Genomic DNA, 60,450 nt, shown 5'->3' with positions numbered 1-60,450 from the left:
AAAGTAATAGCAAGCCCTTCACTCCCACTCCGTGGTCACATGGCACAAACGAATCCTCGATGCAAAAAAATTTCATCGATGATTTTTTTGTGCCGAATTACTCGATTCAATCGAGTAATCGTTTCAGCCCTAGTTATGAGGAATATATGCAATCCATAGGCACTGGGAATAAATAGTATAGGAAAATAAATACTGTATAATAATGTCGGAATGTACAGTTTTACAGGATGATCAACTCAAAACATTATTTCTAGCCCAAAAAAAGTATATATTACTGGAGTTGTTTTAAGTGCAATATAAAATAGTAAAAGCAGACTAAGGGGCACATTTATTAAGTCCGGCATTTTAGACGCCGGTCTTAATAAAGCCCTGTAGCTGACGGAGGATCCACTGAAGTAATGAAGATGCGCCGGCCTATCCATAACGTCGGTGCATCCAGCGCCAGTTCTAAATATAAGACAGCTTCCTTGCTGTGTTACATTTTGACTATTTTCTACACCTAAAACTGGCGTAGAAAATTATGAATGAAACGGGCCTGATTGGCCATCCCCTTACCCGCCACGCCCACAATTTTAGACCTTGCGTGAGCGGGGAGAAGTCGTAGATAGCATCGCAACTAACCATTGCGCCTGAAATACGTCTAAAATAGGCATATTTCAGTGTAATAAATGCCCACTAAGAGTCTAATAGCTCCGTAAAATATATATATATATATATATATATTATTTTTTTTTTGTTGTTGTTGTTTTTGTTTTGTTTGTTTTTTTCGTTTTCCAGGTTGGGGACCTCAAGCATTCACAGTACAATTTCTGATACTAAACGGTAGGATGTAAATTGTCAACTCACTGCCCAAACACTTACCCTTAAATCGTAACTTTTATTCTACTGTACTTAAAAAACAATAGATATTTCAGGGTCATACCACCAAAATATTCCAAGCACTTGGACCAATGTTACTCCAGTTCACATTTCAAGGTTCAGCGGCTATCAATCACTGTCTGTATTTATGGTATGGTTACTCAAATTTGATGAACAGAAAATAGAATATAGCCAGTCAAGCTTGCCACACTTTCCGTCAGATGAAGATTTCTTGGTATCTGAGAGCTTGTTCTGTCAATTCCAACATGTCTTGGGTGGATATATTAGCATCTGCGATTGGCCAGCGCTGCAGCAAGGGACACGCCTCATACAAAAAATCAGTCCAGTACAACAGAGGGAGCGCAGACACCGGAGCCTATACCGGGCGAACGGAGCAGCGCCCAGACATACTAGTAAGTGCAGAGGGACCCCTGGGCGCCGCTCTGCCCACTGATATAGTTAGTTTTTAGTTTGTACACCAGTGAAAGGTCCTCTTTAAGCTGTCTGGTGCTCTCTGCAGCTGTAATGGTGCACCACTGCCCTCCTGTGGTGTCTTTTGGAACTGGCTGAGCAGTAAGCCTGGTGAATGCAGCTGTGACATGCTGCAAGCCGGGATCCCTAGCCGATGCAGAGGCGGTTAAAACCTCTGGCTGAACTGGCTCTGGTAGACAAACTGAGGGTGCCTGTGGCAGCTTCCAGGGCAGTACGTAGGGTTGCACTCTGGGATTGAAAGTCAGGACGGAGTTATTTATTTGCCGCACCTGTAGAGTTGGAGCCGCAGGGATTTCAGGGATCACTACGGGGACCTCTGGGTTTAAACTACCCGCTCTGGCGGTATTAGCTCTGGGCGGCGGAGTGGAAGTTCCAGCCGCCTCCGCCGCACCAGTAAGTGTCCTTAGCGGAGCAGGCCTAGGCCTGGAAGAGGTATTGGGACCCACAGGGAGCGGTGCAGGGGCAGCTATGGACCGGGCCTGGGCCTCAGGGAGCGCGTCTGCTCCTACCTGATGTCGCGGCCGGGCGGCCGGTTCCGATGCTTCCTGGTGGTGCGCGGGGACCTCCGCGATAGGTGACGCCATCAGGGCAGTCTCCGAAGCTGTAGTCCGCTTGGCAGGTATCGCGGCTTGCTTCTGGTCCGGGACGTCAGTTGCTGGGGCAGCCGGTAAGATGGTTGGCGCAGTCATCTCCTCCTGTGTCTTGAGGGGGTTGACATCTGCTTCCGCGGGAGCGGGCTGGAGTGCGGTGGCCATCTTTTCTTCGGCGCTGGCAGCAATCTGGGTTGCAGGCTCCGTAGCCGCGGAGGGATCCACTGCCTCTGGGCTTGTGGCAAAAACGGAGGGACCACTTCTCTTCACCAGTTGAGAGACTTGAATCTCTGGTGGGTGGTCTTCATAAACAGGCTCTCCTCCGATAACCATTTGGTTCCATTTCGGCGAAGGGAGCGCCATCTTCCTTGGCTCCTTTGTCGGGGTGCGTTCAGGAAGTGAGGGTGGAGCCTAGAGGGAGGAGTCTTCACTCCCTTGGCTCACAATGTAAAGTTCGTGGTGGGCAGTCTTTAGTTTTCCCGCTTCTAGGGGGGCGTATTCGGAATCTTCGCGCTCTTGAGAGGGCGTTCTTGAGTTTTCCCGCTTCTGACAAGCATGGAGAGGCGGCGCCATTTTGCGAATATGGCGAATTAACCTTTTGAGTACTCGTGGGCACCGCATGGTGCTTTCTTGCACAGTAACAAGACAATAAAGTACATTTTCAGGGTTTTGTACAAACTGCAGCTCTTGCAATACTGTGAAATATGCGATGGGATACGTTTTAACACAGAATTGGATCAGGTTCTGTTGGACAGGGATGGCACACAATTCAATCCGATCCTGTTCACAGTGACGCCAAAATATGCAGTAAGCCGGATTGGGACTGATGCACACTGGCGCAATATTAATCGTTTTTGTTCGTGACGCCAATTGCAATGTGCGCAGGTTATAGTCGCAGGGCCCTTTAAGATGATATAACTCACGTACCAGGTGAGGAATGCCAGAGTGGGGATAATGTCTCGGTGTAGTGGTAGGTATAGTGTCAACGGTGTCTCCTACCTTGGTACGGCTGGACTCCTGGATCCTGGCTCACTTGCAATAAATTGAGTGTTGTCAGTAGGAGTAACTGAGGAACTTTGATAATAAGGAATGAGATCCAGACTGGTGATATCATCCAACTTGTCTTTACTTAATGGCAGCATAATCCATACGAGTACAGCAATAGTCTTGGGTCCCAGCAGGTATTTGGCAATATGTGGCAGGAATCAATATATATTCTGCTTCTTATAATATGCCTAGTGAATCTGGCAGGTATCTATCTTCTGCTCTGTCTGTCTGCTTGGTGTGAGCCTGACTAGCTGAGGAGGAATTTGGCTTCTCCTGGTCTCTGGATAAGTTACTCACAGGACTGCTCGCAGGGAATGGTCCTTCCTGGAGTTCTGGAGGTGCTGCTTGCTGGTCCACAGTCGAGGCTAAAGGGCTCAGACTGGGAAGAAGAATCTTTGGCCTCAGCCGAGGCTGGATCCTAGGTTGGGATCCCTATGTCTGGGAGCTCCTACTAACGCAGCCTACCCCAAAGCAGGGGGGCTGGTACTAACTAGAACTTCCTTTCCTCCCCATGAGGCAGGATGTGGGAACATTCCACACCTCCTTAAAGAGGGGGGAGCTAGACTGGAATGAACTATTCCAGTCTAGATATACTAAACTGGATAAGGTCCTGCTAAACATATTGCTGCCACCTGCTGGTGTACATGGAAATTACAGCATAATATATAAAACAGGCCTAGAAAATACATATACAGAAAGATGCAAGGTTAGATTACACAAGATGACAATAAATGTACACCTAACATGTTGTAGCGGGGAGAAAGAGTTTAGTGACATACTCCGGGATGTTACACATTTTGCCCTGTGAAAGCTGTTTAATCTAATATACAGGGGCTATAGAACTTGATATAAACATGACACAGCTACTGCATGGATGTAAAGGGGAGAGGAATGTCCAATTAACCTTTGTTCCAAGTGCCTGATATTTCCCCTTTCTCATAAAAAAAAACACAGCTATTCCAGTCCTATACTCAGTGGGCTGGCATAAAGGTGCTAATTACCTACTATCTTTAATGGTATTTTATCGTTGCTATTAATCTCACAGGCCCCGCTTTCTAAGATAGGGGTACAAAATAAATTTTCGGATACAGTAATAAAGAGTCTGTCAGCAGGATCAAGCCTATTAAATCAGGCATGGTGTTGGTAGGGTTGATCATGCTGATTAAAACGATACCTTAATTAGTTTCTACATAGCAGCATTCCCGAGATATGAGAATTTTTATTATGCAAATTAGCTCTTTCAAGCACCAAGGGGCGGGCCAGAAGCCTTGGAGCACTGCTATTCCAATGCCCATCTCCTCTAGACACCCCCCCCCCCCTTTGATTGACAGGGCTAGACATTCATTAAGGCCTGTATTCTCTCGCCTGCTCCACCCATCCCACTAGTGTATCACCTAAATGACATTACACTGTGCACACTTATGTATCCCCTTTATTCTCAGCATACACCCCCAATATCTTCAATATGTAAATACATCATGAGCCCCTCCAAAGAAAATGTTGGTGACATAGTGGTCTCATAATGTAACAAGAACTCTCTTGTGGTCCAGCAGCTTCACAGAAAGAACAGGAGCCCTCAGCCTGACAGCCGTCTGCTCCGCTGCCACCATTGAGTGCTGGGAACCGCATGTAATCAGTAGCACATGCATACTTACCTCGCCATCCTCCTAGCAGCTGCACTCCTGTTCTCTCTTGAAATAATAGATAATTTTTATAATAATCAAAATGCTCCTATCTCGGGAACATTGCTACATAGAAACCTAACTAAGGTATCATTTTAAGCATGATCAACCCTACAAAATGAGGACAAAACCTCATTTAGGCCTCATGCACACGACCGTTATGTGTTTTGCGGTCCGAAAATTGCGGATCCGCAAAACACGGATGGCGTCCGTGTGCGTTCCGCAATTGCGGAACGGCACGGACAGCCATTAATATAACTGCCTATTCTTTTCCGCAAAACGCGGACAAGAATAGGACAGGTTATTTTTTTTTTTTTTCGGACCACGGAACGGAGCAAAGGATGCAGAACAAAACAATGGCCGTGTGCATGAGGCCTAAGGCAAAAGGAGTTTAAAGTTTCTATAAATCTACTCAGTCTCCTTCCTCAAAGTCAACAGGTTGCACTATACAGATACATTTTATTTAATAGCTCACTGGCTATATTAACTTTTTAATTTGATACAATTTGATACAATTACAAAAGTATTCAGATCCAGGTCTGATTTGAAAAATGGAGAACAGATCCAGGTCTGATTTTAAAAATGGAGAATATGTTTTGTTCACTCATCTTCGTATATTAGATTAATCAGCTTTCACAGGGCAGAATGCACCCGGGTTATGTAGTTTTTGACGCATAACAGGCTTTAGCTCATTGGCTACCATAAACTAATGGTCACCTTGCAAACAAGTTGTTGGGGACATACGTGGTAATGAATCAGCACTGCACATGCCCCTATTGATACTCATTGCTGCTAAATGGGAACTTCGAGATCAGGTGCATGCGCAGTAAACATTTTGGAACACCAAGGGAAAAGAAAGTAGAAGTGAGACTATAAATACTTCTGAGTGACCGGAATGGCCATTCTACACATTGGGGAGATATATCAAGACTGGAGGATCCAGCAAAAGCCTCTTAACAAATCAGACACATCTCTGCCCTGCTGTGCGACAGAAACTGAAGTGTACACCAGCTACAGGCCGGCGTAGACTTAAGCTATAACTTCCGCCACTTTCTGGCAAAAGTTATAGTAAATGCGGCTGCGCAAAGCCACGCATGCAAAGTCGCACATTAGGGTGCACAGACGCCTGTGCGCCACAATTGTGGCATAAAAGTATTAATAAATGTCCCCCAATATCTTTTGTGCACCACTACAACCTATTGTGCCACAAGGCACTTCATTGAGAGTCCCCTGATGATCCTATTACTTGATTCCATAGGGAAAACACATCAGCAATTTAGGTAGGGTCACTTAGCATTAGGGACAGCTCGCTTTCGGGCAATCACTTCGCTTATAGATGGGGCGAGCCTCCTGTCGATCACACTGCGTAAAGTGGATTGAAGAATCAACCATTTATTGATCTCCAGGAACATTTTTTTTATTTTTATATTTGTTTATTCATTTTTTTTTTCCCAGTACAAAATGCACAAATAAAACAATTTAACAATACAAAAATCCGGTTTCCTTAGTACACAATCTACCAAGACAGTCAATATAATGAGATGCAGTAAGCAAAAACACTAAAGAGCTAATAAGTAAAGTATTTCTATTTTGGGGGGTACCCAAGCCCCCAATTAAATTTCGCATTACATTTATTTCAATGTAAACTGATTAATTGTCACCCGCATTAAGTACATCCTCCCCCCACCTCGGTGGTCCTCTCGGTGCCCGCCGCAGGTGGTACCTCCCCTCTCTCTCTCCCTCACCCCCCCCCCAGGCGCCGCTCATCCGCTGTGAGCCGCATGTTCCTCGAACCTCTCAATCCGTACAAGTAAATTTTTCCACTCCATAATGTTTGGTGCTTTTTTTGAACCCCACTCTCTCGCAATAATCACTCTTGCTACCATAAGACCTCTCATCCAAACACTTTTTTTCTTTTTATCTCTAATTAATGGAGGCATGCTACCTAAGATGGCCACTTCCGGGTTGAATGGAAGAGATATTAAAGACTCTGCACTTAGGACGCGGAAGACCTTACTCCAATAGAATTGCACACTTGAACAGCTCCATATCATATGCATATAGACTGCAGACTCTTCTCTACATTTCCAACATTTTGATTCTCGCTCTTTATAGATCTTACTCAACAATGTAGGGGTCATGTATATTCTATGGATAATATTAAAATAAATTACCCTAAAGTTACTGGAAATCGTTGTCTTTTTTTTATATTTTTATATATAGTACAGACCAAAAGTTTGGACACACCTCATTCAAAGAGTTTTCTTTATTTTCATGACTATGGAAATTGTAGATTCACACTGAAGGCATCAAAACTATGAATTAACACATGTGGAATTATATACATAACAAACAAGTGTGAAACAACTGAAAATATGTCATATTCTAGGTTCTTCAAAGTAGCCACCTTTTGCTTTGATTACTGCTTTGCACATTCTTGGCATTCTCTTGATGAGCTTCAAGAGGTAGTCCACTGAAATGGTTTTCACTTCACAGGTGTGCCCTGTCAGGTTTAATAAGTGGGATTTCTTGCCTTATAAATGGGGTTGGGACCATCAGTGGCGTTGAGGAGAAGTCAGGTGGATACACAGCTGATAGTCCTACTGAATAGACTGTTAGAATTTGTATTATGGCAAGAAAAAAGCAGCTAAGTAAAGAAAAACGAGTGGCCATCAATACTTTAAGAAATGAAGGTCAGTCAGTCAGCCGAAAAATTGGGAAAACTTTGAAAGTAAGGGCTATTTGACCATGAAGGAGAGTGATGGGGTTCTGCGCCAGATGACCTGTCCTCCACAGTCACCGGACCTGAACCCAATCGAGATAGTTTGGGGTGAGCTGGACCGCAGAGTGAAGGCAAAAGGGCCAACAAGTGCTAGGCATCTCAGGGAACTCCTTCAAGACTGTTGGAAGACCATTTCAGGGGACTACCTCTTGAAGCTCATCAAGAGAATGCCAAGAGTGTGCAAAGCAGTAATCAAAGCAAAAGGTGACTACTTTGAAGAACCTAGAATATGACATATTTTCAGTTGTTTCACACTTGTTTGTTATGTATATAATTCCACATGTGTTAATTCATAGTTTTGATGCCTTCATAGTCATGAAAATAAAGAAAACTCTTTCAATGAGAAGGTGTGTCCAAACTTTTGGTCTGTACTGTATGTCCCCCATTCTATTGTGTTTAGACCTATATCTTTTGCCCATTTTTCCTCACTATTGAATTTTAATATTTCCCCCAAACCCTTCCTTATCCTCCTTTACACTTGGGAGATAGTAACACTAGTTGTCATGTGTTGATAACTAAAATCTGTGAATTCATGTTTTGTTGTGATAAAATATTCCCTGTTTTGTGTAGCATCAAATGCTTGTTTCAATTGGTGATATCGAATACCGACTCATTAAGTCTAAGTTCATTCCGGGACATAATTCTGTTAGTGATCTTATTTCCCCATTCTTAACTAACTGTGGTACATAAATAATACCATATTTTGCCCAATATTTGTGTTCTGTGATTGATTGAAATTCGCTAATATTACTATTACACCACAAAGGTGAGAAATGTGAAGAGTTCAAGATTCCCAGTATTCCTTTTATTTTTCCCCAAACCAAGTCGACCATTGGGCATTTTTTCCCTTTATTTTTGATAAATCCAGTCACCAATTTGCTAAATATGTTGTATTTTGGGCCATTAAAGCCCTTTACTAGGTATTCATTTATTTTATTTCCCCCTGACTTTATCCATTGGACTTGGGAGGCTAAATAATATCTCTGAAAAAAGGGAACCGATAACCCTCCACCCTCTTCCGCTAACCAAAGATATTTTTGTTTTAAGTTTACCCTTTTTCTTCCCCAGATTAAGTCATTCAGCTGTTCGACCAGTACTGACATAGGATCTAAAGCTGCACTGACCTGAACGAAATGGCGGTTTATATGGTGGTAGATAATGTCGCGATCAGTGTGGGGGGAAACTCCACACTGAACACAGTAGAAAAGGGGAACAGTAACTGGGCCTGGAAACTAGGGAAGAAACAGGTCACCTTCTAGACAACCCAAATCCAGGCCCTAACTATCTATCAATATCAATAGACCTTGAAGGTAGGAATATTCATATGCAGTATACCTAGGCCTATATATCCCTATAAGGCCCTGGAAAAGGTTAGGACCAGACACAACACATTCCTCCCCAGATGGACAAATGGAATTCTCTGTCTCAGGCCCAGATACAAACAACAGGGAATATAACAAAAACAAACACGACACTTAACTTCTGTAGAGACAGACGAGCAGGAACACCAGAGACAAACTCACACCAGCTCAGCAAAACCCAAATGAAGCTATCTACCGCATAGTCAGAAGGGTGGGGTCAGACTATAAAGGGTAGAAGTGAGGACCACTGAGCAAAAATCAAACCCTCACACAACTCCATAGAAAGAAAAATAAAAAAGTTATGGGTCTTGGGAAGCGGCAATGCAAAAACATTTTTTTCTTTAAAAAAAAAAGGGGGTTTTATTGCAAAAAAGCTGTAAAATGTAAAATCAACTATATGTATTTGGTATCACTGTAACCATACTGACCCAGACAATAAAGATATTATGTTATTTATACCGAAAAATGAACGCCGTAAAATTTATAACGTAAAAACGCTGTGGCAGTATTGCTGTTTTTCCCATCTCCCTCCCAGAAAGAGTTAATAAAAGTTAATCAGAACGTTATTTGTACCCCAAAATGGCGCCATTAAAAACTACAACTTGTCCGGCAAACAACAAGCTCTCATAAACCTATATAGACGGAAAAATAAAAAAGTTATACATTATCTCACAAAAGTGAGTACACCCCTCACATCTTTGTAAATATTTTATTCTATCTTTTCATGGGACAACAGTGAAGAACTGACACTTTGATACAATGTAAAGTAGTCAGTGTACAGCTTGTATAACAGTGTAAGTTCGCTGTGCCCTCACAAAAACTCAACACATGGCCATTAATGTCTAAACCCCTGGCAACAAAAGTGAGTACACCCCTAAGTGAAAATGGCCAAATTGTGCCCAATTAGCCATTTTCCGTCCCCGGTGACTCAGTAGTGTTACAAGGTCTCAGGTGTGAATGGGGAGGAGGTGTTTTAAATTTGGTGTTATGGCTCTCACACTCTCTCATACTGGTCACTGGAAGTTCAACATGGCACCTCATGGCAAAGAACTCTCTGAGGATCTAAAAAAAAAATTGTTGCTCTACATAAATATGTAAGAAGATTGCAAACACCCCAAAACTGATCTGCAGCACAGTGGCCAAGATCATACAGCGGTTTAAGAAGACAGGTTCCACTCAGAACAGGCCTCGCCATGGTGAACCACAGAAGTTGAGTGCACATGCTCAGCGTTATATCCAGAGGTTGTCTTTTCAAAATAGACGTCTGAATGCTGCCAGCATTGCTGCAGAGGTTAAAGGGGTGGGGGGTCAGCCTGTCAGTGCTCAGACCATACGCTGCACACTGCATTAAATTGGTCTGCATGGTTGTCATCCCAGAAGGAAGCCTCCTCTAAAGATGATGCACAAGAAAGCCCACAAACAGTTTGCTGAAGACAAGCAGACTAAAGACATGGATTACTGGAACCATGTCCTGTGGTCTGATGAGACCAAGAGAAACTTATTTGAATCAGATGGTGTCAAGTGTGTGTGGTGACAACCAGGTGAGGCGTACAAAGACGAGTTAAGACAGTGCTGGAAAAAAATTAACACTTTGGGCACAAATTGACCATTTTCACTTAGGGGTGTAGTCACTTTTGTTGCCAGCGGTTTAGACATTAATGGCGGTGTGTTGAGTTATTTTGAGGGCACACCAAATTTACACTGTTATACTAGCCGTACACTGACTACTTTACATTGTATACTGTAGCTCTTGGAACGCGACGATGAAATGGGGAAGAAAAACGCTTGGTCACTAAGGGGTTAATTATGGCTGGTTGTCACGGTCCCTCAGGTGACTGATGTCAGGAAATCAAGGAGATTGGCTGAGCGTGGAGGAATCTAACAGCCTCCTTGATTTCTCTTGATTCAGTGTTCATAGGGTTAATGACCACTTCCCTTTTCTCAGCTGTTGCTCAGTGGTCATCACTTCTACCCTTTATAGTCTGACCCCACCCTTCTGACTATGCGGTAGATAGCTTCATTTGGGTTTTGCTGAGCTGGTGTGAGATCCTCTCTGGTGTTCCTGCTCGTCTGTCTCTACAGAAGTTAAGTGTCGTGTTTGTTTTTGTTATATTCCCTGTTGTTTGTATCTGGGCCTGAGACAGAGAATTCCATTTGTCCATCTGGGGAGGAATGTGTTGTGTCTGGTCCTAACCTTTTCCAGGGCCTTATAGGGATATATAGGCCTAGGTATACTGCATATGAATATTCCTACCTTCAAGGTCTATTGATATTGATAGATAGTTAGGGCCTGGATTTGGGTTGTCTAGAAGGTGACCTGTTTCTTCCCTAGTTTCCAGGCCCAGTTACTGTTCCCCTTTTCTACTGTGTTCAGTGTGGAGTTTCCCCCCACACTGATCGCGACATTATCTACCACCATATAAACCGCCATTTCGTTCAGGTCAGTGCAGCTTTAGATCCTATGTCAGTACTGGTCGAACAGCTGCAGGGACTGTCTTTGGAGGTAGTTGACCTCTGCGCGACAGTCTTATGGATTCAGAGACCACAGGCGGCTGGTTCCGATGGTGGGTACCAGGCCTGCCCTGAACCTAAGATTGCCCTCCCGGACAGATTTTCTGGGGGTAGTGACAATTTCATTCAGATCAGGGAATCGTGTAAGTTATACTTTAAGCTGCGTCCATACTCTTCTGGGGATGAGTGTCAACATGTGGGTATGATCATTTCTTTGCTTAAGGATGATGCACAGTCTTGGGCTTTTTCTCTGCGACCGGATCACCGTCCCTCCAGTCGGTAGATAAATGTTTTAGAGCCTTGGGTCTTATTTATGATGACCCGGATCGGATCTCTCAAGCTGAGACCATGTTACGTGGTTTACGGCAGGGAGAACGCTCAGCGGAAATCTATTGCTCTAAATTTAGGAGATGGGCTATGGATACGGAGTGGAATGATCCCGCTCTCCGTAGCCAGTTATGTCAGGGTCTATCTGAGAGGCTGCAGGACGCATTGGCCTTTCATGAAAAACCTGAGTTATTGGAAGCAGCTATGTCCCTTGCTGTACATCTAGATAGAAGCTTGAGGGGGAGATCTAAGGGTCCTCACCCTAAGGACGTACTGTCAAATAAGGTGGCGGCTTCCTCTGACACTTATGGTAAAGAGACACCTGTGGTTTCCTTATGTCCTACCAGCAGCACAGATGGGGTTAACCACCCCCCGTAGACTAGTAGGACCGGCGGAATGTTTAATGAGCTCAAGCATAATAAATCAATTTAACAATTAAGTATCCCCTTAAAAGGAGGGAGTCAACCCCCAGCCCACTGTGGTTTTCTCTGTCCTCCCGGACAGGTGGACTAGGCAGTTGTTCCCCCCCTTTCTCTTTGAAATTGCGGGGATCCTTTTTTAATTTGGGTAACACTGTTGCCCCTTTTTTCTTATGTACCTCGTTAATTGGCCGGCAGCTTATCTGCTTCCAGGCCCCGCGCTTTGCGCCTGGCTGAGGTAGGTTGGTGGCGCCCTCGTTCCAGATTTTCAGTCCCTGGGTGCCGCCATCTTCCGGAAGTGACGCGGGGAATCACCGTTGTGTCACTTTCGGGTATTTCGTTTCGATGCGATTATTTTGCGTTCTTTCGCGCAAATTTTATTCATTTTGTTCGCATGTTTCCTCCTGTTGGAGGATTTTCAGTGACCTCTGCTTCTATAGGGATTTGTAGTTAAATCTATAGATTTTTCCTCTGGGGGCGGGGGGGGAAGGGGTTGGCTGAGCCCTCCCCTTCCCCTATTTAAGGAAGCAGTGTGCACCAGTTCGGCCTCTGACTGCACATGCTAGCTACCACAGTCCTGAGCTTGGTGTTGTTCCACTTGTGGTGTCTTTTTCCGCCGGTCCTTATTCGCAGCTTTCTCTGGTCAGTTTTTTCTACCTTTCTCGCTGAGATAGGCAATTTACGAATGTCTTATTTGTCCTTTTTTTCCAGCAGTGAAGTCGTCTTCGTGGGATTCGGAAGGCAGGAAAGTGAGTTCCAAGAGGAAGCATCTAGCCTGCTACGATTGTAGCGCCCTGCTGGAGGACAGCTGTCCCTACTCCAGATGTGACAGCTGTCGTTCGAGGGTTCAACCCTCTAGTGAACCTACGATGCAGGAGATGTATCAGTGGGTGAAGACTTATGTGGATGGCTCTATTAAGGGAGTCATAGGCCTGCTGAATGAAAGGCTTCCTATGCCTGCCCAGGCCCCTATGGAGACCTCTGTCCCGGTGGAGAGACCTTCTGTGGTCTCCTTAGGTTCTTCCTCCTCGGATGAGGAGGAGCTTACTTCGTGTTTTTTTCCCCCTGAAAAGACACAGAAATTGCTCAAGTCTATCAGGTCGAGGGACCATGATGTTGACCCTGGGGAGCCTTTCGATCCCGCTAGTCGGGCACCTTGTGTCTTCAAAGCGGATGAGACCCTCCTCTCTGTCATGCGTACAGAGTGGAAAAAAAACTGAGAAAGGTCAGTTTTTAACAAAGAAGTTTAAATCCATGTTCCCGATGGCTAAACCCTTTGTGGATTCATGGGGGTCCATTCCCAAGGTGGATATGGCTATTGCCAAGTTGTCCAAGCGCACTATGGTCCCTGCAGACGATGGGTCTAGTCTGCAGGATCCCCTTGACAGGAGAGCAGAGTGCACCCTAAGACGGGGTTATACGGCAGCTGTGGCTTCCGCTTCCACAGCCGGCTTCTGAGGTCTCTACTTTCCTCCAGTCTCACCTGAATCAAATCCAAGTCGACGTGGACCAGAGGGTTTCCCGGGACGACATACTGGCTGCCTTCAAGACCATCAACCTGGCTACAGACTTTTTGTGCGATACCGCACAGCTCCAGTTGAAGCTAGCGGCCAAATCCATGGCCTTGGTGTCGGTGGCCCGTAGGCCTTTATGGCTTAAGCCTTGGGTCACTGACAATTCCTCAAAATATAGCTTACGTGGCCTCCCATTTGAGCCCAACCGTCTTCGGTTCAGAGCTGGATAAAATCATGGAGGGCCTTTCAGACAATAAGGTGAAGAGCCTTCCCCAGCAGTCCTTTCGAGGGCGGGGCAGACAAGACCGCGGAGGTAGGTCTGTCCTGCAAGCAAGGTCTCGAAGAGACTGGAGAGCGCAGCGAAGTGGTTCGAGGCGCTCTCGTGAAAGAGCCGAAGATGGAAAATCCACTTCCTGACTACGGGCCTCTTCGAGGCTCTTGGATAAGTCCCGTTACATCCTGCCAGTAAGCTGGAGAAAAAACTGGTGGCCCAGAGTTTTAGTGAGGTCCGCTGACCTCAATGCGCTCCGAGAACTGCCGAACTGAGACATCAACCTTTTATTTCCGGTCACCTGACCGGAACCCCACTGTGGAACGCACGTCTTACCTGACGTCATTCCTGCGACTTCCGGTTTGGCGCTCCGGCGTGCTCCACTGCTCCGGCTTCAGCCTGCAGTCCCTCCGGGGTGCGCGCCTGGGACAGCCGCCCTCTGGCGTGTCCTCCATCAGCCGCTCTGTATCGCGGCCCCACTCCTTTGAGGGACCGGTGTCTTCAGCCTCAGGACGAACGGCTGGCCTGGACCAACCCCCATCCCTCAGGTAAACTCCGCACCTGGTTAAGACTGGCAAGACCCATGGCTCTCTAGGCTTTCCAAGCCATGGGTCCCTAGAAGAAAAACTTGCTACAAGTCTCCTGCTCCAGGACAGGAAACCTCACTGAGGTGGGAGAGTGGCTCCACCTTTTTTATGCTACAGGTTTCCCGGCTATGGAGGCGGAGCCATCTCTCAGTGGTGCTGTCATGGGGGAGGGGCAAAAAGGGCCTACCACTGCATTCCTCATCTGAAGAGGATGTAACGGATTCCCTTTCACCGCTTTCAAGTCCGTCCTCTGCACTAGAGGTCAGAATTTCCCATTGAAAAAGGTGTTATCTTTGGCGCTCTTTCGCCTGCGTTCTTTACTTGACATAAGACTTAACTCTTCTCTAATCATTTTCTTCATACATTTGACCATACTAGGGGATTTTTCCGCTATGGTACTCTCAATACCCCCTTTACATAGGGGCTTAGTGTAGGAAGTATCTAGTTTAGCCTTACAGATACCACATTCCTTATGATGTATTTTAGCGGCAGCTTTTTGGGGTTTCTGTTACACCCTGGAAATTTAAACAAACAAAATCAGGATCTCTAGAGAAAGACGTTAACTGTAGATCACTTACATTTCTTCATGCCCATACCCATTCCTATCATAGGTGCAGGGGGTAACAACTGGGTCCTTAGGGTTTTCTCCAGAACTCTCCATGCTGGAAATATCCCTATAGCCCTGGATCTGGAAGACCCCAGCAAAGATCACAGGGGAGACTGGCTTTATGTTCACAAACTGCACACAAAACGCCAGGCAGAAGTCTATGTGCTGCTCTAGACGCTCTGCGCTCCTTCCTTTTCAAATTTGCCGCCTTTCCCTTAAGTTCCGCCCCACTGGATCTTTCACTTCCTTGCTATTTCCTCTACCCTGCGCTCGCTGCCCATGTCCTCGCGGGGGATGCCAGATCTTGTTCAGGTACAGAGCAGGGAGTGTTGGAGGGAGGTAGGGTAGAGAGGACTTCAGTACCCGGTATTTAGCCGTCCGTCTCCTCAAGGGGTGCGGAGCAGGGACTTCACCCGGCGCACACCTTCCCCAGCCAGCCTGCAATGTTAAGTGAGAAACTACTCCCCACCGAAAATAACAAACACCTGTAGGTTGTCCTCCTAGGACAGGAAACCACGGAGGAGGGGCATCCATGAAGATTTATACCTGTGGGTTTCCTGTCCTGGGAGGTGATCCCTCCTCTCCTGGTGCTGTCATAGGACAAAGGGATAATTAATTTTTGATGTTATTACCCAAAGTCTCACGAGACTTTGAAGTAATAACCAGCTCAGCTGAGCAAATACATACTACTGTATAGTGTTCGCTCTGTACAGTATTCATATCTACTTCAGGTGTTTCATCTGAAGTAGATTCACTCATCCCTTGTTATGTGGAGGTCCCCCGGCGTGCTCCTAAGAGGTACTGGCACGACCACTTATAGGGTAGTAAGGATGAGGATGAACCCACCTATAGGCTTGGACACTGCCAGGTGGGTTCTGGGCTGCTAAGGGAACTCTACCCTGAGGTGTTAGCAAGGCTATTCGAGAACTGGAAAGAGAGGCCAGACACCCCCTGATCCTAGTCCCAGCCTTAGGCCCTGAAAGTTCTTGTAGAATCTCTTCAACCCTAGAGCAGGGAACCTCTCTGCATCTATCGCCTGAAGGGATAGGAAGAACACTGGTGGGTGGAACCTTTTAAGCTGTTTCCTGTCCCAAGAAGATCAAAAGGAACAACCTCCAGTTGTGCTGTCATGAGGGATTAGCTGGAAAAACCTGTCAGATAATCTGCTGGTGTAACAGAGGCCTAAGGGTGAGTGTTTTGGATGTGACCCACAGTCAGCACTGAATTTTTGCCTCTGAGGCACTACACCCAATGTCAGGGCAGGACATTTCATAATGGTGTATGGCCTCACTGAAACGATGAATGTTTAACTGTTTTCATTCTGTAATGTCTGCACCTACTAAAATGTTCAGTGGCAAACACTTGGACAGGGCACAGCTACCATATGTAAAACCAAGAGGAAAAAAAATAATAAAAACACACTGATCAGTATAAAAATAAAAGCTTTATTTAAAAGTATAAAAGGAATCCAGAAAGGGATTTAATGGATGGAGTAGGTCTTCCACAGGACATCTTCCCAACAGTTCTTGAAGCCTAGAGAATTGAAAAACAGGAGTTAACATTTTTATGCAAAAATGAGCAAGTATCTTTGTAAGGTAGTGCCAACTGATTACTTCTATGCAAGTGAATGGTGTAATGACTGGTACTCTTATCACACACTGGATTATGCCAAAGACCATTCATACATGGTGTAGTAACCTGATGTACACTAACCTAGCACTGTACATGCATACATCAGAGCGATAAAATAGGCTAGGCAAGACATGCAAGGTCTTTTTGTGCATGTGTAGCTTACATTAAGATATACATCCAAGTGTAAAGTAGGTCTCACCTTACAGTCTATCGTCCATGATTAACTCCAGTATACCACAGTCAAGCACATGCCAAGTTAATACCTCGAGTCAGCACCTGTGAGTTAATACAGCTATATATCAGTTTTCAATATGGCAATACATATCAGCTGTTTGGTGCTTATCTCGCTTTGACTTGCACAGATTAGTGCCAAAGCACTTAGACTGCATGGTGCACAATCATAAGAAGCAGCCAAAAAGACTAAAGGGGGTGGGCCACCTTTTGGAGACTGGGTTTTGGCCAACCTACTCCTGGCTAGACCTAGAAAAGGGAAGCATACTTACCTGATCCCCACTGCTGGGTCACCTGTAGCCAGCTGCAGCCAATCACTGCCCGCAGCAGTGACTTGCCCCTTGTGTCACATGACCAACTGACAACACAAGGGGAGCAGGTCACTGTCAAAGCGTTGGGAAACCCAACTGAGGTAGTCAAGGACAGGAAGCAGATAAGTATATTTCTTGTTTTCAGGTCTAGCCAGATGAGGGCATTACCCCCACAAAAAAAGTTGCCAACCCCTTTTAAAGAAAACCTGTCACCCAAAGAATCAATGCAATCGAAAGCATCATGTTACAGATCAGGGGTCAGCAACCTTTAGCACTCCAGCTGCTGTGAAACCAACTCCCACAGAAGTAAATGAAGCATTCTGGGAGTTGTAGTTTCTCAACAGCTGAAGCACTGGATATACATTTGTGGGAAAGGATTCCGTAAAGCCTGGAATTTCACTGCTTTCACTTCCTGAACAGGCATCAGTACAGAAGGGAGGTGTGATCAGTGACCGACAGCTACCTCTGTATGCACACAATGCCATCACCTCCCTCCTGTACCGATAGCTGTTCTTAAAGTTCAAAAAGCAAAAATGTACAACTTAATAGGCTTTACCGCAAAAGTATATATATCAATCTGCTCAGCTCCTCCTGCTCTAACAGGTTGCACTGGATCTTGTGGTGACTGGTCCTCTTTAGAGTAATTGGGACACTTATTTTTTTTTCCAAAAGCTGTATAAAATGTCCCAGATGTCTAGATACCTTGTGCATCCCAGTGTTAGTCAGAGGCCATCGTTTATGGCAGAAGTAACAGGATAGGTGGCAAGTGAGTGCTGGTGCTCCCCCCCCCCCCCGGGGCAGATAATGAGAATGGGAGACCTGTGTGCCAATGCACGATACCAGTCCATTCAACTCCATGGACTGGCCACTGCTCCATTCAAATCCCTGTTGAAAAGGTGAGGGTCCCAGCAATTAGACACTTAGCATCTGGCTAGTGGAGCTGTTGAGAAAACATCCTTTCAAATTTAGCAAATGCAGCTGAAGTCAAGGAGACTGCCCCATTAGTGATCGACAACCTTCCCCTCTGACGGAATAGACAGGTGTCACTCAATAGGACCGTCTCCTTGACTGCAAAGCCCAGAATAAGTAGGAATTTAGGTTATATATTTTTGCGGGAAGATCTTCAATATAACAATCTGCTCTGCATTTCCTGCTCTATAACATGCTGAAGGCTCAAGCCAGCTCACTCAGCCACAAAGCCAAGCACCTTGTACAATTGATGTCACAAAATACATGGCATAAGAAAAGTCTGTTCTTACCGACAAGCAAGGTAACAAAACTGCCCCTTCTGGCTGGCACTGCATGCTAGGCTTAACATGAAGGCTCTGTACTCTGGTCTGCCTCTTTCCGATGTGCTGATGAATTCCCTTCATCTTGCTAGATGTAAAAATGTGAGCTTATCTTACTGATGTCAGCTATGTTTAGAAGTAGCAAACTGGACTGAGCTGGAGAGTACATCTTGCTTGCTAGGCGCCTCTGGACTCATTAGCTATGGCGGCTCAGTTCCTGAACTGTCTTCATCTTCCAGGACCACGCTAGCTCACCTCTAGCTTTGTCTGCAGGACTTGCTCGTCACCTGACAACACTGGCAGCTTTCTTTACTAGCCTCAAAGCCTTCAGGACTCTTGACCCACATGAGATACTGCAGAAGTTTATCTTCAGTGATGTCAAATACTAGTGCACTCCGTTCTCCACAGTGCAATCCTGCATCTAGTGTTCTCCATTACCGATTGGCAAAAACCCTTAACCCATTCCCGACTGGATATAAATGTCCTATCTGCACATAATGCATCCAGATAGCATGTATATAAACCCTGTGCAGATAGCACATATATAAGTAGTCAGGCAGTGCTGGATTAAAGCTCCTGCAATCTAGCAGGAGTAAGTTGGGTCCTGGCTGTTAGAGAGGACCCCGAGGAGAAAACAGGAGCAGTTTACTACCACTTCTGCCTTCTCCTGTACCAGGAGTGCTGCCGAGCTGCTTCCTCTGTTAGTCCTGGCGTCTTGGGGCAGTAGCAGAGCTGCAGGGTCTAAGGGGGCCGTTTTCCCCTGTAACTTGGGCTCCCGTGGATGCTCCAGTTACAGTGGGTAAAACAAAAAGCACAAATTGTAGTAGAAAAAAAAAAGTTAGGGTCACTAAACCCATACGTGCACAAAATCAGAGTTGTCTGGACATTCTGGCCTTTAGGCCTAGTCATGAAAGGGTTAAGCCATTCGTCTAGGTGTAGGCCCTTTAAGATACACGCCATTACCCTATTCATATGGGCCTCAGTCACCTGTTAGATGCACAGGTCTACTTAACCTCCACCCCCATAAAGTGTATTTCTGCATCGACAGCATGAAGTGCCATTCTTGCTCTCATCTGTTTGAGAGCCAAGTTTGTAAGACAATCTTCTGAACCACTGGGTGTTATTTCCTTTAATTGACAACCCCAAGCTGTAGTCTACAGCTTCACTTCAAGCCGAGACCCTATAAAAATGATGAATGCCTTCTAAATAAAGATTTATAAAAAAGGACACATTTATTAAAGAGTTATGATGCAGTTTACAGTGTGTGAACGGCAACAAAAATAAAAAATGTATATGAAGTCCTATTCAATAAAACCCACTCCTAGGAATGCTTGACACTTCACAAAACAAACTTAAAGTCTTCATAATTTAGTCATGAAAAGTCCTGTGTTTTCCTCACACGTAATTCTGATTTGCTAACATTTCTTCATGTAGCAGCTATGCCCTGCCACAAATGTGCTTGGCTGACTTCAACTTGTGTAGTAACCTGTCGCTTGCCTGGCTCTCCTCTCTTCCTAAGCATTGTTTCCTGTTGAATAACATGGGACAAGTATGTTAATCTACATATACTGCGACATCGCACGTGTAGCGGCAGTTGCCTATTCTGAGCGTAGCAAGAACCAGTTGACAAAACTGCCTGTAAGCCTACCTCTATTAGAACCGCCTGCCACTTCCATAATTGCCGCCTCCAGTGCCACCACCGAATCCACCTAGAGCAAAAAGGAAAATATTTCAACCATTAAAAAAAAAAAAAAACTAACACAAGCAAACTTATGTACAGTGCAGTTCCTTTAACAGGCAGAACAGCAGAAACAAGCTGACAGGCTAGGTCTACAATGACATTTGGCGCACGACAATTTTTATAATGGTAGTCTATGGTGTTGCACTGCGACAGTCGCAAAAAACCCATTCAAGATGGATTTTTCTGCGACTGTCGCGTTGCAGTGCAACACTATAGACTACCATGATAAAAATTGTTGCGTGACATTTGTAGTTGTGCCCTATGTGTCGATCTAGTCGTGTAGACCTAGCCTTACATGGATTTCAGCATGAATCCACTTAAAGGTTTGGACAGGCTGCGGTGTCTGCACTGAGGTACTGTTCATAAAATGGCAGCTGAAGGAGGGTCATGTGACTAGATATCACTTCTAACCCAGTGCACTGCCCTCCTGAGTGTACAAATGTCAAAAGATGCAGAGCATTTGAATGGAGACATCACATGGAAGTGATTGGCCTGGTCACATGACCCTCCAAGTAGCTGCCATTTTATGGAAAACCTCAGAGTGGATACTACAAAACACTGCAAACGGGGGGGGGGAAATAATTTGAAGGGCTGCTTATGGCACTTTAGGGTGTAGACTGTCATACGATTGCCATGTTTAAAAACACGCCCTTTTAAGAAATATATTTCGCTACTCACCACCAACACCACCACCGCCGCCACCTCCATAAGGTCCAGAATTCCTTGCACCAAAATTGCCTCCTTTTGCAGGTCCAAAGCCAGAAGATGATTGGTTATTGTAGTTACCAAACTCATTGTAATCTCCTCCACTGTTTCCACCAAAGTTACCTAAAATAAGATCACATAAGCTGAAGAGCCCCAAAATCAATTTCAAGGATGCATTACAATTTCAGCCTGCCCACTTACCATTGCCTCCACCAAATCCACCGCCACTTCCTCCTCCTCCATTGTTGTACCCTTCATAGCCACCGCCATTTCCTCCATATCCACCACCTTGTCCTCCTCCAAAACCTTGGTTTCCACCATAACCACGATTGCCGCCGGCGCCGCCACCACCACCACCTCCATAAGGTGGGTTGTAGCCATATCCACCATCATTGCCGAACCCACCACCATTATTGTAGCCATCTCCTCGATATCCACCACGTCCACCAAAACCACCTAACAAAAGACATAACATGTTTAGAAGGATATAATACCAAAATGATCACCAACTTTACATAATACAGGCAAGCAAGAAATTCTAGAGTCACTCCTTATACTGCACTGCCTGTTCTGTAAAGTGGTATTCCTATCACATACAAAAGGGGCATATCGCTAGGATATGCCCCCATTGTCTGATAGGTGCGGGTCCCAGAGGTGGGACCTGCACCTACAAGGAGAACGGTGCAGAGAGTGGTGGCTGGAGGACCCATACGACAATGGGGTCATATCCTAGCGACACCCCCACTGTATGTGATAGGAAAACCCCTTTAACATTCACTACGAGTTTCCCACAAATGCAATCTTACTGAAGGATCAAAATTACAAGCTCCCATAGAAGTCTAAGAGGGTAGGGTACAGCAGCAAGCAACAGGTACAGTCCGCAGCAGCTGACAGTGATGTAACTCATCCCAAGTGCTTTATTTATACCCATACTGCTTAGCGTTTCTCTGGCCGGCACACATTTGTGTGCATGAGCCCTAAGTGATAGAAATCACTGATGTGTGAATGAGGCTTAAAATGAGTTATCCCATCATAATGATCACTGTTAAATGATTTGACAGTGATCATTTTTGTAAATATATTTGATTAACCAATTCCCACCGTTTAGGAGAAAATTCATCCCCACTTACCTCATTGTTGTCAGTCTCCCCTGGTTACGGCCACCGCTCTTCTCCAGAATCCCGGTGGCTCCTTTTCTCCCGGCTGGGACGCTCTGTCCTGAATGCGCGATGGCGACTTCTTCCTGGCCAGAATAGTACAGAGCTGCGAATGTGCACGCCAGCTCTGTACTATACTGGCAAGGTAGAAGTCACCATCCCGCATGCAGTCCATCACGCGGCCCGGCCGGGAGAAGACTTCAATTAAGATGAAGCCGGCCCCCAGCCAGAATTCAGGAAGTGAACGGCACACTAACAGCAGGTAAGTATGAAAATGCGAAGTGGGAATACCCCTTTAAGGCACTTCTGAGCGAGTTAAATAGATAGCTATTCTGCATTTGTCAGCTGACAAGTGAAGATTACAGTTGCCATTATGATTTGTAGGTGGCATTTTTAGCGGTCTTCATTACTTTATGCTCAATTGTAGTGCTACCACTCATCTATACACACCAGATTATTCTACGAAGCAATTTGAACATGCAGGAATGCTTTATGGATACTTACCACCCCTGCTATCATTGTTTCCTCCACGTCCTTGATAATCATCGTTTCTACCAAAGTTGCCGCCACCACCGCCTCCACGTCCTAGTTAACAGGCAAAGTTAGGTTAAAGCAGCCATGGAAGAATAAATACACAGGAGTCATGTGGATACGGCTGTTATTGAAAGTTATTGCACAGCCATCCTTCCACATCTTAGAAGCCCCACATTTAATTACAACGCCAATTTTAAACCCATACTAGTTAGGCTTGTTAGACAAACTATAGTTATATTGTACAAGCAATGAATTAACACACAGGACAAGCCGAAACACTGTCTGTATTCACGGTCCCATCATGATGGTCGAGTGTTTAAAGGGGTTGTGTAACTTCAGCAAATTGAATTTATCATGTGGCTAAAGTTAATCTTGAGCTCCGAGGACCATAGTCTATACTGAACTCACCTCTTTGGCTGGTAGATGCAGACATCATATCTTGCTTGGACAGCGCCTTCCTTACTTCACAGTTGTAGTTATTGATACTGTGATATTTCTGAACTAAAAAATAATAATGGATTTGAGTTCAGCATGTTACAAAGTCTCACACAAGTCTAAGTTAGTCAAAAACAGCTGCACTTACGGACAATCCTGTCAACTGAATCATGATCATCAAACGTCACAAAAGCAAATCCTCTCTTCTTGCCATTGGCCCGGTCAGTCATAACCTCTACCACCTCGATCTTCCCATACTTCTCAAAGTAGTCCCTTAGATGATGTTCTTCAATGTCCTCTCTTATTCCACCAACAAAGATCTTCTGAACTGTGAGATGTGCTCCTGGCCTTTGAGAAGCCTATAGCCCAAAGCTGTGTTAGATCAAGCCCTAGATACCATTCATTCTTTAATATAGCAGAGCACAAAGTACTGTACCTCTCTGGAAACGGCACGTTTAGGTTCCACCACGCGGCCATCTACCCGGTGAGGTCTGGCAGACATAGCAGCATCAACTTCTTCCACCGATGAATATGTGACAAAGCCAAAGCCACGGGAACGTTTGGTGCCTGGATCCCTCATGACCTGAAACACAAAATGTTAATTGCAAAATATCTCTTAAAGGGGTTATCCCATCATAATGATCACTGTTAATGATTTGACAGTGATCATTTTTGTAAATATACTTTATTAACAAATCCCCACCGATTAGGAGAAAATTCATCCCCACTTACCTTATTGTTGTGACTCGGTCTCCCCTGGTTACGACCACCGCTCTTCCGCAAGATCCCGATGGTCGGGCTTGCCCAGAAGACTTCTTTTCTCCCGGCCGGGCCACTCGCTGTCCTGAACGCGCACGCTGCCGCGCATGCGCGACGGTGACTTCTTCCCGGCCAGAATGGTACAGAGCTGCGAACGCGCACGCCGGCTCTGTACTATACTGGCCAGAAATAAGTCACATTGCGCGTACAGTCCAGCGCGCGGCCCGGCCGGGAGAAGACTTCAATCAAGATGTAGCCCGCCCCCAGCCAGAATCCAGGAAGTGAACGCGCGGTGGCAGCAGGTAAGTATATGAAACTGCTAAGTGGGATAACCCCTTTAAAGCAGTTATCTGGTTTTAAAGACCTACTTTCAAGGATCCTACCAGGACAGCTCTATCCATATACTGCCAAGCATCAGAAGCTATGCTGAGGGTTGGAGTCCTCTGCTTCCACTCCTTAGGCCACAGGACCGCAAGTGTCTTTCAGTCTGCAGATCTGCTAACACATTACTGCACGTGTGCACACAGCAGACACTCACTACAGACCACAAACCACCACCTGCTGTGTGAAAGCACCCCTACACTGCTAATGTCCCATGCCATGGCAGAGGTGCCAGGTATTGAACCCCACTGATCTGCTGAAGGATAAGTCATGAGAATCTGATGCCCCACTTCCCCAGTACAAAGTTAAGGCACCCCAATACCCAGAGAAGAGGCTAAAGTGTTTGTGGGCTACAGGTGGACAGACACTCATCTCCCAGAGCCCTAGAGTTGACTGGAGCACCTCTGCCGCTCTATTCAGATGGGAAAACTGATGACTAGGGGAACTGGACTCCTGGCAAGCCACTTGGGCTACTTTTACACTTTCACTTTCTGCTATTGAGATCCATCACAGGATCAGAATGCATTCCTTTCCATTTGGTTGCGCCCCTATCGCCCCAAGCAGCGTTTTTCTGTCCGCGATGTGGTGAATAGAAAATGGATCCGTCCCCAATTGACTCAATGGAGTTCACGGCGGATCCATCATGGCTATTTTAAAGATAATACAACCGGATTTGTTCATAATGGATGCAGATTGCTGTATCCCATTAAACATTAATAAGGCTACTTTCACATTTGGTGCCGACCGTTCAGAACGGATCCGTTTGTATTATCTTTAACATAGCCAAAACAGATCCGTCTTGAACACCATTGAAAGTCAATGGAGGACGGATCTGTTTTCTATTGTGCCAGTGAAAACTGATCCTTCCCCATTGATTTACATTGTGTCAGAACAGATCCGTTTGGCTCAGTTTTGGTGTCCGCCTCCAGAGCAGAATGGAGGCAAACTGATGCATTCTGAGCGGATCCTTTTCCATTCAGAATGCATTAGGGCAAAACTGATCTGTTGGACGCTTGTGAGAGCTCTGAACGGATCTCACAAACTGAAAGCCAAAACGCCAGTAGCCCAACATGGCCACCGCCTGACCATCCAGTGGACCAGGATTATACCTCCTATGGAGGCACTTATAAGAGCAGGTATTTATTGCAGTCACAAGGTCACTTACCACACAGTCTGTTAGGGCCCCCCATTGTTCAAAGTGGTTGCGGAGACTGTCATCGGTGGTCTCAAAACTTAGGCCCCCGATGAAGAGCTTGCGGACCTGCTCTGGTTCGTTAGGTGACTGAAATAAGAAGACAAGAGTTAGCGGTGCGGCCTGATGACCAATCAGAAAGCTCCTATCATGTAACGGCTAGCGCTGAAAGTGAAAGACGAAACACGATTGGTTGCCCTGGGCAGCCGCCGCCTGTGCTCGCCAAGAGGCCTAGTCTCGCATATTACAATACAGCGCCTAAAACCAAGCACGAGGAGACACGGCTAACAGCGCCGGACACGCGGAGGGCAGGACTAGGCCGCACAAGATGGCGGCGCACAAAGCCTGCTGACTCATACGGACCGGTATGTGACCGCCCGGTGTATGAGCCGAGATCTACACGGCGCCTAGAACGGACATAGAATCCGCGGCTGCGCCAAAGATAGACACAAAGAGAAGCGCGCAGAGAGCGGGAAAAAAAAGACTAAGTAACCGCCTGAGCACGCAATGCACTACATACAACCATCCGCCTCAGATTACGCCGCTATAAGCCCTCACCGGTTTATGCATGGTGCCGGTGTTCCGTTGCTTCCTCCGACGTGCCGCCGACCAAAGAGAGAAAACACCTCCGAGTATGAGACCTAAAAACCAGACAAAACCGCTTATTTAGCGCGTCTAGCCACGCCCATCACCTGTTACCGATTTCCGCCGCCTGTGATTGGCTAATGCCTAACAGAGCCCTTGTTTCTGATTGGAGGACCTACAAAAACCCTCCTCTTCCCTGCGGTCAAAGGGGTGTGGATAACGCACATTTACGATGCGCAGTCTTATTGGTCGGGAGGCCTGTCACTCAACGGTTTGAACAGTCGGCCTTTGTAGGGTACAAAGCGAGCCGTGCGGCCCTGTAGGCATATGACCGGGTGCCCGCCCCGGTTTTCCTAAATGAAAGCAGACGACGTCACAACCGGGCTGTGGGAATCTTTTAGTGTATTGTTAAGCCCCAGAGGAGGTTACGTTGAGGGGGGAGGTTCTACTGGGGGAGGTTCTGCGCATGCGCGCCACGGGTTGTTTTTGGCGGGGTTTGGTCGCTGCGCAGAGCCTTCTCCGGTAGCGGCATTCCGGTGCGGCTGGTTTTAAACACGTTCTCGTTGGGAAAGGTGAGTTGGAGGCGTCCGCGCTGGTTGTAGCACGAGCTAGGGGACCCCTTTAATAAACCGTCTATTGTGAACGTGGCTGATAGAAAGGAGACCGTGACTGAAAGGAGGGGGGGGGGGACCAATCACGGGCCGTAGAGCCGGTACCGGGGCCTGCCGGGTAGAGTAGGGAGCTGCTGCTGTCCGTACATCTCTCTGATCCGTGTGCCCAGTGCTTCTGTAGGACTACGACCCCCAACATGGTCCACAGCAGCTGCAGAGCCACAGGTCCCAGGCCTGTGATGGATGTGTCTATTCACATGCAGCAGATTTGTTCTGTTCCATTCATGTGTATGTTATGGCGATAAGCACATGAATGACGCAGTCTCAGAAATGTCTGCCCTGTGTGTATTTGCCCCTACACGTACTGCCTGCCTGCCGGTCAGGTTTCCATTGATTTCTATAGAGACCAAGCTGCAAGGCTTGAATTACACGTCTGTATCATCTGGTGCCATGGACCATAGAAGTCAATGGAAATGTGCCGCTGAGGTTTGGCCCAGAGCTGTCCTTGATGGGGTTCATTCACACTGAGCGTTTTGGAGGAGGTTTTGAGGCAGATTTTGAGCTCACAGGAAAGGGGTGAAATCCTTCCTTTGTTTCCCAGTCTGTTCAAATCCACTCTTGGTTTTGGCTATAAAAAAAAAACTGCAGAAAGATATACCTCAAAACCTCCTCCAAAACCAGTGTGAACAGGCCTGTAGTAGACTCTGATGGAGGAAGACGATGGCGTCCGGGGTCACACATTTATTACACGCGGATCTTGCACAAGGCTTACACTGACTGTACACCCCGGGTTGTCACCGACTAACGTGGCAGCCTGGCAGTGCCCAGAATTCGTCTCAAACAGGATCAGACTGATAGATTTCAGCATGCCCGATCTCTTCCCTCCAAGCATCCTGCTCAGGCTGTGTGCCCCCTGCTGCACGGCGCTCTCTGCCTATGAAAGCACAATGTGGTGAATCTAGGGTTAGAGTCGTAAGTGGGGCCCAGCCTGAGATGGAAAAATCCGGTGCAGGTCTAGACACACTGGGGCACATTTACTAAGGCTGAGTTCACATCAGCGTTCTGCTCCGTTACAGGAAAGGACGGATTCGGCACAAAAATGAGCTGAACGGAGCCTACGGGTCCCATAGACTATAATGGGGTCCGTCAGGTTTCCGCTCAGAGGAAGATTTTTGAAGCGGAGACGAGTCGACCACGCAGGACTTTGGAATCTTCCTCTGAGTGGAAAACTAACGGACCCTATTATATTTAATAAGTGTGACAATATAGTTGGTTGGGCTGACAAACTCATTTTACACTTGGAAACCGGTGTACATGTAGTTGAAAACCTGCCATAGATGGCCTAATATAAATTAGGCTAATTTCCCACTAGCGTTGAGGAGATCCGGCAAGATTGCAATGATGCTGTGCACATCGGGCCGCTTGTCAAGCTCATATGAGTGCGGGACAATAGCTCGGCGTCCACAGCATCATTGTAATCTACGATGCTGTGTGCACGATTTATGCCACTCCGGGACATATGGCCTACTCACAGACCGTATATCTCGGAGGGCATACGGTCGTGGGCAAGAGGCCTAAGGGTCCATGCACACTTCAGTGGGGCCGCAAAAGATGCGGAGAGCGCTCCGTGTGCTGTCCGCCTCTGTTGCTCCGTTCCGTGGCCCCTCAAGAAAAATAGAACATGTCCTATTCTTGACTGTTTTGCGGACAAGGATAGGCATTTCCATCATGGACCTTCCGTTCCACAAATTGCAGAATGGGCACATGGCACGGTCGTGGGCATGAGCCCTAACACGGGTGAAACTAGCCTTAGTCATTATAATGCTGTCAGAAGGGGACCTCGCTCTTGTATGTCTGGCCTAAGCGGTGTTAAAAACCGGTCTTAGTAAATATGCCCCACTGTCTGAGGCCTCATTAACAGCAAAAAAAAAAAGTGGCTGTACGACCCAGACCCCTGAAATTCAAGTGAACTGGATCGCTATAGAACTGTATGGTGAGCTAAATTCAGATCACTTGAACCATATAAAGACCCTAAGGGCTCATGCACACGAACGTGTGCTGCCCGTTGCCGTATTGCGGACCGCATTTGTGGATGCGCAATACACGGGCACCGTTCTGTGTGCATTCTGCATCACGGATACGGCCCATTCACTTCAATGGGTCTGTTCCGTACCTCCGTTACGCGAAAAGATAGAACTTGCTCTATCTTTTTGAGGAACGGACAAATGCAGACCCATTCAAGTTGAATGGGTCTGGATTCATCCCGGCGGCCGTATGGAGGTTGCCCGTGCATTGGGGATCGCAATATACGGTCCCCAATACACAGAACGGCCGTGTGACTGAGCCCTAAGGCCTCGGTCAGTCAGCTTGATCAGTGATTGTGAGCCAAAACTCAGAACAAGAGCAGAGCTTTCCCTTATACCTCATCTCTGAGTGGCCTTATTAGACAGCACGAGTTTCTGGCAAGTTATTGGGAATGAGCGTCCATAATAACTGAGCAGCCGATCATCTGATGAGCGAGCGGACTCTCGTTGGTCGGCTGATGGTCACCTTTCATCAGGATATCTGCAGCAGGGATGTGCTGCTGATCATCAATAGAACTTAATGAGGGAGGAACGAAAGCAGTTGTGATTGTTCCTCCCCCATTCAGTTGGCAGAGCCCCATGTAAGCATGCTGATGGAAATGAGCACCAAAGATCCCGTAGTGCACTTTAGGGCCCATTTGAATGGGCCCATGATCGGGACAATTATCATGGACAAATGTTTGTGTGAATGCTTGTTCCCGATAATTGCCCGATGTAAATGTACAGCCGGTGACCAGATAAACCAGCAAAACCCTTGTCGGACGGGTGACTCCTCGTTTACACGGCACGTGATATCGTTGTGTAAACAGACATATGCTTCCGGCAAACAATGAATCCATATGGGGGTGAACAATCGTAGTAACGATCATTCATCCTCATACAGCAAACATGATTGCCTGATGCAAATGCAGCAGAACAGGCAGACAATGATCTGTAATGATTACCCTTTGTATCAGTACGTGTCGATGGGCCCTAAATTTAACTGTCTATATTCTGGATTGAACACCTGGACCCCCTGGGGAGAATCTGCTTGCACGCACCATGGTACAGGCAGCACTGCAATAAAGCTGTATTTAAGGTATTCTGATAAATAGATGTTATCCCCCATCCATCCTGTGGATAGAGGTTAAAGGGATTCTGTCATCAGAATTTAGGCCTAGAACCTAAACATATGGCGAGGTCCCTACTAATACACAGAATCCTAAAGTGACCTTATCAAATGCGCCTGTGGCTCTATAATCATATAAAACAGGTTTATATAACCTGTCACTCCCGTCAAAATGTGTCCAAGGGGACGTCTCACAGCCTGTAATCGGGCGGCCAAGGCAGGTTCTAGCGAAGTGCGCCGGCCGGCGCATGCGCACTTCGCATAACGAGGCCGCTGCCAGGAGTGAACGATGAACTGAGGTGGGCGGCTCTAATGGAAGGGAGGGCGGAGATTTCAATTCAGAGGGCGGCGCTGGGCACTGAAAGGAGATGGCTGCAGCCGGGCACCCTACATCGTGAGACGTCCCCTTGGACACATTTTGACGGGAGTGACAGGTGATATAAACCTGTTTAATATGATTATAGAGCCACAGGCGCATTTGATAAGGTCACTTTAGGATTCTGTGTATTAGTAGGGACCTCGCCATATGTTTAGGTTATAGGCCTAAATTCTGATGACCGAATCCCTTTAACTATTAGATCAGTGGGGTCTTACTGCTGGAACCCCCACCGATAACAAGAACAGGGGCCCGTACCACGCAGGACCACAAGACGAACAGAGCGGCAGGTCGAGCATGCACCTCTGCTCTATTCATAGAGTCCCATAGAGATGAATGGAGCAGCAGTGTGCACGCTCGACCTGCCGTTCTGTTCATTTTTGGGGGAGGCCTTGCAGGGTATGCGACTCCCATTCTTGTAATTGTGGTCCCAGCTGTAAAACCCCCGCCAAACTAATAGTTATCACCTGTGGATAGGGGATAACTTCAAATTACCAGCATAGCCCTTTCTGTAAAGCAGTTTTAGGGAGATCTGGAAACAGCGTGGTCAGACGTGGTCCTGATGGTAAGTGCCGCACTGATTTCACAGGACAGATCCCAGCAGAGTAAGACTACTTCCATTTCCCTGCTGGGATCCATTTCTGGTTTTGGGAGTAAAATAAATAAATCGGTGGCTTGTGGGTAGAAACGTGATATGGTATTGTAAGGCTCTGTACAGACTTGAATGTTTGATGTATTTTTCTCACCATACTTTATATGCATAGTTACATTGAAGTATTACCATTCATACTGCAGGGCCGCACTGTGTACGACAAGTTACAAAGGAAGTCCGGCTTACACCAGGTACTCGGAGTACTTCAGTCTCTGTGCCGTATGTCATTTTTTTTTCCTGTTGCTTATATAGTGCTGCATATGCTGTGGCGCAGTACAGAGGCTTGTCATCACTCTCTTCACAGTGTAATTTCCCTAACCCAAACATTAGGGTCAGTTTAAAGGGCTGTTCACACTGTGCCTTTGTTAGCAGAATTTGGCGGAGTTTAAATTATATTTTTTTTTAACGGCTGTTTAGACAGGAGTGCATCTGGGTGGGTACACGGTGTTAGAAAAAAAAAACATACCTCATCCACTTGCATGCGCAGGGATTCTCGCTCCACACTGGACGCAGCAGGACATGACGCTGGGAGCATGAGGTCCTGGTGCTTCCAGTGAGGAGAGAGTGTCCCAATGTGTGCAAGTGGATGAGGGGAGTATGTTTTTTGAATTTGTTGGAATTAAAAGGGTTTTCTAAGATATTTTTACTCATGACCTATCCTCTAGGTAGGTCATCAGTATCTGATTAGTGTGGTCTGACACCCAGGACCCCCGCCAATCAGCCGTTTGAGAAGGTACCAGCACTCGCAGTAGTCTCTCAGCTCACTGAGCACAGCACTGTACATTATATTGGAATCACACTCTGCCCTATTCACTTCAATAGAGCTGAGCTGTGCCTAGGCCATGTGACCGATGAATGTGACGTCACATGGCCTAGGGAAAGCTGCGAGCAACTGGTGCCTTCTCAAATCACTGACTGGCGACTTGGTGTTGGATCCCCCCAACGATCAGATTCTGATAACCTATCCAGAGGCAGGTCATCAATAAAAATATCTCAGAAAACCCCTCTAAGGATTATTATTATTATTATTGCCAGTGAGGACATATATACAGGGGGCATTATACACACATACGGGAGCACCAATGGGGTCATTATATGTACTGGTGGCCATCTGGTTTTAATGGCCGTTCCGTTCTTTTTGCGGATAGGATGCGGACCCATTCATTTCAATGGGTCCGCAAAAAATGCGGACAGCACATTGTGTGCTATCCGTATGTCGGTTCTGTAGCCCCGCAAAAAAAAATAGAACGTCCTATTCTTATCCATTTTAGGCATTGTTACAATGGATCCGCAAAAAAAAACGGATGGCATATGTGTGTTTTTTTTGCGGATCCGCAGTTTTGCGAATTGCAAAACATATGGTCATGTGCATGTAGCCTTAACAAAACAGGCGGCCAGACAACGGATGTGCACACTGACGCAGAATGGCCATGAATTTTCCCTTACCATTATAAAATGCCACAAAGCACATGTGTACAGACGCACACCAAAAACCGTGATTATAATATATGCAAATCTTTATTAGGAGCTAACCGACTAAAAACAATTAAAAGCAGAACATAGGAATCTCCACATGCAGTCCTAGGTCAGACGATTACCGAGAATCCTTGATATTACATAATATGCCCAGGTCGTAAAAAATAGGAAAACATGATGGTGAAAAACAAACAAAATTGCGACCAAAAATGATTAAATCTCTCAACCCTTGATTATAATAGTTATAACATGATTGGAAACGTATCCTTCATTCCAAAATCACAAGTGCAAAAACCGACACGGGTAAAGTGCTAAGTGCAGTGAAAAAGAATAAAATGCGAGTGCCATAACTGACGTATGGAAGGTGTACAATCATCTGTGGCTAGTGCCACATGTGTAACCGCCTGAATGTGGCACTACTACTGAGACCCAGTGATGATTGTACACCTTCCATTCGTCAGTTATGGCACTCGCATTTTATTCTTTTTCACTGCACTTAGCACTTTACCCGTGTCGGTTTTTGCACTTGTGATTTTGGAATGAAGGATACGTTTCTAATCATGTTCTAACTATTATAATCAAGGGTTGAGAGATTTGATCGTCCTATTTTTTTGTGGCCCATGACCTGGGCATATTATGTTATATCATGGATTCTCGGTCATCGTCTGACCTAGGGCTGCATGTGGAGATTTCTCTCTATGTTCTGGTTTTAATAGTTTTAGTCAGTTAGCTCCTAATAATAAAGATTTGCATGTATTATAATCATGGTTTTTGGTGTGAGTGTGTAAACATGCGCTTTGTTGTTTTTTATACTGGTTATTGGATGCATGTGGACTGCACCCAGTATTAATGTAAAGTGGTGCCCAGTGTTGTATGCCTGCTTACACCACTGTGGACACGTAGGTCTGTTTGTGGGCCACTCCTGCTATCACAGTGCGGCCGGCATGGCGTCTCCGTGTCTTTGTTATACGTCCCACGTGCTAGACTAGACGTGCCGGCTGCTGGTTTGGTGTATTGTTCTGTAGAGAATATCGGGTCTTTCTCATTACAGATCAGTGTCCTTGGAAAGTGTGTGGTTGGGCCCTGTCTGTTGTTCTGGACAAGTTGCATTCATTCTCTGCTTACACCCCACCGGGGGGGCATCTTCACCCCACCCAAATAGCCTTTCACATGTTAAACGTATTGTGAATAGAAGCTGACTTATTTGTGGTTTACAGGAAGGTAAAACCAGACTACGGGTAGACGATACGTTAATGTAATCCATAGTTTCAGTACACTACATCTGCTGATACTTCGCTATCAGGACTTGATTAGGTTAAGACCTCATTCGTCATTGTAGAAGTCTAGGTTTCGGGCAGACATAGGCCGCGGCAGTCAGGATTTTGCTCATAGAACTGCAATTCGCATATCACATGTATTTTATTGTATGTCTATTAAAGTGGAGCTCTAGCATGGAGCCTCTTTAACTACTTTATTTGGGAACTGCATTGTGAGCGGGGAGCCAGGAGCCTGTACGGTGGCACATGGTGTGGCGCTGTAGGCATTGTGTGTGCCGCCATATGTGGTACCATATCCTTCCCTAAAAGGAATGCTTCCAGGGGCGACACAGCATGCCATGGAACGTGCCTTTTTATGAAAGCGGCTTGTGAAGATACAATATGGCCTCCTAGATTTCTATAGGCATTGTATTATAGATCTGTATAACAGCTGCGAGCATGTGCTAGCACGTTGAATAATACAGATGGGAATTGGTGCGGAAGTCGCTCCAATAAATGTTATGCAGTGGCTGTTCACAGCAGCCAGTATTCTGCCACTCGCGTGCGCCAGTACTCTCCTGTATCGTAATGCAATTCCCACATATAATGGTTAAAGATGGCTCCAAGCTGGAGCGCCACTGCAAATCTGATGTCCTGATACCGTTCACATGTATATCTGTCAAATGTTTTTCTTTCTTTTACAACTTAAGTTTTCCGGCTCAACCCCTATCCGACGTAGATAATGGACGTCACTGAGGCTCCTACAGGTACAACATACTGGCTAGAGGTTTCCTTTAATGCTTTTTAATATGGTGATGTTTTTCTTCCAGATCCAGACTCCGATAATTGTAGATGTGAGAAATGATCTGCTTTGGCTGTATTCAATCAGGTTGTGTTCAACCATTTTCTCGCCTCCTGTCCTAGGGGAAAAAATGAAAAGGTTATCCAGTTTTGTAAAATAAGTCGCCATCAGTATTCGTTTGGTGGGATCTTACTCTCGACACCCCTGCCCATCACTGGTTTGAGGAGCTGCAATGCTTGTATGAACGCTGCTGTATTTCTTGTAATGGTTTCAGTATCGTAGCCTTAGGCTAGGTCTACACGACGACATTTGTCGCGCGACAATAAGTCGTGCGACAGATGGGGCACAACTACATTGCAACATTTGTAGCGCAACATTTTGTTGCACCAATGTCGCGCAACAATTTTTATAATGGCAGTCTATGGTGTCGCAGTCGCAGCATGTTGCAGTGCGACACCATAGACTGCCATTATAAAAATTGTCGCGCGACATTAGTGCAACAAAATGTTGTAGTGTAGACCTAGCCTTATCCTATCCAAGTGACTGGGACAAGGCTGCGATTACTTAGAACTACCACTACAGCATCATGAACGAGCACTTACACAAGCATTGTGGCCCCTTCAAACTGCTAATCGTCGGTGTGTGGAGAGTCAGACCCCTGGTAATCTAATATTTATGGCCTATCCAAAGAACAGGCTTTAGGGTACTTTCACACTTGCGGCAGAACGGATCCGACAGACTGTTCACCCTGTCAGATCCGTCCTTCTGCTATTTCGCCGTGCCGCCGCTCCATCCCCAGACTATAATGGGGACGGGGCGGAGCTCTGGCGCAGCATGGCAGTTTGTGGTGAGAGGCCGCCGGACTAAAAAGTCAGACATGCATGACTTTTATTCCGGCGCCCTTTCGCTGTGCACTGCCGTGCTGCGCCGGAGCTCCGCCCCCATCCCCATTATAGTCTGGGGATGGAGCGGCGGTCTGGCGGCACGGCGAAATAGCGGAAGGACGATCCGACAGGGTGAACAGCCTGTCGGTTCCGTCCTACCGCAAGTGTGAAAGTAGCCTTAGATTTTGTTAAATTGGATAATCCCTTTAAAGGGGTTTTCTGAGAGTTTTATACTGATGACCTATACTCTGGATAGGTCATCGATATCTGATCGGTGGGAGTCCGACACCCGGGACCCCTGCTGGTCAGCTGTTAGAGAAGTAGCGCCGCTGTCTTCCTGCAGCTTAGGCTGTGTGACGTCACATGGCCTAGGTGCCACTCAGCCCCATTAACGTGAATGGGATTGAGCTGTGATACCAAGCACAGCCACAATACAATGGGAGCACCAGTGCCTTCTCAAACAGCTGATCATCCAGGACCCCCAAACAACTGATCACTCGGGACCCTCGCCGATCAGGTACTTATGATATACTCAGAGGATAGGTGATCAGTATAAAAGTCATGGGAAAACCCCTTTAAAGGGGTTCTCTGCTTTTCCTATACTGACGACCTATCCTCATGATAGGTCATCAATATCCACTCAGCGAGGGTCCGGCGCCCAGGACCCCCGCTGATTAGTTGTATCGTATGAGCGTTGTGTTCTCCTGACTGTTCACCTGCTCGCTCTCTCTACATTGTGACTAGGAGGGAGCTGTCCCATTGAACTGAATGGGACGGAGGAGCAGTAATTACACTGCTCGCAGCTGTACTGCCGACGGCGGGCAGTGAGGAGAACACAGCACTGTGGATAGGTCATCAATATAGGATAAACGGACATCCCCTTTAAGCAGTGCATTCTGGATTTGTTCACCAAACAGAAAGGGGTGATGCTAGCGTATGTGAAAATCGCCCCACTGCTACTGCCGACTCTAGAGAGACAATCTGACGAGGCAGTCAGGTTTAATGTTACGGCTGAGTTGCTATATGCTGGCCTAACTTCACCCTGATGAAGGCTAAAGACCAAAAACACAGTCCAGGATGTTGTGGAAAGGGACATCACAATGACTGTTCCTCAAAGGTGTCGTCAATGACTCTTATGAAGGGGAGGGCCATAAGGAATGGAGTCTAGGTTAGTACTATTACTATTATTATTAGAGCTATTTTATTTGTTCTTTGTTTATACAGTATAACCTGAATTTCATTCCTTTAAATTCCTGCTCATTCTTGGCTCTGAAGTCGAGGAGGCGGTACTATCAGTGACTGACAGCTATCTCTGTATACATAGTCATAGGGAGAAGGCTGTCATCACTGATAGGACTGTCTCCTGGACTTCAGAGCCCAGAATGAGCAGGAATATAAATGTATAAATTAAATGTTTTACTGAATCTTTTCCTATAGAACTATAAATCGGTCTGCAGATCACACACATGTTCATCCTGACAGGTTCCCTCTAATTTATTTCCTTTATATAGCAAGCAGCTGCGTATGTCTGCCTCTGGCTTTCATTTAAAAAATTAATTGTGTTGGTATATGCATTTAGCTTTCACAAGGTACTTTCACACTAGCATTATTCTTTTCCGGCATGGAGTTCCATCATAGGGGCTCAGTACCGGAAAATAACTGATCAGTTTTATCCCCATGCATTCTGAATGGAGAGCAATCTTTTTGACTGATCAGGACAGAAATAAAACCGCAGCATGCTACAGTTTATCTCCGGACAAAAATACTGAACACTTGCCTGAATGCCGGATCCGGCATTTCTTTTTCCATAGGAATGTATTATTCCATTACCTCACGTGACTTCCGGGGTAAGGGAATCTGACAATTTAATGTTTTCTGACAGAACACCGTATCCGGCATTTAAAATACCGGAATGCGCAGACCGGCACACGGGCGGCTTCTGTGTTTTGCGGATCGCGCCGGTTGTGTGCGCATGAGGCCTTATATGAACACAATGGACTGCATCATGATACAGTTGTGAGGACTTACCTCATTTATTATGGAGATCCCCTTGTCATTGAGTAAGATGGCAATACCTCCTGTATACTGACCTAGTCATACAGATTTCACATAATGTATAGACAGGGCCCCGTTTTTTTGACCCACTTCTAGAATGACTGCTGCACAAGGCAAGGTCAGGTACATGGACCCTTATGTCTTCTAGGTGAGTATACCTCCATTAGGGTACCTGGACACCGGTTTCAAAAGAGAAATTCTGCACCAAACTGCCCTGATCTCACCCCTATGCAATGGGTGAAATCCATATGAAAAACCCGCCAGAACAATTGACAAGCTGCAGATTTCAAAATCCACACGGCAGGTCAATTTTTGCACATGAAAATAAGCAGAGGGTACAGGAGATTTGTCAAATCTCATTCACTTTGCTGGCATTGTATTCCACTGCACAGAAAGCCGCACATAATCCGCATCTTGTGCAGGTAGGCTACTACAGCCTGCCATGGATCATGCCACGACATTTCGTTCTGTGTGTGTACCCAATAAAATCAAGCACATGGAGAGATAATATGGTTTAGTAGGAGATCAGTGCTGTTTTAAACTATAGAGCAATACCTTTCTAATGCTGTGCGCTTATTTAGAGGGGCCTCCCAGTTTTAAGAGCTCCATGTGCCCACCCATGTCAAGATGGGCATCTATATCGCCCAGTGCTGGTTAGATATGTCAATGTGCAGCTGCCATCATGAACCATGTACCTACCTTGTTTTGGGTTGCTTTTAGTGTAAGGCCTCGTCCACATTTCCATCTTTCACTGACGTTTGCCGTCTGCGTTTTCTGCACACAGCACACGTACCCTTTGACTTGAATGTGGAGACATGCACTACTTTGGTTCGTGATGTGGACCAAACGTCCATTGAAGTCTAAGGGCCGATGAAAATCACGGACACAACACAGATGGCGTCCATGTTTTGTCAAGTTTTCACTGAAGACTGATAGGAGATGCTTGAAAATTAACTTTCAGCTGAGCAGTATGTGTGGATTACGGATGACACACAGAGGATAAAAACGGACCAAACACGGATCCTACACGGATGCTTTTTTAAATGGATGTGAAAGTGACACAGAAATTTGGACTAGACCTAACAGCTGCATTTTCCAGATTGACACTGGTTCATGTGAGATGAACTCACAGCATCCTAGTCTAAGATGCTGTGAGCTCTGCTCGCATGAGCGATGGCTGCATGAAAGCGTCTTCAAAACGCAGCGCCAATAAATTTGAATTTTATATGTGGTTTCTGATGCAGTTGTTAGAGCCAAAGTGAGGAGCAGGTTCAAAAGAAATGGGAAACAAAGATATTTTGCCTATTGTATTCACGCCTGGGTTTGGCTCAAAAACACTGCAACACATGTAACACCACCACTAATGAATAGTAAATGACATCTTTATTCAAAATACATCTGTAAAATATTACAATGATACACACTACAGGATGATAATACTCAATAAAAATTGGATCCCGATGTGGCAGTAGGCGGCGGAACAATAGCGGCACAGATCACATGGTCAAAAGAACATAAGATAAAAATAAAAGTCCACATGGGTTCATATACATGATGAATACCAGTCCCTCCTTGCAACTTCATGTCTCCAATACACATGCCATCAAAGTAAGCAAGTCAAAATGGCTATGAGAGGTGCCAAGGCTGCGTTCACATCAGCGTTCAGCCTTTCCGTTCTCCTGCTCCGTTATAGAAGTAGGAGAACGGAAAGGACGGATTTGGCATATAACGGTGCCTACGGATCCCATAGACTATAATGGGGTCCGTTAGGTTTACGCTCAGAAGATGATTTTGGAGCGGAGACGAAAGTAGTACATGCAGGACTTTTGTCTCTGCTCCAAAATCATCTTCTGAGCGTAAACATAACGGACCCTATTACAGTCTATAGGCTCCATTCGGCTAAGTTATGTGCCGAATCCGTCCTTTCCGTTCTCCTGCTACTAAACGGAAAGGCTGAACGGTGATGTGAACTCGGCCTAAGATAAAAGCCCCCCACCACCTCATTGAATCCACAGGTAGACAAGGGTCAATCCTGTATATATAAGCCACAAATGCAAAGGTCAGATGGCAGGTATGTCAGAGCATTGAATACATCACAGGAGATAAAGGAAAGACAATACACAATAAATACAGACGGCAGTCCTATCGGACCACCACCGCTACTGCCGTCTGTATTTATTGTGTATTGTAGGAGAACGGAAAGGACGGATTCTGCACATAACTGAGCCGAATGGAGCCTATGGACCCCATAGACTATAATGGGGTCCGTTAGATTTACGCTCAGAAGATGATTTTGGAGCAGAGACAAAAGTCCTGCATGTACTACTTTCGTCTCCGCTCCAAAATCCTCTTCTGAGCGTAAACCTAACGGACCCCATTATAGTCTATGGGATCCGTAGGCTCCGTTATATGCCAAATCCGTCCTTTCCGTTCTCCTACTTCTATAACGGAGCAGGAGAACGGAAAGGCTGAACGCTGATGTGAACGCAGCCTTGGCACCTCTCATAGCCATTTTGACTTGCTTACTTTGATGGCATGTGTATTGGAGACATGAAGTTGCAAGGAGGGACTGGTATTCATCATGTATATGAACCCATGTGGACTTTTTCTTATCTTATGTTCTTTTGACCATGTGATCTGTGCCGCTATTGTTCCGCCGCCTACTGCCACATCGGGATCCAATTTTTATTGCGTATTATCATCCTGTAGTGTGTATCATTGTAATATTTTACAGATGTATTTTGAGTAAAGATGTGGTTACATTTGATTGGGACCACACACTTGTTGTGTAATATTAGGTATATTGTTTGGTGAATTATTAGAAATGAACACCCACAGATTAGGCTCCTTTCACACTGACGTTTCTGGCTCCTCTTGTGAGATCTGTTCAGGGCTCTCACAAGCGGCCCAAAACGGATCAGTTTTGCCCTTAATGCATTCTGAATGGATAAGGATCCGTTCAGAATGCATCAATTTGGCTGCATTTGGTCTCCGTTGCGTTTTTTAGATGGTCACAAAAACGCAGCTTGCATCGTTTCGGTGACCGTCTGACGTCGCGGAGCCAAACGGATCCGTCCTGACTTACAATGTAAGTCAAGACGGATCCGTTTTGACTTAGACTTTTTTTTGAATGAATAATGCAAACGGATTCATTATGAACGGATACAAGCGTTTGCATTACCAGTGCGGATCCGTCTGTGCAGATACAAGACGGATCCGCACCAAACGCGGGTGTGAAAGTAGCCTTTGTTGCAAATTTTGCTATGAAAAAGCGTGAAAATCCAGAGCGGTGTAAATTCTGACCCTGGTGGCCATACCCTGGATGCATACATAACAATAGATAGTATTTTCCTGCTCGTTTTCTGGTTGGGGGTGGCCATGGCCTGTGTGAGATTTTCGGCTATGTAGCTGCTCTGTCCTCACCAGAGGCTTATCTGTACTTGCTGTATAGATTTCCTTTCCCTCCCCCACCAACCTGTGGGGGAAGGGAGGCTCAGCCTCTTCTGCAGCTCTTCTCTCTGCTTCAGTGCAGCTTTACAGCCAGATGGAGGAGGGGGGGAGATCCAGCTTAACCCTTTGTGTCCTGGATGGACAGAAATAGAGATGGGAACAAATTAACTTTTTGGTAGAGGTCATGTGTGCTATGGTTGGAAGTTAGGGCAATTATAGCTTCAGAGCTTTCCTTTCTAGTTTACTGTGTGCATCAGACAGGACTGAATAATTTGGATTTTATTGCTTGCCGTATACCATTGGCCTATATGAAGAGCCAGGCTCTGCTGTAATGTATGGATTATATACTAGACAGCAAGAAAATGTGTTAAAGGGCGTCTGTCACCTCTGTTGTGCTGCCATCACTGAGCATAGTCTAGTGACAGACCACCTAATTTCAGGCCGAACCTCCACAGCGTTGATGGAGATGAGTCTGATGATCTCATCGGACTCATCTCTCTCGCAGCACTGGTGCTCACTGCAAGGTTTGTCCTGTCAGTGCTGTAAAAGAACGGAATACTAGCCCGCTGAAATCGATGGGTCTGTCACTACACTATGCTGCCCTATGTGAGGGCAACACAGTAGAGGTGCCTGTTTCCCTTTAAGTGCACCAAGGGTGGGCCAAGCCACTCTGCTCCTGCTTCCACGGCTGGCCCCTCAGTGCACTTAACTGTAGTGTCAGACTGTGCAGGGTCACGCCCAGAGGGACTGGTATTGCAGACTGCTGGCATTTCATTCATAAATGTTTAGTAGGAAGCGCACAACATAGTCATGTGAAAAGATGCTCCAGAATTATCCTTTCTTGGATAATGCAGGGAGTAAATCTAGCATGTCAGGAGAGGTGACTGATTCCCTTTTAAGGGTACTTTCACACTAGCGGCAGGACGGATCCGACAGGCTGTTCACCCTGTCGGATCCGTCCTGCTGCTATTTCGCCGTGCCGCTGGACTGCCTCTCCGTCCCCATTGACTATGAGGACGGGGGCAAAGCTCCGGCGCAGCACGGCGAGAGGCTGACGGACTTGAGGTACTGCATGTCCGACTTTTTAGTCTGGCGGCCTCTCGCCGTGCTGCGCCGGAGCTCTGCCCCCGTCCCCATTATAGTCAATGGGGAGGGAGCGGCAGGACGGATCCGACAGGGTGAACAGCCTGTCGGATCCGTCCTGCCGCTAGTGTGAAAGTACCCTAACATGGCATAGGTGTGTATGGGTCAGGGTACGACCCCTCAGGGCCGGATCCTCTGCAGTTCTTCCACAGTGGAAAATCTGCAGCATATCTGCCAGAATTCATTGGCAGCAATTTTTCTCAACGTTTTGAGGGCTTTTTAATTTTTTGTTAAACAAGTTGTATTTATGATGGTACCATTTTAATATACCATATAGGTATTGAAAAATGTAAAAAATAAAATGACGTACAATTGACCATCATACACACAGTTTTTGCCTTTGTTTTGTGACCTCTGTTCCATTCATTTTTATGGTACTGCCAGAGATGGCGGCACTCGGTGTACTCGGCAGTCCCAGACAGCATGGACCACTGTCACATCTATAGACTGTGTAGTCTGGTCACACTGGATTATCCGCTCTGCCCCACAGTATGTCGTATTACATCTGGGATGTGGTAGTGAAGGCAATCCAAGGAACTTATCACACAGAGGACGGGTGCAGAATGGTCAATATGTATCTCCTTCTACAACAACCAATGTCAAACGTCAAATGTTCCATATGCTCACAGACAATGAAAATAAAAAATGCAGAGTTTCTACAGTTCTCTGTGGGGGTGGGGAAGCGCCATCCTGTTGTGTCTGCCCTACCATGCCATTTTCTAAAGATACTTGGAGTCTAATCTTCAAGAGTAACAGTCAAGTCTCCACTGGCTTATTTTTCTAATGATTTAGCTTTTTTCGCTCTTCTATTATGTTACCTGGATTGTTTTGCTCTTATAAAATAATGTCCTATTTATTTATTTTTTTGCTTTTTTAGAGGAGAGAGAGAATAGCAGTAACAACATGGGAAAAAAGAACCCCAAAGCGTCCGACGGCTCCTCTTCCTCAGAAGAAGAAGAATATGTGGTCGAAAAAGTTCTTGATCGAAGAGTAGTTAAAGGACAAGTAGAATATCTCCTTAAATGGAAGGGGTTCTCAGAGTAAGTAACCCCATCGGCAGCTTATTAAAGGGGTTTGTGAAAGGTATCTGTATGACGGCTTTATTGTTCTCGCTTCTTCTTTATGCCAAGATAAAGATACATTTGTTGCCGTCTATATAAATTAGAATGTATCACTGCCTGCATTAGACTGTTAAAAATAGAAAATAACTATTCATTTGTTGTTAAAACAATATACCTTTCATCCCGTTAATGGGAAACAGGCAAAAAGGAAGATCACTACCTATACCAGAGATTAGGTGCTAAAAAAGAAGAGCACCTCTATCTATTACTGGCAATAGTATATATCTATTAGGGGCAGATTTGATCTGCCTGTACCCCCTTCCAATTAAACCAGATAACGCGTGGGTGTGGAAGTGTATAGATATGTTCCCCCACGAAGTACGCCCGGTGGCCCCCTTCAAAGACTAGTTTGGTGTCTATTTGAGCAGGGTTAAGCACACCCTATTCCTAGAGCGTTCCAAGAGGAGGGGGGGGGGGGGGGGGGGGGGGAGAATTATATTAGCCACCTATTGGAACTTATCTGCCCAACCAATTCACCGCTATAGTCCCTGATGCGATATGAGCGCACAAAATGCGAAAGCTAAACTGGCCAGAGGGCTGCAACAGACAAGCAGTGTTATTTGCCTCTTTCTACCACAGACTTTTGCAGAAAAAGTAGACTAGATTGAGCAGGTCTTCTACAAGTATTACCTGGTTAATCTATAGAGCGCTGCAAGAGAGGGAGACGCATTAGCCCTAGAGTATCTGTCTAGCATCTATCTATACACTTCCACACCCACGTTTTATCTGGGTTAATTGGAAGGGGCTACAGGCAGATTAAGTCTGCCCCTAATAGATATATATTGCCAGTAATAGATAGAGGTGCTCCTCTCTTTTTTTTAGCACCTAATCGCTGGTATAGGTAGTAGTCTTCCTTTTTGCCTGTTTCCCATTAACGGGATGAATTGTATATTGTTTTAACAACATATGGATAAAGTTATTATTATTTTCTATTTTTAACTGTCTAATGCAGGCAGTGATACTAGCTAAAGATTCTCACAAAAGAGCATTGCATTGATTAGTGTAATGGGTGATTCTCTAATGGAGTCACTACATCGGGTTCTCTCTGGTTGCAGTAATGGTCTGAATGAGAAAGTTAAAGGGGGTTATCTGACTCTTGTGTAACTTATCTTCTGGATAGGTCATCAGCATCTGATGGGTAGGGGTCCAACATCTGGGATCCCCACCAATCGGCTGTTTGAGAAAGGCCTGGCACTTCACGCAGCTTACCCTAGGTCAGTGACATTGCAACCATCAGTCACGTGGCCTAGGTACAGCTCAACCCCATTCACCTGATGATAACCTAGGATCCACTATTTACAGTTGGAGAGATCACAGCTTTCAGCTCCTTCTTAACCTCTGCGCAGGTCACGCCTAGAAAACTCTCTTTTAGAAGTTATAGATCCAGAGAAGCTGAGCAGATATACAAGTTTGTGTAAAATGTTTCAGTATAACTTGTAAGTCCAGAACACACAATGATTTCAATCAGAAAGTTACAAGTCCAGTGGGAGGACTTGATTAACCTCTATAGGCTATATAATGTGTCCGTTTTCATTATCTTGCCAACTTTGTGCTGCACCTTTTGGTTTGATGGGGCTAGGGTTTGCGCAGCCCAAGGACAAGAGGTGCTTTTTCTCAATCTTAAAGCAAACTCCCATATCAGATCATGAATCCTTCTCTAGTAGGAAGAATTGTTGCAACTGGCATCAAAGATGGCATAGACCTAACCAGTAGGGATGCATGATGCTGTGAGTTTGGTTCAATTAACCTGCAGTCAGGTTGGGAAACATGTTCAGACTCTAGAATCCTGAAACTCAGGAGCAGTCCCCGTTCCAGTTGACACGGGATAATGGGAAGTGTTACTGTTGTCCAAAATGAGAGGTCCTATCTTGAGGTTTCTACTGATCTAATGTTCTCCACTACTCTCCTGTTTCAGAGAACACAACACATGGGAGCCTGAAAAGAACCTGGACTGCCCAGAGTTGATCTCTGAATTTATGAAAAAGTACAAGAAGGGTAAAGAGGCTGAACCCAAAGCCAAGCCAGAAGCCCCCAAAAGAAAAGCCGGAAGTGATGACATTCGACCAAAAAGGCAAAGAAGAGAGGTGAGGCCATATGTTAACCCTCATACTGTGAATGCAAAGTTATATTTGTCCTCCGTACAATCCCTTAAGGAATTGTATCAGCCAGTTTTCTAATTGTAGTCCTCTGGTGATAGGTTGATCACTGTGGCTCCAGCTGTAGAACCCTACCTATATGCAGGGGTTTATGACACAACCCCTTTGATACCAGAACAGTACATAAGTGCAGTTCTTTGTGGTTTTCACCTGTTTCATCATCAGCCCATAGATTGTGCAGGACTAAAGTGAAGAAAGTATGCTTTCATGGTTAGTTACAACTTAGGTGCTGTGACACTGCTTTTTTTTTTTTGCAATGCATTTTATTTTATTCAATTTTATAATCTGTTGCAGAGCAATGACATTGCACGAGGATTTGAAAGGGGACTTGAGCCTGAAAAGATTATTGGTGCTACAGATTCCTGTGGTGAGCTCATGTTCTTAATGAAATGGTAAGTGTAGGCTGGCATATCCAGCCAAGCGGGGGATCCTCTCTCTGTAATTTCCATATGCGAAAATGGACAAGTAGACTGTACATCTAACAATTATACTAACTATTATGGTACATTTTTGGGCATGCTATGGTTCTGTGTGGGGGGTAAAGAAGCAGGCCCTAGGAATGTGCCTCTCTGTGCTATATAGAGTAATAAGTGTTTATTAATATATCCTTCACAACTATTAGACTAGTGAAGAGCTGCTGATATTTACATTTTTAATTTTTTTATCTATAAGGCTCACTTTTTAAAAGGAAAAAACTTGCTTAAAACGGCCTGTGTCTTACAGTCTGCAGACAAGGTGGTCCAGCAGTGCCAGACCCCTTGACTGCTTTCCTAAAGAGATTGTGTATCTCCAGGAAATTCAGGCATTTATCAGGTAGACAAAATTAAGGCAAGGCACTTACTAATGTATGGTCCATATTGCCTCCTTTGCTGGCTTGATTCATTTTTCCATCACATTATACATTGCTCATTTCCATGGTTACGACCACCCTGAAATCGCCGGCCTATGCGCAGTCTCGTCCACCAGAGAGGCCAGCACCTTTGTTATAGTGTGTAACCACGGCCACCACTGCTGCATTGCAGGGTGGTCGTAACCCCTGCATATGAGCAGCGTATAATGTGATGGAAAAATGAATCAAGAAGGCAATATGGACAGTCATAATACATTAGTAAGTGCCTTGTATTAACTTTGTTTACATGATAAATGCAGTTTCCTGAAGAGAGACAACCCCTTTAAAGACAATACCACTCGCAGGACCTTGTCATCATAGCGCAGGAGCCCAGCTCTCTCAATCGCTCTCTGTGCCTGCAGCAATATGTGTGATCAGTGCAGGCAAGAGATAAGGATGAGTGATCATTCAGCTTATGGAGAGGACTGTGAGAAACACAACTCTCTCCAGACAGCAATGAACTACATTCCCCACAATCTGTCCATGTAAATGTGCCGCCGATGAACGAGCGAAACGCTCATTCATCGTGTGATGCTGTCGTTCATGCAGGCACCACTGATCATGGCTTCTGGGCAGCAGATCGTGTGGTCTAAACGGTGATCTGCTGTTCAGAAACCATGATTCTGTATGAGGATGAGGGATCTCAATAGCAATCCCTCGTCCTCCATATAGTGAAGGAGATCGCTGCATGTAAATGTGCAGTCTCCTTCACTGAACGAGCAGCCGACTGTCAGGAAGGAACGTTTCTGTCCCAACAATCGGCCACTCAGTCAGCACATGTAAATCCAGCTTGATTACTTTATAACACTTTATAGTGATTACCTTGAACCTAAGCCACCTACCTGTTTTGCATTGCAGGAAAGATTCTGATGAAGCAGATCTGGTACTAGCAAAAGAAGCCAATGTGAAGTGTCCACAGATAGTAATTGCATTTTATGAGGAGCGATTGACTTGGCACGCTTACCCGGAAGACACAGAAAACAAAGAAAAAGAAGCTGTGAAAAGCTAAACTGCCCTTTTTATGTGTATGTGTGTGTGTGTAATATACCTCCCCTCATGTAAACTTCTACACACACATTCTCCCCACACTTCTGTCCACCCTGGTCCAAGTGTTATCAAGAGGGGGAGGGAGTCTTGCCTTTCATAGGTTATTTTTTATGTCCCCTTAACCTCGAAACACTCCAAGTGGCATTTGCACAAGATTTGACTGCCATACGTTACAAGATGGGGCAGTCATGGCATATTTCCCACTCGTGGAAGAAAGCACTGTAGACTGCTTGCCAAGTGCTGCTAAACTTTCTCTAACATTTCTGTGATTGTGAGGAAGATCTGCAGTGGTGGGTGAGGGTTTTATATCAGTAAATGGTTACAGTTTCTGGTAAGTACAGTCGGCATAAATTGTGAAAGGACCTCCCTCAGTTTCTAGTGACCAACTATATACTGTACTAGGAAGGGAACGTTGCTGCTTTCTCCCGTTCTTGGACGCTTGTACTTTGAGGGAGAAGACTTTTGTGTTTTAATTTTTTTTTTTTTTAAATCTATCTGTATCTACCTTGATCTGGGTCTCTCTGCATATTACTTGTTTTTATATCTGAAGATATTTGCTAAGAAAAAAACAAAAAACAAGGAACTTCTCAAGTGGCAAGTGCATCAACTCCGGGAGTATTTATATATTCATATCCAAAGTGTTAGTGAAAAAAAAAAATAATAATCACGAGCGTGTGTGGGTCCCACCACCTGCACTTTAAAGAAGACCTCATTAGTCATTTGTATGGAGGTGTTACGAGACTGTGTGGCTTTCGTATGTGTTGTTCACTCAATGTGCCATAATCCGTAATAGTGAGGCCATGCAGTATTGATCCCAAGTACATTGCTGAAGTGATGCTTGTTAGCGTTTTATATACATACCAGGATACACTGTTTCCATCTGTAATAAATTGAAACCACCTTGCGGGTTTTGATACAAATTTTCTTAAAGGGGAAAATCCAAATGACACCTTTCAGTTATGTCAGTGATAACATGGATTTATGTATAGTACAGTAAAAGAAACCTTTTCTTTTAATGAGCTTGATGTTTTTTATGCTAGAGATCTGCAAAACGTAACTGATTGTATTTTAGTTTCTGTGGTTGTAGTGCAAGATTACTTTTTTTAAATGAAGGTCATTTTTCATTGTATGTATAACTTCTATATTTTATGTTATAAAATACCCGATAGATGAAATGAATTTGCTATAGAAGAAAGACTACTTACATTTGACCATGACTCATAGGAGAAACTGCAATGAAATGTTCCTTGCTATTGACTAAAGTCCCCTTCCCACAGCCCTGATGAGGAACGAATGCTCCTATGGACGTTCCTTCCCGGTCACTGGCTGCTTTTTAGCAACATTTACATGCAGCAATGATTAGAGCTTGAATGATCTTTACTACGACAGTTTCTCCCAATGCCGTTTCTTTATTTGCTGGTGAACAATCATTTGTTCTTTGGGTGAATAAACATGAGGCAATTATCGGGAACGAGTGTTCATACCAACGCTCATCCCCATTTATTGGCTGGAGTCCTCGGACTGTTTCAAAGGACCTTAAAAGGATTTCCTGTCTTGATGTTTATGGCATATTGATAGGATATACCAGAAATGTCCTATAGCAGCGGGTCCCAAAGGTAGGAACTGCACCTATCTCAAGACTGGGTGCCTGCCATGAATAGAGAGGAGCCTGTGCATGTTTGGCTTTCTCCATTCACTGCTGTGGGACTTCTGAAAATAAGCATGCCTGGGTGTTATATCCTATTGATATGCCATATATGCGCAGATGGGACAAAGTTGAATCAAATCCCTTGATAAGGCGATCCTCAGTTCAAGAAAGAAAAATCTCATCAAGGAGCATGGCCATTGTGAATAATACACGCATTGCCAAAAAGAAAATGCACCAAGGAGGAGTTGTTGGAATGATGATATATGTAAGCGATTACAATATTAGAGAGAAAGGTGAAGTTTATTGGAAACATTTGTACAAATGAATGCTCGACCACCTCTAGCCTGGATGCAAAATGAGATAAGGAGGCATGCAGGTGCTGTATGGTATCCTGCAGCATATTTCCCCACAAATGTTGGGCCTATGGATCCTGCATACTCATAGGCTACCAAAACTAACGTTTGATTAGCTATAAATTTGGCCAGCGGGCAGGCCAAGGAAGTGTAGCAATCTAGCGGACACATTCCTGGGAAACACTTGCTGTGTTTGGGCAAGCATTATCCTGCTGAAAAATACTAGTTTGAAGCCCTGCCACGAAGCAACACGTGGCCACAGGATGTCCTGCATATATCTTTGAGCTGTTAGTGTACCCCTCATTACCACTATATTTCATATGCAATGGTTCCCCAAATCATCTCACCAGCAGTTGGGGAATCCGTGTGTCACTGCAGCAAAGGCAGAATTGAGGTACCCACCACCAGGCTTCCATACTTTAACGAACTGGATTCTTAGCTATAGACGATAAAGTTCTAGCCTGTAGCAGTCCAGGTTTCTCGTTCACAACACCAGTGCAAACGGAGGTGACGGCAGCTGGCTGTCAACGGCAAGACACTTTTGCTAAGCGCCTGGAAATAGTCCAGGCAGAGACAGGTGTCTGGGTGGTGGTCAACGGATCTGTGGGAGATGCTCGTGCTTGTCAACGGATCAACCAAACATCTCTATAGGTGCTCTGGGCCATCCGGAGCCTGTTTACTGTGTGTGTGCATGCCTTTAAATAACCACTGCTCCTAACAGCTAGGTCAGAACGGCCTAGATGGTGGGCAGTTCATAGAAATGTCCATCCTGCTTCTCTCAATCCAGTGATGTGCCCCCTTTCAAAGTCTGTCAAGAGGGAAAAATGGCTTTGAGTGTGTTGTAGAGGCATGTCTAGCAGTGAACAATCTTTCACCAAGAGGTACTCTACCCAAAAGTAACCTATGAGAGCCTTTTTATGGTGCAGTGGGGGAACCACTTTATACCCTCTTATGGCACGACCCAGTGTCTATTCAGACCACACCTGTAATCATTTACATATCTGCTAGAGACTTAACTATGCTGTGTTTTGCAGCAATTCGACATTTCTATCTGGGTGCGTTAGTATTATTTTTCTTTGTCAATCTATATGGTGGAAATCCAAAATTGGTTACATGTCTCCATGTCCGTATTCAATCAGTTGAAAAAGTACCATTGCTGATGTCCATGTGGCATGTTTTTCACGTGCACTGCTGGTCCATATTGTCTCCTAGGAATAGTCTGTGAAAAATGGGCCTAACATGAATGGCATCTGAGTTCTGGCTATAGTTTTCACTGACAAATAGGACGGTTAACAACACCAGCGTTTTGGACACCTCACTTAATCGCTCCCCTGCTAGCTTTAGATGCACCACAATTATTAAGAGGCACATGCCTTTTATTATTTGTGGTGCATCTTTGCAGGTCCATGCAACAAAGCGGAGATTCTAGACCAGCAAGACCACTTTGGAAAGTGGTGAGTAAACCCCCCCCCCCCCCTCCCAAAAGTTGCAAAAGCAGAATTCGCCAAAGGGGGTCATTAATTGGTGTTGGGGCCAAAGCAGTGGATGCTTCCATCCTTTAACCCCTTCCAGACACTTTTCACCTTCCTGCTACACTCTACTTTTGCAAATCTGACGTGTCACTTTATGTGGTAATAACTTGGGAATGCTTTTACAGTACTTATCCAAGCGATTCTAAAATAGTTTTTTTTTACACATTGTACTTCATGTTAGTGGTTTTCATGACACGTACTTCATGTTAGTGGTAAGTTTGGGTCAATATGTTTTACCTTTATTTTTAAAACAAAATACAATTTCCAGAAAATTTGGAAAAAACTTTCTAAATTTGAATTTCTTTGCTTTTAAGACAGAAACCTCAAAAATAATTAGCATTTACCATGTGTCTACTTTATGTTGGCAGTATTTTGTAAGTGTTATTATATTTTTTAAAACATTAGAAGGCTTAAAATTTTAGAAGCTATTTTTTTTAATTTTCAAGAAAAATATTAAAACCAAATTTTTTAAGGACCAATTCATTTCTGAAGTGACTTTGACAGGCTTATATAATAGAAACAACCCATGAATGACCCTCCTAGTTGTTCCACAGTAATTAATGCAATATGGTTTTGAAATTTGAATTTTTTTTTTGTGAACAGATTTTGTATTTTTATCAATTTTTTCCTGTAAGGGTTAACATCAAACTAAACCTCAATATTTATTACCCTGATTCTCTAGTTTACACACAGTAGTGCTCAAAAAGGAAGAAGCATCATATGGTGTATGGGGGGGCAGATTTTTTTGGAATGGTTTTTGGGTGCTGTGTCACATATGAAGAGACCCTGAGGTACAGTTCTGGGCTCCTGTGAACAAGGCAGAGCTGGAGAGGGTTGAGAGGAGGGCAACTAAAGTAATAACTGGAATGGGTGGACTACAGTACCTAGACAGATTATCAAAATTAGGGTTATTCACTTTAGAAAAAAATAGATCTAATAACTATGTATAAATATATTGGGTCAGTACTGAAATCTCTCCCATCTAGTTATCCCCAGGACTGTGATGAGAGGACATCCTCTGCATCTGGAGGAAAGAAGGTTTGTACACAAACATAGAAGAGGATTTTTTTTTACAGAGCAGTGAGACTATGGAACTCTCTACCTGAGGAGGTGGTGAGTTCACTAAAAGAGTTCAAGAGGGGCCTGGATGTATTTCTGGAGTGTAATAATATTACAGGCTATAGCTACTAGAGATGGGTCGTTGATACAGGTAGTTATTCGGATAGGAGTCGGGAAGGAATTTATTTTCCTTGGCTTTTACCTTACAGGTTTTTTTTTTTTTTTCTTGCCTTCCTCTGGATCAACTTCCAGGATAACAGGCTGAACAGATGTCTTTTTTTGGCCCTATAAACTGTTACCCCTACAGTGGAAATGCCTCAAAGGTGACACCATTTTGGAAATTACACCCAACAAGCATTTTATTTAGAGACACTTAAAAAAAAAAAAAAATTCTTCCAATAAAATGTAGCTTTATATTCAGGTTTTTCATTTTCACAAGGGCTAACGAGAAATCGCCCTACAATTTGTTACACATCTTTTCCTGAATACGGCAACACCCCATATGAGGTTGTAAACTGCTGTATGGGCACACTCCAGGGCTCGGAAAGAAAGGAGCGCCATTTGGCTTTTGGAGGATAGAATTCACTGGAATGGTTCTCAGGTGCCACGTTACATTTGCAGAGCCCCGGGGGTACCAGTACAGAGGAGGGAAAAAAAACGTTAACCCATTTTGGAAACAACTCTTCAAGGAAATCACCCAGGGGTATAGTGATTGATTTGACCTCACAGGTGTTTCATAGAATTACCTGAAGATTGGGACATGAAATGAAAAGTTACATTGTATTTCAGTTATATGTAGTTTTAGCCTCAAATGTTTCATTTTGACAAGTGATAATGGGAGAAAAAGCGCTCAACTGTGTTACATAATTTTTCTTGAGTACAATATTGACCCCTATGTGGTCGTAAACTGCTGTTTGGGCACACTGCAGGGTTCAGAAGAGAAAGATCACCATGTGCATTTGATGCCTAGTTTGGTATTTTATACAGCACTGGCAGACAACTGTAGGGTCTATGAGGTAAAATAAAAAAGCCCATTGTGTGCCAGTGCTGTTATTCTTATTATTATTATGCAGTGTTTCCTGGTTTTAGAAACCCCTTAAATGTGGCCCTAGTCTTTTGCCTGGACATGCAACAGGGATCAGGATTAGGCCTCTTTCACACTGGCGTGTCCGGATGCGTTCCTATGCATTGCGGCAAACCCGCGCGAGTAGGAACGCAATTGCAGTCAGTTTTGACTGCGATTGCGTTCCGTTCAGTTTTTATCGCGCGGGTGCAATGTGTTTTGCACGCGCTTGATAAAAAACCGACTGGTACCCAGACCCGAACTTCTTTACAGAAGTTCAGGTCTGGGTTAGATGCTGTGTAGATTGTATTATTTCCCCTTATAACATGGTTATAAGGGAAAATAATAGCATTCTGAATACAGAATGTGAAGTAAAATAGAGCTGGAGGGGTTAAAAAATTTTTTTACTCACCTTAATCCACTTGTTCGCGCAGCAGGCATCTCTTCTGTCTTTAACTGTGAGCAATAGGACCTTTGATGATGTCACTGCGTTCATCACATGATCCATCACCATGGTGATGGATCATGTGATGTGCGTAGTGACATCATCAAAGGTCCTATTGCTCACAGTTAAAGACAGAAGAGATGCCGGCTGCGCGAACAAGTGGATTAAGGTGAGTAAAAAAATATTTTTAACCCCTGCAGCCCTATTTTACTTCTGTATTCAGAATGCTATTATTTTCCCTTATAACCATGTTACAAGGGGAAATAATAATGATCGGGTCCCCATCCCGATCGTCACCTAGCAACCGTGCGTGAAAATCTCACCGCATCCGCACTTGCTTTAACATGCTGCGATTTTCATGCAACGCACAAGTGATGCGTGAAAATCACCACTCGTGTGCACAGCCCCATAGAAATGAATGGGTCATGAATCAGTGCGGGTGCAATGCGTTCAACTCGCGCATCACATCCGCGCGGAATACTCGCCTGTGTGAAAGGGGCCTTAGTGTTGAGCGAACTTGTGTTTTAAGTTCGGCGTCTAAAGTTCGGGTTATCGAAGAATTGCGTTATGGATTCTAAATTCCGTTATGGTCCGTGGTAGCGGAATCCATAATGCGATTCTTCGATAACCTGAACCCGAACTTTAGACGCCGAACTTAAAACACAAGTTCGCTCAACACTACTCAGGATTAAAAGAATACCTCTTGTGCACTTTGAGACCCAATATGGTGATTTACACATTTTGTGCTGACAACTGTAGAGGCTCTGGGGTGAAATAATAATAAATAATGGAACCCTGAGAAGTGAACCCCATTTTGGAAACTTTGCCCCACAAGGCATTGAGGTGGAGTGAGCATTTTGACACCACAGGTATTTTACAGAAATATGCGGAGCGGACTGCAATTGTTTTGACATACTGCTTTTCGGTGCCCAATCTGCTTTGCCCAAATAGTGCCATCTGAGATTAAAAGACTTCTTGAATTCATAGGCGGGTTCTACAGAGTATGGAAATGCCATAAATGTTGACATAAACTGCTCTACGGGCTCAGAAGGGGAGGAGCGCCATTTGGCGCTTGGAGTGTAGATTTGTTGGAATGTTTTTCCGGTACCTTGTCACATTTGAAGTGACCCCATTTTGGAAACTAAACCCCTCAAGTTTTTTATCAAAGGGTGAAGGAAGCATTTTGACACCACATGTATTTTTCGGAACTTAATGAGCAGATGACCATATAAAATAAAAGTTTTCCCCCACATTTATAACAGGAGCTCAGGCTGGATGATGAATCTGGTGCAAAGATAAATACTTTAGTCTAACTTTATACAAACTATTGATTAGCTTACTTTGAGACAGATTTTTATGCCAGAATTATGCTGGAAAGGGTGAATCTTAGGCCGAATGCACACGACCGTGGAACACGGACGTGAGCGGTCCGTGGTATCCCGGCCTGGCATCCTGCTGAGAGCCGGAGCGCACGGCGTCATTGGTTGCTATGACGCCGTGTGCTTCGTGCCGCCGCTGCAGTACAGTAATACACTCGTATAGATCATACGAGTGTATTACTGTACTGCAGCGGTGGCACGAAGCGCACGTCTGCATTTTGTTACTTTCTGTAGTTGTTCTGGTACAGTTGAAGAGCAATGGGGAGTAATTGTAATATACCTGAAGGTTATAAGACAGCCAAAACATTGGTGAAGGAAAGTGGAGGTAAGGAGGGTCTGAAGAATGTGGACAGAATGTTAAAAAAGGCAGGGATGACGTATGGGAATCTTAACCCTAGGAGTACTAGTACGGTGGCACCCTGATTTAGGGAGGAAGCTAAGCTGGGAACGATTCAGAAGAACACATGGTTAGATAAAGGATCATGAATGTGAAGAAGTTGTTGATATATGGATAAAAGTAGCTTGTGAGGTTGAAACTGAGGGATGTAGAGGAGAAGTTGTGCAAGGTAGATTGTTGTGTACTCAGAAACAGAAAGGCAGTACCATTTCTGGTTGACACGGGGGCAGCCAAAACAAGAGTTTCTTGCATCCTCATCTGTTAACCCCTTGTACCAGCTGTGGGATTTACAGGAGAAACAGTTTTTGTCCGTGAATCTGAGCCAGTAAAGATAAAAGACAGTGGGGGCGTGGCTAGCCAAGTATGTGCGTCTGCTGAGCTCCTGCACTACCCTGGCCAATTATCCTGCAAATATTAGCCTAATCCTGCTGCTTGCACGTTTACCCGGCGGTGGACTCACTGGAGATCGCTTGGGAACACAACCATAGCAAAATTTTGCTGCCATGACCAGAAAAAGAGAAGGGAAAGGCACCGACAAGGACACGCAAGATGGCGACGGCTCAGCCACACCTAAGCGCCAAGACCGCACAGCGGACCTATAGCGGGAAGCTGCATCGCGGCTGGGACAATATGCTTGTTCAGCGGCACCACTGAGCACAAGACGGCTCCGAGACAAGGGTGAGGCTCTACCATCAGATATGGGCTTGGACTCTGACAGTGAGGGGCTGGAAGCCGCTACAGTAAAAGAACGCGGCCCTAACAAATATGGCGTCCTACAGACGAGCGGTGCAGACACTGAGTCAGAGGCTCAGGAATCAGAATCTGAGGAGCCAACCCTCAAAGATGCCATGCAAGCCATTACTAAAGGCGGCAAGTCATTGAAGGCGCTGACAATGCAAGTGGGAGCCAAAAAAGAAGATGTGTCCATAGTCAGGCAGGACTTTTGAAAGTTGGCAGAACACACAACCTCCCTGGAGGAGCGAGTGGGGGATATGGAGGATGCTATACCTCCTCTCAAGAGGGACACTATGGAACATGCTCGCAGGCTAGATATACTGGCTGCCAAACAAGACAACTTGGAAAATCGTCTGACACTAAATAATGTAAGATTAGTTGGAGTACCAGAAAAAGTGGAAGGTGGCAACCCTACAGAGTTTTTTTGAAGCCTGGTTAAAAGACCGGTTTGGGGCAGAAACATTAACTCCGCTATTTGCACTTGAAAATACTTCATTACAGAGATCGTGATATTCTTCTCAGAAAGGCTAGGGATATACCGGATCTTTCAATTAACGGCCACGAGGTGCAACTCTTTCCTGATTTCTCTATAGAGGTGCAGAAAAGAAGAGCCAGATTCCTTGATATAAAGCGTCGCTTGAGAGAATAGGGAGTCTCCTATTCTATGATGTACCCCCAGCGAAACTCAGGGTAGTCGCCCTGGGATCTACAAGTTTATTTGAAGACCCAAAAGAAGCATCGAGATGGCTGGACAGACATGACAGGCAACTGCATGAGGAAAGACAGTCACCAGATTGAGAATGGGTCCTCAGTAGAGTTGAGCGGACACCTGGATGTTCGGGTTCGGCCAAACTTAAGAAAAAGGTTAGAGTTCGGGACCCGAACTTGACCCAGAACCCCATTGAAGTCAATGGGGACCCAAACTTTGGAGCACTAAAATGGCTGTAAAAATGTCACAGAAAGGTCTAGAGGGCTGCAAATGGCATAAAAATGTGGTTAAGAGCATGGCAAGTGCTCTGCAAACAAATGTGGATAGGGAAATGACTTTAACCCTTTCATGACCAAGGGTCATTGATGCCCTAGTGTCCAGGTCAAAATTTACAAATCTGACGTGCGTCAGTTTATGTGGTAATAGCTTTGGAACACTTTTACTTATCCAAGCCATTCTGAGATTGTTTTCTCGTGACACATTGTACTTCATGATAGTCATTTATTTGAGTCAAAATATTTGACCTTTTATTTATGAAAAAATCCCAAATTTACCAAAAATTTAGAAAAATTCACAATTTTCCAAATTTCAATTTCTCTGCTTCTAAAACAGAAAGTGATACCTAATAAAATATTTATTACTTAACATTCCCCATATGTCTACTTTATGTTGGCATCATTTTGGAAATGTCATTTTATTTTTTTAGGACGTTAGAAGGCTTAGAAGTTTAGAAGCAATTCTTAATATTTTTAAGAAAATTTCCAAAACCCACTTTTTAAGGACCATTTCAGGTCTGAAGTCACTTTGTGGGGCCTACATAGTGGATACCCCCATAAATGACCCCATTGTAGAAACTACACCCCTCAAGTTACTCAAAACTGATTTTACAAACTTTGTTAACCCTTTAGGCGTTCCACAAGAATTAAAGGAAAATGGAGATGAAATTTCTAAATTTCACTTTTTTGGCAGATTTTCCATTTTATAAAAAAAAAATCTTTAACACATTGAGGGTTAACAGCCAAACAAAACTCAATATTTATTACCCTGATTCCGCGGTTTACAGAAACACTCCACATGTGGTCGTAAACTGCTGTACGGGCACACGGCAGGGCGCAGAAGGTAAGGAATGCCATACGGTTTTTGGAAGGCAGATTTTGCTGGATTGGTTATCTGAACGCCATATGTTTTTTTATTTTTCTGCCGATCGTCTTGTGCAGGGGCTCGTTTTTTACAGAAAGTGTTGAGGTTTTTTTGGTACCATTTTTGGGTACATAGGATTTTTGGAGCATTCATTATTACACTTTATGGGGCAAGGTGACCCAAAAATTGCCTGTTTTGGAACAGTTTTCATTTATTTATTTTTACAGCGTTCATCTGAGGAGTTAGGTCATGTGATAGTTTTATAGAGCAGATCGTTACAGACGTGGCAATACCTAAAATATATACTTTTTCTTATTTATTTAAGTTTTACACAATAATAGCATTTCTGAAACCAAAAAAATGATGTTTTAGTGTCTCTATAGTCTGAGAGCCATAGCTTTTTTATTTTTTGGGCGATTGTCTTAAATAGGGTATCATTTTTTGCGGGATGAGGTGACGGTTTGATTGGTACTATTTTGGGGGTCATACGCCTTTTTGATTGCTTGCTGTTGCACTTTTTGTGATGTAAGGTGACAAAAATAGCTTTTTTGGCACTGTTTTTTTTTCTTTTTTTATGGTGTTTATCAGACGGGGTCTATCATGTGATATATTTATAGAGACGGTCGTTACGGATGCGGTGACACCTAATATGTGTATTTTATTTTATTTTTTCATTTTTTATAGGAAAAGGCAATTTCTTTTTTTAATTTACATTTTTATTTCTTTTTTTATTTTTCATTTTTATTATTTTCAATCAAGTCCCTCTTGGATCATGAAGATCCAGTGGGGTTGATGGTTGTACTATACTTTGCAATGCTCTTGCATTGCAAAGTATAATACTATTAGATGCCCTGTAGGTGGCAACAGCGGACGCTTTTGCAAAGCGTCCGGTTGCCATGGCAACCACCGGGTGCTGCAATCACAGCGCTGCAGCCCCAATGGTTGAGAGAGGGAGCTCCCTCCCTCTATTAACCCCATGGATGCCGCAACCGCGGCATCTATGGGGTTACAGGAGAGTGCCAGCATAGAGCTGACACTCTCTGCTGATAGCGGCGGCTCAGGAATGGAGCCGCCGCCATCACACACAGCAAGGGGAGCGGGGGCAGCGCTGGAAAGGGGGGGGGGGGATCGGGGGGGGATCGGGGGGGTACGGCCGCCAACATTGAGGGAGGCTGGGGCAGGAGGGGCAGGTGATAATGCATGGGGCGGGGGCGGACCGCATCAGGGCAGCTGCCTCTAGGAGATGAGCACAGGAGCAGATGAGCTGCAGGCGGACGCAAGGCGGGCTTGGAGGGGCACAGATCGGGGGGGAAGGGGTATTACGAGGACACAATCTGATTTCAGGCTGTGATCTGCAGAGCGCAGATCAGAGCCTGAAACCGGCATTTTTTCACTGCCGCGATCCGATTGGTTAGTCTGCACAGACTAACCAATCGGATCGATTGTCGGCAAGGGGCCACTCTGATTGGTCCCTTGCCGGCATTACTGGACTGTATGCTGTCCATGACAGCAGCAGGACAGAGGCAGAAGCTTTAATCCAAGCGCTTTGCAGCGCTTGGATTAAAGAGCTGGTTTGACGTTTATAGACGTGATAGCTGCACGGGGCATGTGCAAATATCACGTATATAAACGGATTGCAGTTGGGAAGGGGTTAAATAACATAATATACATTAAAAAAAATAATAATAATCTTGATCTAGGAGGACGAGGTCCATATGGAGTAGGAGGTTGAGGAGGCAGTGGATGTGGCGGTGTAGGTGGAAGCGGCGGTGGAGAAGGAGGAGGTAGCCTACACTGCTTTTTGTTTTTAAATTTATTTATATTTTTTTAAATTAGGGTACACCCCAAAACATTGGGAAATATAATATAACCTGTGATAACCCCCTCCAGTCGTGCTAAACACACGTTCAGACAATACACTGGCTGCAGGGCAGGCCAGCACCTCCAATGGGTAAAGGGCAAGCTCAGGCCATGTGCCCAATTTGGAGACCCAGAAGTTGCAGGGGCTGACCCCTGTCATTCAGTTCGTGTAGGCGTGTGCATACTTACTGCCCCACCATGTCGCACGTCCCTGTGATGTTCACGATCCAATTTGATATCTGCTCTATCAACTTTCGATGTTCTTTTATGCTCCTACCATGGTGATCACGGTTGGCGGGGAATCAGAGTTCCACGCCGGAGAGGGCGCGTGAGAAAGAGAGACCACATCCAAGGGAGGATTAATTTTTTCAAATTTAAAATTATAGAGCGGAAATATGGGACAAAGTATTAAAGCGTAAAAGTGGTACAACTTTTTAAAGTTTAAGCATTGAATGAAAGGATGTGGCGCGCATTAATTAATGAAGAATTTATTAAATTTTATTCCCTGTCAACTATGCAGAGCAGGGGTTTCTATCCTGCATAATTTGAAGAATGTCACCAGACAATGCAATTGCCGATTTTTTTAAATTTATGTTCCTGTCACCTATGTAGAGGTGCCCAAGTGACATCCACCATCCATTTCGATATCTTCTCTATCAACTTTCTATGTTCTTTTCTGAGCCTACCATGTTGATCACGGTTATCGGCGAATCAGGGTTCCACGCCAGAGAGGGAGCGTGAGAAAAAGAGAACAAATTTAAGGGAGATAAATTTATAAAAAATTTTGGGGATCGAACGGAAATGTGGGAAAAGCTGTTAAAGCGCAAATGTGGGACAAATTACAGAAGCCCAAATGTGGGCCAAAAGAGTAAAGCGGAAATGTGGGAAAAGCTGTTAGAGCGCAAATGTGGGACAAATTACAGAAGCTCAAATGTGGGCCAAAAGAGTAAAGCAGAAATGTGGGACAAAGTATTGAAGCGCAAGTGTTGGCCAAATACCGTATATACTCGAGTATAAGCC

The 60,450-nt window shown here is 45.0% G+C and overlaps 2 protein-coding genes across 4 annotated transcripts; one reads left to right on the top strand and one right to left on the bottom strand.

Moving 5' to 3' along the window:
* Positions 1-16,475: 16,475 nt before the first annotated feature.
* Positions 16,476-26,130, bottom strand: HNRNPA1 (heterogeneous nuclear ribonucleoprotein A1). Of its 2 annotated transcripts, XR_005777730.1 has the most exons (11): positions 25,974-26,130; positions 25,389-25,505; positions 23,520-23,666; positions 23,232-23,442; positions 23,057-23,149; positions 22,619-22,699; positions 21,159-21,413; positions 20,931-21,080; positions 20,160-20,220; positions 16,880-16,956; positions 16,476-16,581 (listed from the first exon to the last, which is right to left on the bottom strand). XR_005777730.1 is itself a non-coding variant. In XM_040425846.1 (10 exons), the coding sequence occupies exons 1-9, from the start codon at positions 25,983-25,985 to the stop codon at positions 20,165-20,167; spliced, it is 1,122 nt and encodes a 373-aa protein (XP_040281780.1). In that variant the 5' UTR covers positions 25,986-26,130; the 3' UTR covers positions 19,721-20,039; positions 20,160-20,164. The 2 variants fall into 2 exon arrangements, 1 of the variants encoding a protein (XP_040281780.1); XM_040425846.1 differs by lacking the exons at positions 16,476-16,581; positions 16,880-16,956 and adding an exon at positions 19,721-20,039.
* A 132-nt stretch (positions 26,131-26,262) lies between these two features.
* CBX5 (chromobox 5) lies at positions 26,263-48,976 on the top strand. 2 transcript variants are annotated; one of them, XM_040425848.1, is made up of 7 exons: positions 26,263-26,572; positions 30,975-31,050; positions 34,274-34,330; positions 42,775-42,937; positions 44,934-45,102; positions 45,469-45,566; positions 46,922-48,976. In XM_040425848.1, exons 3-7 carry the CDS (start codon positions 34,306-34,308, stop codon positions 47,070-47,072), a joined length of 606 nt encoding a protein of 201 aa, XP_040281782.1. In that variant the 5' UTR covers positions 26,263-26,572; positions 30,975-31,050; positions 34,274-34,305; the 3' UTR covers positions 47,073-48,976. The 2 variants fall into 2 exon arrangements, with proteins under 2 accessions (XP_040281782.1, XP_040281781.1); XM_040425847.1 differs by having other exon boundaries at positions 26,266-26,572; positions 30,975-31,022.
* Positions 48,977-60,450: the final 11,474 nt, after the last annotated feature.

This window comes from Bufo bufo, chromosome 3, assembly GCF_905171765.1.
Source record: "Bufo bufo chromosome 3, aBufBuf1.1, whole genome shotgun sequence".
In the NCBI taxonomy this organism is placed as follows: domain Eukaryota; kingdom Metazoa; phylum Chordata; class Amphibia; order Anura; family Bufonidae; genus Bufo; species Bufo bufo.
The sequence above is the reverse complement of the archived record's forward strand: the minus strand, read 5'-3'. Positions and strand labels throughout refer to the sequence as shown.

Bases quoted from the DNA above. Each gene is read 5' to 3' on its own strand.
- HNRNPA1 (XM_040425846.1), bottom strand. The intron at 21,414-22,618 runs GTAAGTATCCAT...GTCTTTTGTTAG, and splicing joins AAACAATGATAGCAGGGGTG to GTGGTTTTGGTGGACGTGGT. The intron at 21,081-21,158 runs GTAAGTGGGCAG...ATCTTATTTTAG, and splicing joins TGGATTTGGTGGAGGCAATG to GTAACTTTGGTGGAAACAGT.
- CBX5 (XM_040425848.1), top strand. From the start codon at position 34,306: ATGGACGTCACTGAGGCTCCTACAG. The intron at 42,938-44,933 runs GTAAGTAACCCC...CTCCTGTTTCAG, and splicing joins AAATGGAAGGGGTTCTCAGA to AGAACACAACACATGGGAGC. The intron at 45,103-45,468 runs GTGAGGCCATAT...AATCTGTTGCAG, and splicing joins CAAAAAGGCAAAGAAGAGAG to AGCAATGACATTGCACGAGG.